General features: G+C 50.9%; 1 protein-coding gene and 1 pseudogene across 2 annotated transcripts in view; both read left to right on the forward strand.

Annotated features, from left to right (window-relative positions):
* Nucleotides 1-3,837: 3,837 nt before the first annotated feature.
* Nucleotides 3,838-32,658, forward strand: LOC119956238 (annotated as a pseudogene).
* Nucleotides 32,659-54,578: 21,920 nt separating this feature from the next.
* The window catches only part of LOC119956249 (intelectin-1a-like), a 23,650-nt gene continuing 6,139 nt past the window's right edge, over nucleotides 54,579-72,089 (forward strand). Inside the window, exons 1-4 of one of the 2 annotated variants that reach the window (XM_038783297.1) lie at nucleotides 54,579-54,616; nucleotides 56,033-56,138; nucleotides 57,029-57,175; nucleotides 68,709-68,956. In XM_038783297.1, coding sequence (XP_038639225.1) covers nucleotides 56,069-56,138; nucleotides 57,029-57,175; nucleotides 68,709-68,956 — 465 coding nt within the window. In that variant the 5' untranslated portion in view covers nucleotides 54,579-54,616; nucleotides 56,033-56,068. Of the gene's footprint in view, nucleotides 54,637-56,032; nucleotides 56,139-57,028; nucleotides 57,176-68,708; nucleotides 68,957-72,089 lie in introns of both variants that reach the window. The other variant, XM_038783286.1, reaches the window with a different exon arrangement.

The raw sequence follows: 72,089 nt of genomic DNA on the forward strand, positions 1-72,089 counted from the left end.
CTCGGCGATTCTGCGTTGTTGCGCGTCCTGAAGGCCGCATTGGAGAACACTTACCCGAAGATCAGAAGAACACCTGACAAAATCTGCTCCTACCAAACCATTTGTAGTAAGGAGGTGCCAGTCAATATTAGGGAACTTCAAGTCACCCATGACAACAACTCTGTTACTTCTGCACCTTTCCAGGATTGACCGCCTGTTCCTCCATCTCTCTGCTGCTATTGAGGGTCTACCCATACTGACTAAGTAGACAAACTCTCCTCGACTACCTCCTTTTCTGCAGCTGTGATGCACTCCCTAATTAACAGTGCTGCTCCTCTTTTACCTTGCTCTCTATTCTTCTTAAAATTTCTAAACCCTGGAACATCTAACAACCATTCCTGCCCCTGTGAAATCCATGTCTCCATAATGGCCACAACATTGTAGTTCCAAGTGCATGCATCAGACTGTCTAACATTGTAGTTTTCTGTTTCTCCCCCGCATCCCCCACCAGGAGGAGGCCGCCCATAATCGCCGGGAACGGGAGAAAACTGGAGTGGGACGACGGACCCGCGGCCCATCACCGCGGCAGAGCAGTGGACCTGCGCATGGTTGCTGGCTCTGAGGAATGGGAAGTCACTGGGATGCTGTTAGGCCTGGGAACAGGAAGTGAAATCCCACTGAGTTGTGGCTCCCCGTGAAACGTGTGTCAACCCACTCGAACACCAACCTCACCCCCACCCCCATCCCGACACCACCCTCACCCCCCACACCACACTCACCCCCACACCACCCTCACCCCGGCCCTCGCTCCCATACCATCCTCACCCCCACACCATCCTCACTCCCACCCTCACACTATCCTCACCCCAAACTATCCTCACTCCCACCCTCATCCCACCCCCATCCCGACACCACCCTCACCCCCACACCACCCTCACCCCAGCCCTCGCTCCCACACCATCCTCACCCCCACACCATCCTCACTCCCACCCTCACCCTCACCCCCACCCCCACACCACCCTCACCCCCATACCCACACCACCCTCACCCCGGCCCTCGCTCCCACACCACCCTCACCCCCACACCACCCTCACCCCAGGCCTCGCTCCCACACCACCCTCACCCCCACACCATCCTCACTCCCACTCTCACACTATCCTCACCCCAAACCATCCTCACTCCCACCCTCACCCCCACACCACCCTCACCCCCACCCCCATCCCCACACCACCCTCACCCTCACCCCCACACCATCCTCACCCCCATACCCACACCACCCTCACCCCCATACCCACACCACCTTCACCCGGCCCTCACTCCCACCCTCACCGTCACCACCATACCCACACCACCCTCACCCCCACACCATCCTCACTCCCACCCTCACACTATCCTCACCCCAAACCATCCTCACCCCATCCCCACACCACCCTCCCCCCATCCCCACACCATTCTCCCTCCCACCCTGATCCTCACCACCACCCTCACCCCCATCCCCACACCACCCTCACCCCCATACCCACACCACCCTCACCCTGGCCCTCGCTCCCAACCATCCTCACCCCCAAACCATCCTCACTCCCACCCTCACCCCCACCCCCACACCACCCTCACCCCCATACCCACACCATCCTCACCCCCATACCCACACCACCCTCACCCCCACACCACCCTCACCCCGGTCCTCGCTCCCACACCATCCTCACCTACCCTCACACTATCCTCACCCCTACCCTCACCCCCACCACCATCCCACACAACCCTCACCCCATACCCACCCTCACCCCACCCCATCCCCACACCACCCTCACCCCATACCCACACCACCCTCCCCCCATCCCCACACCACCCTCACCCCACACCACCCTCACCCCCATCCCCACACCACCCTCACCCCACACCACCCTCACCCCCACCCATCCACACACCATCCTCACCCTCCCCCCACACCATCCTCACCCCCATACCCACACCATCCTCACCCTCACCCCAACACCACCCTCACCCCCATACCCAGACCACCTCACCCCCACACCATCCTCACACCCATACCCACACCACCCTCACCCCCATCCCCACACCACCCTCACCCCCATACCCACACCATCCTCACACCCATACCACCACCCTCACCCCCATACCCACACCACCCTCACCCTCATACCCACACCACCCTCACCCTCATACCCACATCACCCTCACCCTCATACCCACATCACCCCCACCCCATCCCCACCCTTACCCCCACACCACCCTCACCCCCATACCCACACCACCCTCACCCCCATACCCACATCACCCTCACCCCCATACCCACACCACACTCACCCCCATACCCACACCACCCTCACCCCCATACCCACACCACCCTCACCCCCATACCCACATCACCCTCACCCCCAGACGCACACCACCCTCACCCACATACCCACACCACCCTCACCCCCATACCCACACCATCCTCAACCCCATACCCACACCACCCTCACCCTCGGTCCCACACCATCCTCACTCCCACCCTCACACTATCCTCACCCACACCATCCTCACTCCCACTCTCACCTCCACCCCATCCCCACACCACCCTCACCCCCATACCCACACCACCCTCACCCTCACCCCCACACCATCCTCACTCCCACCCTCACACTATCCTCACCCCACACCATCCTCACTCCACCCTCACCCCCACCCCCATACCCACACCACCCTCACCCTCACCCCCACATCAACCTCACCACAAACCATCCTCACCCCTAATGTGTTAGGCAGGTTGGTTCGATGTGGACTGCACTCGATGCAGGGAAGCCAGAAACAGACGTGAAACACTGGAGAAGATCCAACACTGTTTTATTCAATGATAGAACTGATCAACATATTCAGCTGTGGGACGACACTATACTGAACTGACTGGAGACCTAGTGGTAGCCTGACCAGACTTACTGGCTACTGCATGGTGTTTGCACTTGCCAGCTCGTGAATTCTGACTGTCTCAGTGGCTGAGTCCAGAGAGAGCGGGAAACCTAGTGCCCTCTGGCTTTATAGTGGTAGTGTCCTGTCTGGTGATTGGCTGCACTGTGTTGTGTGCTTCCTCGTCATCCTGTGTGTCAATCACTGCCCGTCTGCTCCTCATTATATACATAGATATATATTATGACAACCCCCACACCATCCTCACCCCCACACCCTCCTCATCCGCACACCATCCTCACCCCCACACCATCCTCACCCCCACCCTCACCCTGACCCTCACCATGACCCTTATCCCCACATCATCCTCATGCTTTGACAAAGGAAGCTCCAGACTATGAAATTAGTTCAATATGTTTATTGAACTATTAATACAGTTCTTAAATGAGTTCTACTCTCTGCTAATCTAACTGTACTAACTCGGTCTATCTGTACCAGCTTGCTCTCAGCCACGTGCTGGGGTGTGATGCTGCTGATCAACCCTGTCTAGCTCTCTAGATGCTTGTCTATGGAAAGAGGCAGAGCATGGGTTCCCTATCCTTTTATATGGGTTGTGAAGTGCCCCCTTGTGGTAATGTCACCTCTTGAGTGTCCTGATTACCCATTGGTTGTGTCCTGTTGTAATGACCCATTGGCTGCATGTCATGACATCTTTGGTGCGCCCTCTAGTGGTTACTTAGTTGTAGTGTATTTACATTAACCACTTGTGTATATACAGTGATGAATATCACCACACACACCATCACCCGATCCCTGCAACCTCACCCAACATATTGTACACTAATGTGCAAACTCCACACAGTCACCCAAGGCCGGAATTGAACCCGGGCCGCGGGCTCTGGCTAACCACCGTGACACCTGATATGGAAATCGGGTGAAGCAATTTAACGCTTGGGTTACAGTACAACCAACTGGTATCAGCTTTCAAAAATCCATCTTTCCTGTTGATAGATTGAGGGGCGGTCACTTGATTGTACAGTACAGTATAATAGACCCCCATGTCAGTGGTGTAGTTGCATTTGTCGCCAAGTTGTCGAGACAGGTAGGAACTTCCAAAATAAGGCATCTGGAAAAATGCATTTCTTTTTGTTTCCACAGAGTTTGAATTCAGGGAGTGGGAGTGTTAAATATCGATGTTCATGTACAAGTAATTGAAAGTATGTCCCAAGTATTGGAACTTTGAAAGATGTTGTTTTATAAATTATAATGGCCTACCTTTTGCTGTCAATTTGCAGCTGATAGTCCTTGCTGCTCTTTAAGCATAAATCCCACAGGAACTGGCGTCAAGGTTAAATTCAGAAGTCAAAAGGTTGCTGCTGGATTCATGCCCTAATTAACTTCCTGGCCTTGCTGTCTGGCTCCACCTTTAATTGCATTGAGTGATGTTAATTTTCGATAATTAACCGTTAGTACAAAATTAATTTGACACTGACAATTAAGCCATTTTAAGTTGAAGTATCGTTTTGAAAATGAGGTAAGTAAGTTACGGTCAGTCAGCCTCCCAGGCACAAGCCTGGAGTTTCATTCTTTCATGGTGTGAAGTCGTTTGGATACCTATATTAAAAAATATATTATTTTCCTTTTCTTTTTACATCTCTCACTCTGAACTTGACATTTCTTTTCCTCTATATTTCTTTCTGGACCTGACTTGACAGTAAATTCTTTCTTTGACAATTTATTATTTATTTTTGGGATGTGGGCATTTGTTTCCAATGCCAGATTGCCCCGAAGAAGGTGGAGGTGAGCAGCTTTCTTGAACCACCCAGTCTACAATGCTGTTAGGTCAGAAGTCCAAGTTTTTGACACAGTCGCAGTGGTGGAACAGCAATATAGTTTCAAGTTAAGATGGTGTGTGACTTGGAAAAAAACATGCAGGCGATGATGATCTGATTCATCTGCTTCGTTTGTCCTTCAAGGTGGTGGAGATTACAGGCTGTAAAGTGTTGTTGAAGGAAAGTTGGCAAGTTGTTGCAGCGCAGCATGGTGGCACAGTGGTTATCACTGTTGCTTCACAGCGCCGGGGACCCAAATTTAATTCCGACATTGGGAGACTGTGTGGAGTTTGCACGTTCTCCCCGTGTCTGCGTGGGTTTCCTCCGTGTGCTCCAGTTTCCTCCCACAGTCCAAAGATGTGCAGGTTCGGTGGTTTGGTCACGATAAATAACCCCTTAGTGTCCAAAGGTTAGGTGGGGTCATGGATTTGGTGCAGCCTAAATAGGGTGGCCGTTCCAATGTTAGGTGCAGAGTCGATGGACTAAATGGCCTCCTTCTGCACTGCAGGGATTCTCTGATGGCTGGCACAGATACAATGGGCTGAAGGGCCTCTTTCTATGCTATGAAACTCTATGATCCTCTATGATCATGTCAATATGTAGAATTAATGAGTTAATACAATATTCAGAACATCAGCAGTTAACATACGTTTTTAATCAGGCCTTCATTGATTTAACTTTTCCAGAGTTATAGCTAGTGGCTGAAAAGCTATTGTGAAGACATGAAGGTCGTCCTCCTTCTCCTCTTTGTCATTACCAATACTGAACAATCCCCTGCTCCAAATGTAGAAGGTGAGTGATGATGCCATCACATTTAACCCTTTGTTTGCTTTATGAATTGAAACTGGTTTCCTAAGGCAGTGGGTAGACTGTACAATTCAAGTTGGATCGACGTCTCTACCATTTGATCCTTTCTCAGCCTGGGTGTCCTTATGCCCCAGAGCTTGGGAAGGGACATGCAATCCAGAGTTCATATTCCTGCAGACATTCTTGTCAGATGTTCATTGAAATGTCATTGGGTGAGGAGAGTATTGGCTCTCTGGAGAGAACCTGTGTGGTATTCACACCAGAAGAACAATCAACTCAGCAATGTCCAGAAGACAAGTAGAGCCTCTGAACTGTAGAGCCTCTGAATGGACACCTCCTTCTCCCTCCATTTTGTCCTTCGGCCTGTGTGGTTCTGACTTCTCTTTATTTGTTCCACTCTTTCTGCATGTCAGCACGTGTGGTTCTTTCAATCTGGATGTTTCTCCCTTCTCTCACCCACTCTTTCTCAGATTCTAACTCTATCTTTGGCTCTGTTGTCTCCTTCACCATCAATGCATCAATTTCTTTTCAGTCGCTCTGTACATCTGTCACATTGTCTTTCTCTTTATCCTTTTCCGTTCCCCTCTTCGTGTCCCGGAGATCTCTTTCAGCATCTGTCTTTTCCTCTGTTTCCTGATTCACCTCCGATCTTCTCTCAATGTCTCATGGTCCCTGACATTGTCTCTTTCTCCTCCCCCACTGAATCCAATCTCTGTGTCTGTGCCCTCTCTGTATCTGCTCCTCTGTCCCTTTCTCAGTTTGTGTGTCACTCTCTCCAACATCCCCCTCAACCCCACCACCACATTGCAACAGGCCTCTCTCTTTCGTTCTCTATCTCACACTATCAAATGATACAAAATATATCCTTTTTTGGTTTAAGGTGAAGCTGACACTGGAAAGCGTGACATTGCAATTGAAAGTATACTTGGCAACTTAGAGGTAAAGGACTGTGGCTGTGGAGATGGACACAATCAGCACCACAATTTAACAAGAAGCTGCAAGGAGCTCAAAGGAGAAATATCACATCACCCAAGGTAAATGTTTTCAAGAACAAATGAAATTGTTTCATAATATTAATGGTCTTGATACAAACACCGCCTCACATCCCATGATAGGGGAAGGTGGTCAGGGCAGAGTTTAAAGAACGAAATATCTTGAACACAATCTCAAAATGCTGCACACACTCCCTCAGTGACACATGTCGTTGTGGAGAAGCAGGACACTTAATTAACTTGTTTAAATCAAGCTCGTGCCAGGTAATTACAAAGCCAATTTAAAGTTTAGTCACTCCCGGTTTCAGGAAATTTAATTGTGAAAGGAAAGCAGGAACCAGGACCAGGAGGAACAGGTGCAGCTCTCTCCCAATCACAGATCTCTGTACTTGTAGCGATTCTGGCCTTCTCCACCCCACTAAGGACGCGATTCTCCCGACTGACGAAAAATCGCGAAATCGGCAGGAAAAACGGCCACGTTTCACGACGGTCGGGAAGGTTCCATTTCCCGACGTATTCACTTCCGGGAAATGGGCTAGGAACGCGGCCGCGTCAATTACGTGCGCCATTACGACGGAACGTGGCGACGACACGAACACGCCCATGTGACGCCGCCCGACGCCGTAAAAAGGCGCGGGCGAGCACAGAATCTGTCAGCCATGATGTCGGAGCCCAGGAGAGCTGCCCCTCGGTGTGTTGAGGCTGATGTGGAGGCGCTGCTCGATGCCGTCGAGCAGAGGAGGGGCATCATCTGCCCGCGTAGAGGGCATCGCCAACCTTCCGGCGTGGTACGCCAGGCCTGGCGTGAGGTGGCTGCTGCCGTTAGTGCTGTGGGGCAGACCCCTCGCTCTGCAGAGCAATGCAGGAAAAAGCTGCACGACCTCACCAGGGCTGCCAGGGTAAGTGCCAAGAGGGTGCCCCCTGGTCACAACCATCCCTCCCCCCTTAACTTAATCACCCACCTGCCCCACTGGCACCGGGGGGGGGGGGGGGGGGGGGGGGGGGGATTGGGGCAGAGTTATTTGAGGGTGGTTCACAAAGTTGTCACAGACCCAGCGCTCTGGCCTCCGTGGAGAGATGCAATGGTCTTATGACAACTTCACCCCCAAACTGTGCCAGTATCTGAACGGCCTGCTGATACCTGCCGTATTGTAACAATCTACCTATGTCCCCTCCCTCAACAGTCCAAGTCCACTCGCAACACCCGTGAACGGCACAAGACTGGAGGGGGTTCGCCCAACCTGCACCCCCTCACCACATTTGAGCTGAGGGCACTGGACCTTGTGGAGGGGTCTGGCACCCGGGAAGTTGCGCTATGCGAGGTTGGCGGATCTGCAGCAAGTGAGACAACCCTCCTTGACAAACACCCACCCCTCCCCCATCCTCTGTCCTTTCACACACCCTGCCCACTTGGACACCTCCCCCATCCTCTGTCCCTTCACACACCCTGCCCACTGGGACACCTCCCCCATCCTCTGTCCCTTCACACACCCTGCCCACTTGGACACCTCCCCCATCCTCTGTCCCTTCACACGCTGCCCACTGGGACCGTCCAGCGGCCTGCCGAGCAAATCTAAATAACCCGTCTCATTCTCTTCCCTAGGACGTGATGCCGAACGACCAGGGCCGTCTGGCTGCAGACGGGCACAGGCATCTGCCCCCACCTCACCTGGGGACGAACGACAGAGGGTGCCTGATCAGCGGGGAGTCCCATCCTCTTCAACCCAATCTGCGGAGCAGGATGCCCAGAGGGTGGCGATACCACAAGCCACAGAAATGGCCAGCGATAACCCTCCGGACTCTGAGCGGCCCCACAACATAGAGGATGCGCTAAATTGCGTCAACCTCGGGCTTGCGGCACTGCTATCTCCCACACCATCCATCATCCCACAGACACTCACCCCGGCGGGCCTATTTAGTGATGAGTCTCCTAGGTCACAGTCTGGTTCGCACATCACAGCTGAGCAGGTACAGCAGGTGGAGGTCGGAGCAACCGAGGGCCCGGACTGGCGGAGGCCAGGCCAGGCCCAGCATGCAGCTGGCTCCCAGATGTTTTCGGAGTTCCTGGAGTTTCTCAACCCACCCGCACAGCCGATGCCTCAAGAAACCCAGGGAAACAATGACGGGATGAGGGCTGTCTTCCAGACCCTGCAGACGCTGTTAGAGGAGTCGAACCGCGTCCACGAGCAGGAAGTGGTGCCGCTCATGGCAGAGACCCAGGCCGACACCGCAAGGGTGGCATCCACGGTGGAGGCAATGGGTGAAACAGTTTCTGCGATGGGTCAGGTTATGCAAGGCGTTGGGGTTAATATGCACGCGTCATCCTCGGCCCTGGACAGGGTTGCCCTCTCACAGGCAGCAATGTGCCAGAGGCAAAATGACATTGCCGGTGCCCTGCAGGCCTTGGCTGCACCCTCACTCTCTCCTCTTACTTCTCCTCCTCCCCATGCTGCTCGACGACTGGCCACTCCTCGGCCCTTCCCCCTGCTGCTGCAGCTGGCCCTGCATCCACTGCGGGTTGTGGCTGTGGATGCTGCTGCATCTCCAAATGCAGTGCAGCGGCCCCAACCACTGCGCAGAACATCATCGTTCTGTTCACAGACATTGTGCTAACCTACAGAAGGGTGGTGGGGGCAGAGAAACGGGACATGTTAGACGGAGGTTAGTCGACAACTTGGCAGCCGCCAGCCACGGGATACCTGTGTTTCCCGGTGGCCTGGACGTGCTGCTGACACGCGGGCAGCCTAACCCCTGGTCATTTTCTGCATCCAACGGCCAGTAAACTATGTCCTCCTCACGGGTGCGTCAGTGGCCTGTGGCCGTAAGCCACAGGGCAAACAGCGGCCTTGTCCTTGTGACCGGCACGCCATGGCATGGTGGCAGACATTTTGTTACAGGGTTGGACGGCTCACTCGCTCACTCTCTCCCTAACACCCCCCCCCACTCCCACTCCCCCCCTCTGTCTCCCCCACTGCCCCCCTCCATCTCCCCCACTCCCCCCCTCCGTCTCCCCCACTGCCCCCCTCCATCTCCCCCACTCCCCCCCTCTGTCTCCCCCACTCCCCCCTCCGTCTTCCCCACTCCCCCCTCTGTCTCCCCCACTCCCCCCTCCATCTCCCCCACTCCCCCCTCCGTCTCCCCCACCCCCCCCCCTCCGTCTCCCCACTCCCCCTCCGTCTCCCCCACTCCCCTCTCCATCTCCCCCACTCCCCTCTCCATCTCCCCCACTCCCACCTCCGTCTCCCCCACTCCCCCCCGCTCTGGACCCCCCCTCCCGTTCTCAGGGATGCCTTCCCCGTTGTGGCCAGACTCGAGCGGTGCGCTGAGCGGTGCGCTGAGCGGTGCGCTGAGCGGTGCGCTGAGCGGTGCGCTAACCTCCTGGAAGCAGTCGTCAGCCAGCATGACTGGTTGACGAACTTAAAAAGCAGGTGTGTTTGACGCAGTGTAAACAGTGCGCGATGATGTCGGGACTTCGGCCCATCCGGGCCGGTGAATAGCGGGGGGGGGGGGCAATAAGTAGCGATTCTGGTCGTGTCGGGGGCGTAATAGAGGCGTTTGGCGGGAATGGCGACTCGGAGTTTGTGCGGGGTTCGGAGAATAGCGGGAGGGCGTCGGACCAGCGTCGCCGTAAAAATTTGCGACGCCCGCTATTCTCCGAATTTTCGTGAGTCAGGAGAATCGTGCCCTAAGTCTTGCACCCCCTCCCACCCACACCCTTCCACCTTCCAATCTTCCCTCCCTGCCTTCCAATCACAGCCTTTCATCTGGACATTTGCCAACGCCTACCCAACTTCAGATAACAGGTGCCTCCCTCTCTCCCAATCAGAAGCTTCCACTGTCCTGATTGGGGTCCTTCCATTCTCCTGACCACAGGACTTTCCCCTCCAGAGCACAAGCAACCCCCTCCCTTCTAATTGCAACTTTCCCTCTTCCAATTGTGGCTTTCTCCCCATCTTGATCATTGGCTTCAATCGAGCCAATCATTCCACCCCTTCCTGCCTCAACTGTTGGCCCTGTCCGTACTCCAAGTAGCAGATCTCTCCCAACTCCAGATCACAAAGCTCTCACTCCTCCCAATCACAGGTTCCATTTGCCCTTGTGGTCACAGTTAAGTCCCCCATCCCAACTGTGGCCTCTAATCACTTTCAACTGTGAAGCTCTTTCTACCCTCTCCCAATCTCAGCCTTCCCCACCCACATACCTGATTACGTGTGACTCTCCCCCACTCCTGATCTCTGCCCCCTCTCGATAATGCCCCACCAAACATGATGTGGAGGTGCCGGCGGTGGACTGGGTGAGCACACTAAGAAGTCTTACAACACCAGGTTAAAATCCAACAGGTTTGTTTCAAACATTAGCTTTCGGAGCACTGAAGAGGTATGTTCCAGAAACATATATACAGACAATCCAAAGATGCCAGACATGGCTTAGAATGCGAGCATTTGCAGGTAATTAAGTCTTTACAGATCCCGAGATAGGGGTAACCCCAGATTAAAGAGGTGTGAATTGTCTCAAGCCAGGACAGTTGGTAGCCCAACTGCCCACATTTGGCCCATATACCTCTACGCTCATCTTTCCCATATCACGGTCAGAATGCTTTTTAAATGACATAATTGGACCCCCTCTACTACTTTCCGGCAGCTCGTTCCAGACACTCACCACCCTCTGTGTGAAAGAATTGCCCCTCTGGACCCTTTTGTATCTCTCTTCTCTCAACTTAAACCTATGCCCTCTAGTTTTAGACTCCCCTACCTTTGGGAAAAGACATTGACTATCTGCCTTATCTATTTCCCTCAATTGTCCACTGTGAACAATGCCACCAATCTTGCTGTCATCTGCAAACTGACTAACCATGCCTCCTAAATTCTGATCCAAATCATTAATATATACAGCAAATAACTGGATTCAGCACTGATCCCTGAGACACACCGCTGGTCACAGGCCTTCAGTTTGAAAAACAACCCTCCACAACCACCCTTTGACTCCCGCGGGAGCAGGCAGTCGGAGGGCTGCCCAATTCCAGCAAACAGTTGTAGCCCCGACAGGTGTATCGGGAAGGTATGATCCCATCATTGGTGGAGATGCAGACGCAGAGACTGGATCTACAGGAGGGGGTGTCTGCGACATTCCAGCACCTGCTGTAGGTGCTGTTGGAGGACTCAACATGTCCACGTCTTGGGGGACTCTGTGCAGTCGGTGGCTGACAGGCAGGACAGGGGTACCCATTCAGAGGCAGACCTGGCCGGGCCCACATGGACATTACTGTGGCGGTCCAGATATTGACCCAATCACAAATGGCCATAGCTGAGGGCATCAAGAGTATTGGCCAGGCGCTGACTGACCTTGGCCAGTCACAGAGGGACATGGCAAAGTCTCAGAGGGGTATAAATGAGACAGGGAAGCAACTGTCTCACTCACTGAGGGACGTGTCCCAGTGCTCCATGGTCAAGAGCATCGAGGCCCTGGTTCAGAGGAGAGTGGGCCTCGGGAGCTCACTCCAGCTTCACCTGGAGTAGCCCAGGGGCCCTCAAGCAGGAAGGAGGATGTTTGAGGGCCCATCTCACAGGGGAGGTGCTGGAACACCTCAAGAGCTTCCGAATCATCCCAACCTGACACTGGCACATCTGATGGGCAGTGGGCAGAACAGGGTGGCACATTGTCACCTGTGACCCCTGATGGTCAAAGGGCTGATCCAGTTCCAGGCCATCTGAAGAATGGCTGCGAAAGGTATTTCAGGTCAGAGGGCAAGAGACACAACAAGTTGCCTCCACATCTGATGTGCTGTCTGGGGTAGCACCCAGAAGGAGTGTCAGAGCCCGGAAAATTAGAAAGTTGGACACCACTTAAGTTGGCATGGGTATAGCACAAAGGTCAGCTAGGGGTCGGGGCAAAACAATTTACATAGCCACCAGTCAACACTTTTACCCTAACATTTCGACCTGCCTCTATCCTCTGTCTGAAGAGTATTAGGGATAGGGTGGGGCTGGGTGCAGAGGGCGTGACGTGGTTGGGGGGGTGGGGGGGGGGGGGGGGGGAGCGGGGAGGGGTGGTTGGGTCAGGTTTGCCACGGTGGGGAGTGCTTGACTTGCGGGTGGTGAGCTGAATGCTGGAAGATGCCATGGGGCATGGCCACATGACACTTGACATCCGGCGGTGACACGACACGATAGTACAGTGGTTAGCACGGTTGCTTCACAGCTCCAGGGACTCTGGCTCGATTCCCAACTTGGGTCACTGTCTGTGCGGAGTCTGCACGTTCACCCCGCGTCGGCATGCGGTTCCTCCGGGTGCTCCAGTTTCCTCCCACACGCCAAACATGTGCTGGTTAGGTGGATTGATCATGCTAAATTGCCTTTTGTGTCCAAAACAATGAGGTGGGGTCCCTGGGTTACGGGGATAGGGTGGAGATGTGGGTTTAAGTAAGGTGTTCTTTCCAAGGGCCTGTGAAAACTATATGGGCCGAATGGCCTCCTTCTGCACTGTAAATTCTATAACTCGATGATCGCACCTGGGATCACCCGCAGCAAGAGGTGGCAGGGAACAGGGCCAGACATGTGAGGCTGCCTTGTATGACAACGTACCCAGTGATTGAGCTCTAACCTTTCACCATCTCCAGAACCCACCCCCCAAAGGCTATATGGCTGGTGAGATAGATGGGCCAGTCCACCTGCAGGGATTATCTGGACAGACAGTGGAATGTGATCCTCAAGACAGGAGTCAGACTTTGTTAAACAATTAGGAGCACCAAAGCTCATCTCAGTGAGTGGCCACCGTCCTCCGTCCCATGGACAAGACCCACTGATACTGTCAACCTGTGGTAATCCTGGTCAGACCCTCGGAGTGGGAAGGGGGAGGTGGGATAGTGGGATGGAGTGAAGGGCTGTGAGGTAGTGAAGGTGAAGTGAAGGGAGAAAGGACAGGGAAGGTGGAGTGAAGGGAGGAGGGACAGGGTGGGGGTGAGCAACTTGGGGGAAAGGAATACCATTTGGAAGGGGGATGGAGAGGTGGGGGGAATGGAGAGGTGGGACAGGGCGGAGGAGCTGTCAGTGATCATGTCCTTCATCCAGGCAATTCAGCAACCACCAGCTCTGGAAAAAGCAGCAAAATGAGCATCAGAGCAGCTACAGCCACTCAAGGTGGATTGGCCACGCTAAATTGCCCCTTAATTGGGAAAAAATAAATCTGCACTCAGTGCTCTCCACTTGATTTTGCTTCAGGTGATTCAATACTGACAGGTGCAATAACAGCACTCTAGCAGTTTTGTGCCGAGGCAATAACAGGTACCACAACAAATATGTAAACGTGAAACAAGGTGGGAGCGGTGATGTCACAATGATTCTGGCTGGCTAAGTTCTCAATTATATCAGGGACTACGATCACCTAAAGCACAAGCGTTGAGGAAGTAACACTGAAATCCTGTTGAATTCCAAATCATTACGCTTGTTGTATTTATGGAATTGTAAAGAAATGATTTGATGAGTTAAATCATGAAACTAAAACTAGGACCAGTATCAAAAAAACCCAGTACAATGTCCTCCAATGGGTTTTTGCTGTTGTGATGGTTGTCCTAACCATCTTCAGCTGCTTCATCAATGATCTTCCCTCCATCATAAGCACAGACGTGGGGATGTTTGCAGATGACTGCACAATGTTCAGCAACATTTGCGACTCCTCAGATAATGAAGCAGTCTATGTCCAAATGCAGCAAGAGCTGGACAATATCCAGCCTTGGGCTGACAAATGGCAAGTTACATTCGCACCACACAAATGCCAGGCAAAGACCATCTCTATAAGAGAGGATCTAACCACCACCCTTGATATTCAATGGCATTACCATCGCTGAATCCCCTACAATCAACATCCTGAGGTTACCATTGATCAGAAACTGAACTGGACTAGCCATATTAATACCTGGCTACCAGGGCAGGTCAAAGGTTAGGAATCCCACAGTGAGTAACTCACCTCTTGACCCCCCAAAGCCTGTTCACCATTTACAAGGCGCAAGTCAGGGGTGTGATGGAATACTTTCTACTTGTCTGGAGGACTGCAGTTCTAACAATACTCAAGCGGCTTGACTTCATCCAAGATGAAGCAGCCCACTGGATTACTCCCCCTTGCACAAACATTCAAACCCTCCACCATCGACAAAGGCATCCGTGTGTACAATCTTTAAGATGCACTGGAGTAAGTCACCAAGGTTCTTTAGACAACACCTTCCAAACCAATGATCACCACCATCCAGAATGACAGGAGCAGCAGATACCTGGGAACCCCACCACCTGGAGTCTCCACTCCAAGTCACTCACCACTCTGACTTGGAAAAGGACGGCGTTCCTTCAGTGTCGCTGGGCAACATCTTGGAACTCCCTCCCTAACAGCATAGTGGGTGTACCTACACCCACTGCAGAGGTTCAAGAAGGAAACATACCACCACCTTCTGAAGGGCAATCAGCGATGTCCACATCCCATAAAATGAATTAAAAAAAATATTTAATGTACAGAGCCATGTCTGCTCTCCAGCACTCTGATTCAACTTATTTGTCTAAATATTATCCCTTTCACCATAGATGGTATTCAACGCTTGGTAAGCAGCAATGGTGAATTCTACCAAGCCTTTTGTGACATGACCAGTAATGGAGGTGGTTGGACTCTTGTTGCAAGCATCCACGAGAACAACATGTACGGGAAATGCACCAATGGGGACCGCTGGTCCAGCCAACAAGGGAATAATGCTAATAACCCAGCAGGAGAAAGGTCATGGGCCAACTATGCAACGTTTGGTTTACCAGAAGGAGCAACTAGTGATGACTTCAAGGTAATAAGCTTTTGTAAAATCTCTTTGTTTAAAAAATACATGGTTCATAATGGCTGATGGTAATGGGACAGCTGAACAGAGTTGAAACAATGTAGACAAATGTGGAAAGAATGGGAATTCTAACTGGAGGAGCTGAGCTTTGTAATAAAAGAGGAAGGACATCTATTGAACTGTCCCATTCAGTTCTGCAGCCCAATTGGCTCATTTCACTTGCCTCTTGTAGTCTTGCTGATTCACTAATTGACTATCTCTTAGGAAGAGAAACTGTGCAGAAAATTCCCTCCTATTTGACTCCATGAGATGACAATGTGGGTGGCGAGTGCTGACACAATCCACTGCCTATTAAAGGTTGTTATTCCAATGCAAGTTCCTGATGTTGCAAGTGAAGTCTTCGGAAGAAGAAAAAGGCCCCAAAATTACTTAATTAAAACAAATTGTGTTTTGATCAAATAAAGTAGTCGAGGAATTGATGCCCTCCCAGGGGTTAGAAATAAGGAAAGTTCACGCTCCTAACAATTAGAAGGGGGAAAGTCATCTCAATAATTTCCTGATGACATTGAACAAATGTGACCAGAGCCTGTCCAAGTCAAATTGATAATTAAATAGACGGACTTAAGAGAGGGCAGATGGTTTTTAATGTGGACATAAAGGGCACGATTCTCCCAAAGGGAGACAAAGTCCCGGCACCGGAGTGAAAACCGGAGTGTTTCACTCCGGTGTCGGAGCCTGCTCCCAGCCCCCTATTCTCCTGCCCCGGGGGGCTAGGAGCGGGGTCGCGTCTTTTACACGCGCTGGACCTTGGCGCCGTGTAAAAAGTGTTGCTGCGTAAATGACACGGCCGGCATCGCATAAATGACGTCACCCACACATGTGTGGTTGCCGTCCTCCCCGAGGCCGCCCCGCAAGATGGGAGATGGATCTTGTGGGGCGGCGGAGGAAAGGAGGTCCTCCTTTCGAGAGGCTGGCCTGCCAATTGGTGAGCCCCGATCGAGGGCCAGACATCATGGGAGGCCCCCCCCGGTGAAGGAACCCCCCTCCCCCCCCCCCCCAAACAGGCCACCCCCCCCCCCCCCAGCGTTCCCGCACAGTTCCCGCCGGCAGCGACCAGGTGCGGACGGCACCATCGGGAACGTGTCATGTTGTAGCGGCCGCTCGGCCCATCCGGGCCGGAGAATCAGCGCAAATGGCGAGCGGCAATTCTCCAAGCGGCCCGGTGCGATTCTCGCGCCGCTGGTTTGGCGGGGGTGGGCGAATCACGGTAGGTGTCGGGGCGGCGTGGCGCGACTCGCGTGGCGCCCCACCCATTCTCCCACCCAGTGTGGGGCAGGAGAATACCGCCCAAAGTTCTACAAAGTGGAAAGGTAAATATAAAGTAAATGAAAGATAAAGGGAAGTGAATTAACAAAGGAACAAAGACAATACAGAAATGTAAGTACTGATCTCTGACTGAAGCAATGGTCGGGATTCTGCGTTTCCTGCTGCTATGATCGGGAATGCTGATTGGGCGGAGAATCCTGTGTCAGCCCAAAAATGGGATCGGTGCCGGCCGGATATCTCCGGTTCCACCCCGCCGGTCATAGCGGGATTCCCACCCGGCAGTGGCAGGAACATTGCAAACAGATCCTTTGCATACATTTGATTGTGATTAATGGGCCGGAAGCACAAATCCCCAGCCTCCCCCACCAACCCCCACCCACCAACCCCCGGGATCTCCCGCCCCCCCCCCCCCCCCCCCCCAATATGTTGCTCCCAGCTGGGAGTCACACGGGAGTGAATTGGAGCAAGTATTTACAAACTGGATTCTGGTGCAATGGACTTGAGGGGGTGCAACAAGGTAAGTCCCTTTTTCATTGGCTACTTTCACCATTCAGCCCACACCACCCTCAGTCCCTTCTGTCTCATAGCTCACTTTGCCCCTACCTTGCTCTTAGCCTTTCACCCCAACTGCCCTTTAGCCTTTCACCCCAACTGCCCTTTAGCCTTTCACCCCAACTCCCCCTTAGCCTTTCACCCCAACTGCCCTTTAGCCTTTCACCCCAACTCCCCCCTTCGCCTTTCACCGCCCCCCCCCCCCCCCCCCCCCCCGAGCCTTTCACCTCTTCCCATGACCACAGCTCCCATTCCTCCCCCAAGGATTATCTCAGCATCACAACAGGATACTGGGCCTGGGTTGGCAGTATCAGCAGCTCGAGTCTGCAGGGTGGAGGATGCTGATGACTCACTGTGAGATGATCTCTGGTGCTCCTTATTGCTGACAAAGTCTGACTCCTGTCCTTTAGCTAACATACCCCTATCCACCTGGATCATCCATGGGTGTGCAGTGAGGACACCTTCTCATGGGCCACATTATTTTGGGGGTGGGCTGGTGGCGAGATTGGGCACGGTTTGGGCTCATAGACTTGGGATGCTGTCATACCAGGCAGTCTCACAGTCCCATGGCCTGTCACTTCTTGGTGAGGGTTGGATGCCTGTGGGACGTCCATGGGTCCAAAGTGAGCTGAACCCCCTCCCACCCCCAATCGTCAGAGCCCAAGACCCAGCCCCAGTCCAACCTTCCCACCCGTGGAACAACAGTGAGAGGCAGATCGGACTGGTGGTGGAAAAGTGTTTAATGGGGCTATTTACAGATTTGGTGAGCTTCTCCCGACGCACTATGTTGAACTTCACCCATGCTAACTTAAGTGTCATCTATCTTCCTGATCTTTCGCGCTCTCCCGCTCATTCAAGATGTTCCCCAGATTGCACATCAGCAGTGGAGGCAGCCAGCTGCTTGTCTTGCCCTCTGTCCTGTGAGGCCCTTGGCAGCTGTCCTCTGGAGGGCCTGGGCCTGGATAGGCCTGGTCGACTTTTGGCTGTCACAGGTGACATGTCGCCCTGTTCTGCCTGCTGCCCATCAGATGTACCAGTGTCAGGTGGGTGGGATTCAGAAGAGCTGCAGTGTTCCAATGCCTCCCCTGCGAGAGGCCTCCTGATGGGCCCCATCATTTCCTCCTCCCTCGGGATGCTTGCTGGACTCTGGGCTCCTCCATGGGACAGAGAGGCAGCCGCAGTGAACTCCAGAGGCCTCAGCATCATCTGGCACTGCCAATCCTGGAGTGCCACTCTCATCTGAACCATGGTGTTGATGCCCTCAGCCATGGTGCTCTATGACTGGGACATGCCACTCAGCGAGTGAGCCATGTCCCTCATTGCCTCGGGCATATCCCTCTGTGACTGGTTAACATCAGTCTGCGCCCATACAATGCTCCAGATGCCCTCAGCCATGACCCTGTGTGAATGGGCCAAGTTCTGGTGCATCGCAATATCCATCTGCGCCTGGGACATGTACACCTGTGGCTGGGCCCTCTTGTCCTGTGCCTCAGCCATGGACAGCACAGTCCTAAGCCTTGGACGTCCTGACACAAGGCTCTGACTTCTTGCCCCTTTCAGTGTTGGCCTGGGTGCCATGCATTGTCGGCAACATCTCCTGTGCCTGAAGGCGATTGCACTCCTCCAGTTGTACTTGCAGGCACTGGAATATAGCTGACACCCCATCCTGTACATTCTGGCTCTGAATTTATATCGGCACCACTGATGGGATAACCTCTTCCAGAAGCGCGACATCAGTATTTGGGGCAGCTGTTCCCTGGGATTGGGCAGCCCTCCAACCAGTTGCTCCCTCAGATGTCCCTACATCCACCTGATGTTCTGCAGAATGTGTGTGTGGTGCTGCCCAGAGGGTGACCGAGGAGACTAACTGCTGACATTTCCCACCAAGGCGATAGTATGACATGGGGTCAGATGTTGGGGAGGACCGGTCTGTGAGAGAGGAAAGACTCACTTGAATAAGACATCTGGATAAAGTTGGATTGGACTTTCACTTCTTCAGTGTATTCTGAACTCCATGTCAGCCACAGCTTTCTCCCCCGCCTCCCCAGCGCGTTCCATTGCCCGTGTGGACCCGTATGTTGGGCATGCTGCCTCCCATCTTCTGTCACTCCCTTTAATTATGCCCCGCTTTATCATTGGGGATACAGAAAGGACACAGTGAGATGTCAGCACACCAGTTTTATCAGGGGTTTCTAGCTGGTGGTATATGGGAGCAAGGTGCCTGGCCAAGGAGAGGAGGGCATGTGTTGGGGGTTCCTGGAGGAAGGGTCCTGAGGGATATGCTGGTAGGCGGAGTATCACTGGCATATAAGGGTTTGGGGGTAGATGTCAGGGGTCAAGGACGGGAGTGATGCCGGGGTCACACAGATGGCATCTCACCCGAGCTGCTTGAAGGAAGTTGTTCATCTTCCTGCAGTGTATGCCAGTCCTCTTGATCAGCCTGCCAGCTCTAACCGCATCTGCCACCTCATCCCAGGCTTTATTCATAACAACCCGCTGTTGTCTCCACCCCACCCTGGGGAAATGAGTGTCCCTCCTTCCCTCAATGGCGTCCAACATCCTGTGGATGTCCACATCAAGGAAGGGTTGCTCTCGTTGGAGGGGAGAAGGTAGTAAGGAGATTTAATGGAGATGTTGAAAATCATGAGGCCTCAGGACAAAGTAGCTGGAGAGAAACTGTCCCGTTGGGCAGAAAAATTGTGAACAAGAGAACAACAATTTGAGGTGATTGGCAACAGAAACAATATGAGAAATGCTTTTTCCACAGCAAGTGGTTAGAAACTGGAAAACACTACCAGAGACTGCGGTGGAGGTAGATTCAATTGTTGCTTTCAGAAGGGAATTCAATAAACACCTGAAGAGAAAATATATACTGGACTCTGATGAAAGGGTGGCGGACGGAGGATAACTGATGTGTTCTTTTAGAGAGATGGTATAAAAATGATGGGCTGATTGGCCTGTTTCTATGCTGTAGCCATGCTATGATTGTATTATCAACTCCACACTCAGCAGCAGTATGTGACTTTGAAACTCCTTACTACCTTAGTTACTGATGCTTTTGATGCTCCTGAACTCTGCTCTGACTAACTGCATCTGTTTCCAAACAGAATCCAGGTTACTACGACATAATGGCTTCAGACATATCTGTTTGGCACGTGCCCAATGACACACCAGTAAGGAACTGGAAAGATGCAGCAATCCTCCGCTATCACACTGAAACCAGCTTTCTGCAACAGTACGGGGGAAATCTGCATCAGCTTTTCAAAGTGAGTGTTTCAGCATTGCCTCAATTTCATTGTAACTTTTGAAAAAGGAATGGGTTTTTGGCCATGCGTGAAGTTGGGAAATTGCATCTAAAAGGGGCTCAAACATGAGTTGGTCAGGCGACAGTTCAAAATTCATTTGCACTGCCATAAACTTTAAAATCTTCCTCGAACAAGGGCAATTGGGCATTTTAAAAGAGTATTATTGTTTTCTCTTGTTAAAATATTCCTTGATGTATTTAAGAGTGGTAATCTACAGTAGTTTTATAAATGCAGCTAAACATGGGTTTTACTGCAAAAAACAAGCATTTTAATAGGTTTACTCATTTCTTCCCCTCTGGGTAACATTACATAAAATCATTGAAAATCACTCTTAAACATAGGAGTGGATTCGGCCCCTTGAGGCTGCTCCGCCATTCGATAAGGTCATGGCTGACCTCGTTGTGGTCTCAATTCCACTTTCTTGCCTGCCGCCCCTGAAACTCTGGATTCTCGTGTCCATCAAAAATCCATTCAACGTAGCCTTGGATAAATATACTAATCATGCAGTCTCCAGTGCTCTCTGGGAAGAGAATTCCACAGACTAATGCCACTCACAGAGAAATAAATTCTCCTCATCTCCAATTTCAAAGGAAGATCCCTTATTTTTAAACTGTGTCCCCTCATTCTGGTCACTCCCACACGAGGAACATCCTCCCGGCATCCGCCCAATCAATCCCCTCGGGATCTTATATGATTCAATAAGAACCCAATAGATATAGAGCAACCTGTTCAACCTTCCTTCAAAAGGTAAGCCCTTCATCCCAGCAACGAGTCTAGTGAACCTTCTTTGAAAAGCTCCCAACACATTTATATCATTTTTCTAATACGGGAGCCAAACTGCCGACTGTGCTCTGGATGTGGTTTCACCAGGTCCTATACAGTTACAGCAGGAAGATGGGGCGTGATTCTCCGAACCCGGGAGAAATCGTGAGGCTGGCGTCAAAAACGGGCGGGTTTGACGCCAGCCTCCGTCCCCCCGACCGGGAACCGATTCTGGTCCCCAGTCGGGGCTAGCATGCCGCGGCCGTGAACTCCGGCACCGCTTGCCAGAGTTTGCGACGGCTGACGCGTCACATGACGTCAGCCGCGCATGCGCGGATTGGAAGACTCCAACCCGCGCATGCGTAGATGACGTCATCACGCATTTGCGTGAAACCCGCGCATGCGCGGGCCGGTATGCCCCTCAGCCGCCCCGCGAATGGATACAGCGGGGCGGCGGAAGGATAAAGAGTGCGCGGGGTAAGTACCCGCTGCCCGCGATCGGTGCCCACCGATCGCGGGCCCATGGCACCCTTGGCACGGCCATGGTACTGCCGTGCCAATCGGTGCCATGGTTCCCCAGATCGCGACTTTACGGCCGTTTTTACGAACGGTCAGACCAGGTGTGTTTGACGTTCCTAAAAACGGTCGTAAAGGGCTTGGAATTCGGCCCATCAACCAGCTGAGAATCGCTGCTCGCCGTAAAAAAACGGCGGGCAGCGATTCGTGTCGGGAGGCGGGAGTGGGGGGGGGGGGGAGAATAGCGGGAGGGTGTCAGACCAGCGTGGCCGTAAAAATTTACGACCCCCGCTATTCTCTGCACCGTCGTGAGTGCGGAGAATCGCCCCCATGGTGCTTGGTAAGGGGGGAATTGCAAAGTTAGGAGAAAGTTGGAGAAGTGGACAGAGGAAGAGGAGGTTCATGGGAGGACAAGTCTGTGAAGGTGGTCTTTCAATCTGTGAAAAATATGCTTCATTTCAGCAATACCCTGTCGAATACAACAAAGGGAAATGTCCAGGTGACAATGGACCTTCAAGTCCTATCAGTTATGACTTTGGTAATGCGGACAAGACAAAAAAATTTTACGGGCCTAGTACTCATGGTAAATGTCAAATTTTCTCTTTCTTCCAGAATGAAAGTGCTGTGTCTTTAAAATGATTGCCTGGAGCTCAGTGCAAAGCTTGAAAAAAGCAAAGAGTTTTCTCCTTTAGATTCTGTTATCCATAAAGGATCAGCCACACAATCTATGTGAAAGTCACAGATGGAATAAATATATTTCAATTGGCCAAATACAAAGGGTGCGATTTTATGAATTGGAGACAAAGACCCAACGCCTGAGTGAAAACCGGAGTGTTTCGCTCCGGCGTCGGAGCTCGCTCCCAGCCCACTATTCTCCCGCTCCTGGGGCTAGGAGTGGCGTCATGTATTTTACGCATGCTGGGCCTTGGCACCGCGTAAAAAGTGGCGCCGTGTAAATGACGCGACCTGCGTCGTGTAAATGAAGTCACCTGCGCATGCGCTGGTTGGCCGGCGCCAACCCGCGCATGTGCGATTGCTATCCTCCCCGTGGCCGCCCCGCAAGAAGATGGCAGATGGACCTTGCGGGGCGATGGAGGAAAGGAGGTCCTCCTTTCAAGAGGCCGGCCCGCCAATCGGTGAGCCCCGATCACGGGCCAGACCCCATCGGAGGCCCCCCCCCCCCGGTGAAGGAACACCCCTCCACAGGCTGCCCCCCCACAGCATTCCCGCACAGTTCCCGCCGGCAGCGACCAGGTGTGGACAGCGCAGGCGGGAACCTGTCGGGTCGGAGCGGCCGATCGGCCCATCCGGGCCGGAGAATGGCGGTGGTACCGGAAAATTACCGTTTTGAGTGTCCTGGGCGATTCTCCAGCTGGTGCGGCGTAGAACTCGACGGGGCCGTTCTCGCCGGTTGGGAGAATGGCGAATCGGCGTTGGACCCGCGTCGCGCGATAAAATGGCGCGGCCGGCGAATCTCCCAACCGGCGCGGCCTCGGAGAATCGCGCCCTAAATTTGCCAAAGAGATTTTAACAGGATTGTTTTTTAGGCATACTGATTGCAAATGCAGTTCCATATTATTATGGGCCAGGGTTTAGAGAACACCAAAGTATATCATGGAGTTCACCTGAGCTGCAACTTTTAATAGATTTTGGTTGTGAGGAGCATAAGGGCCCAATTTCCAGGTGTTATGCAACAGAGAACTTAAGTATTTTAAATCTAAACAATATTTATTCTATGAATCCAGTAAACATTCGATAAACACAGTAAACATCTTATCAACTATCAACACAAATACCCCCCTCAAAGATACAGTACTCTGTAGGTAAACCTTAATACCTTTCCTTACAACATCCATAAACCAAACACCCTTTTTTCCGACAAAACAATAGATTTGCATTCCTTACAGAAACCGATATTACTGTGAAGTTATCACGTGGTCTGGAGACATTCTTTAGCATGCAGAGAGAGACGAAAATACACCTTCTTGCTTAGAATATAGCTCCCCAGTTGAAAACAAAACCAAAATAAACGCAGAGCCACAAAACAGCTTCCAGCTCAAAACAAAAGTAAAAGACAGAATCACAGCCCAGCTCCACCCACACAATGACATCACTGCAGCCATTTGATAAAATACCCTTTTCTTAAAGGGACCCTCACATGACAATATGGAGACGGACAAGGTTGCCCGTGGCATCCTGCACCACAGAATGATATATCCACTTGCACCTTTTCTCCTGTTCTTATCCCGAGGGTCTGGAAATTTTAATTTTTCAAGCATGCATCAGTTTACCTCTTGGAAATTAATACTGAATCTGCTTTCTACAATCTTTGGATGTGTTCAAGATCATACTTGAGGAAAAGGTCGGAGGCATGTATACTCTATGAATGGGGGTAAAACGGAAACATTTAAGGATATCAGCCTACATCAGGCAGCACGGTAGCATGGTGGTGAGCATAAATGCTTCACAGCTCCAGGGTCCCAGGTTCGGATCCCGGCTGGGTTACTGTCTGTGCGGAGTCTGCACGTCCTGTGTGCGTGGGTTTCCTCCGGGTGCTCCGGTTTCCTCCCACAGTCCAAAGATGTGCGGGTTAGGTGGATTGGCCATGCTAAATTGCCCGTAGTGTCTTAAAAAGTAAGGTGGGGGGGGGGGGGGGTTGGGTTACGGGTATAGGGTGCATAGGTGGGTTTGAGTAGGGTGATCATTGCTCGGCAAAACATCGAGGGCCGAAGGGCCTGTTCTGTGCTGTACTGTTCTATGTTCTATATGTTCTATGATATACAAAGTGTGAGACAGCAATAAACAAATCAAATAAGATATTAGCTAGAGGTTATACTGAAGCTGGTGCCAGCCATCCTACATACAGAGTACCATTGATAGTTCCAATTTAACTTGATGACAGTGGGATAAAAAGTCATGTATGCAAGAATTATTTTAAATTCATTTACAGGATGTTGCATCTCTGGCAAGTCCAGCATTTATTGCCCATCCTTCGTTGCCCTTCAGAAGGTAATGGTGAGTTGCTTTTTGGAACTGCTGTAGTTCCTGTAGGGACTCAGAGACTGTTCGGGAGGGAATTCCAAGATTTTGACCCAGCGATTGTGAAAGAGCGGTGATATATTTCCAAGTCAGGGTGGTGAGTGACTTGGAGGGAGGTTCCCAGGTATCTGCTACTCCGGTCCTTCTAGATGATCATGGCCATTTCTTTGGAATGTGCTGCCTAGGAAGCATTGGTAAGTTCCTGCAGTGCATCTTGTAGATGATACACATGTCTGTCGCTGTTCGACAGTGGTGGAGGGAGTGAATATTTGTGGAAGGGGTAGCAATCATGCGGTCTACTTGAAGAACATAAGAACTAGGAGCAGGAGTAGGCCATATGGCCCCTCGAGCCAGCTCCACCATTCAGTGAGATCATGGCTGATCTTTTGTGGACTCAGCTCCACTTTCTGGCCCAAACACCATAACCCTTAATCCCTTTATTCTTCATAAAACTATCTATCTTTATCTTAAAAACATTTAATGAAGGAGCCTCAACTGCTTCAGTGGGCAAGGAATTCCATAGATTTATAATCCTTTGGGTGAAGAACTTCCTCCTACACTCAGTCCTAAATCTACTTCCCCTTATTTTGAGGCTATGCTCCCTAGTTCTGCTCACCCGCCAGTGGAAACAACTTTGTCCTAGATGGTGTCAATCTTCTTGAGTGTTGTTAGAGCTGCACTCACCCAGGCAAGTGGACAACATTGTATTATGCCCCTGACTTGTGCCATGTAGATGGAGAGTGAGTAAGTGAGTTACTCGTTTCAGGATTGCATAGAAGTTACAGTGCAGAAAGAGGCCATTTGCCCCATTGAATCTGCACCAGTCCTTGGAAAGAGGACCCTACCTAAGCCCACACCTCCACCTTATCCCCACACCTCTACCCTATCCCCGTACCCCCACCTAACCTTTTTTCTTTTTGGACACTAAGGGCAATTCATCACGGCCAATCCACCTAAAGTGCACATCTTTGGACTGTGGGAGGAAACCGGAGCACCCGGAGGAAATCCACCCACACATGGGGAGAACGTGCAGATTCTGCACAGACAGTGACCCAAGCCGGGAATCGAACCTGGGACCCTGGAGCTGTGAAGCACTGTATTATATGGCTAATCCAGTTCATGTTTCTGGTCAATGGTAATGCCCAGGATGTTGATAGTGGGGAATTATGTGATGTTAATGCCAATGGGCATTGAATGTCAAGAGTCGATGGTTAGATTGTTGTCTGGCATTTGTGTGCCACGAATGCTACTTGCTACTTGTCAGCCGAAACCAGAATATCTCACAGGTCTTGCTGCACTTGGACATGGATTGCCTCTGTATCTGAGGAGTCCTGAATGGTGTTGAAAATTCTGCAGTCATCAGCGAGCATCCCACTTCTGACATGTTGGACAGCAGGTCATTGATGAAGTAGCTGAAGATGGTTGGGTCTCGGACATTACTCTGAGTAACTCCTGCAGTGATGTCCCAGAGTTGAGATAATTGACCTCCAACTACCACAACAATCTTCCTTTGCCAGGTATGCCTCCAACCAACAGAGGGCATTTTGTTTTTGTATCAGTGTGTAACCAAGTCTGGCGTCAAGGGTCCCACTAAAACTGAGGTTAATAGGGATCAGGGGAAACCTGTTCCGTGGCTAGCCAGGCATTGCATAAAGAAAAATGGCTGTCGTTGTTGGAGGCCAATGAAGTCAGCTTCAGCAGATTCACTGCAGGATTTTCTCAGGGAATAACCTAGACTCAACAATCTAACAAGACCAGAACAACATCTAGACCAGGGTTTGGGAATGGCAAATAACATCCATGGCATTCAAGCGCCATGCAAAAGCGGCACGGTAGCACAGTGGTTAGCACTGCTTCCTCATAGCGGAGGGTCCCGGGTTCAATTCTGGCCTTGGGTGACTGTCTCTGTGGAGTTTGCATGTTTTCCTCGTATCTGCGTGGTTCCCTCCAGGTGCTCCGGTTTCCTCCCACAGTCCAAAGATGTACACATTAGGTGGATTGGCTATTCTAAATTGCCCATTCGTGTCCAAAAACTATAGGTGGGGGTACTGGATTACGGAAATAACATGGGGGTCTGGCCCTAGGGTGGGTACTTTTTCAGAGGGTCGGTGCAGACTCAATGAGCCTAATGGCCTCCTGCACCGGGCATTCTATGATTCTATGATTGATAGTCTTCATAAAGAGAGCATAGGCACCACCCCTTGCTTGTCAACAGCATTAACACTGTTCAATTGGGCGACATGGTGACACAGTGGTTAGCACTGCTGCATCACAGCACGAGGGACCTGGGTTTAATTCTGGCCTTGGGTGACTGGTCTGTGTGGAGTTTGCACTTTCTCCCCATTTCAACCGCGAGATTGACCCCATGGCTCAACCACGAGATTGACTCCCTACTGAAGGACAGATCTGAGGCATTCAAGGCAGACGACCCTGTCCTATACATGAAATCCAGGTACAACCTCCGCAAAGCCATCCGAGATGCCAAGAGAGAATATCAAACAAAGCTAGAGTCACAGACAGACTCTCGGCGGTTGTGGCAAGGATTAAACAACATAACGGGCTACAAAGCGAAGCCGAGCAGCATCTCTAGCAGCAGCGCACCCCTCCCCGATGAACTTAATGTATTCTATGCTCGGTTCGAGCAGGTAACCAACAATCCGCTGTCGAGTGCCCCAGCAGCCCATAATTCACCCATACCCACCATCACAGCTTCCGAAGTCGATCGGCCTTCCTGAAAGTGAACCCACGGAAGACGACGGGCCCGGACGGGATCCCTGGTCGTGCTCTCAGAGCCTGCGCAGACCAGCTGGCAGAGGTATTCACAGACATCTTCAACCTATCCCTACTCCACTCCGAGGTCCCCACCTGCTTCAAGAAGACCACCACCATACCGGTACCAAAGAAGAACCAGGCAACGTGCCTCAATGACTACCGCCCGGTGGCCCTGATCTCAGTTGTAATGAAGTGCTTCGAGAGGCTCATCATGATGCGCATCACCTCCATACTCCCGGAATGCCTTGACCCACTTCAATTCGCATACCGTCGCTACTGGTCCACATCAGACGCAATTTCCCTGGCCCTACACTCATCCCTCGAGCATCTTGAAAACAAGGACTCCTACATCAGACTCCTATTTATTGACTACAGCTCCGCCTTCAACACCATAATCCCAGCCAAGCTCATATCAAAGCTCCAAAACCTAGGACTTGGCTCTCCATTCTGCAACTGGATCCTTGATTTTCTGACCAACAGACCACAATCAGCAAGAATGTACACGATCACCTCCTCCACAATGGTCCTCAATACCGGTGCCCCGCAAGGCTGCATACTTAGCCCCCTACTCTACTCCCTGTACACACACGACTGCGTGGCAAAACTTGGTTCCAACTCCATCTACAAGTTTGCTGACAATATGACCATAGTGGGCAGGATCTCGAATAACGACGAGTCAGAATACAGGAGGGAGATAGAGAGCCTAGTGGAGTGGTGCAGCGACAACAATCTCTCCCTCAATGCCGGCAAAACTAAAGAGCTGGTCATCGACTTCAGGAAACAAAGCACTATACACACCCCTGTCAGCATCAACAGGGCCGAGGTGGAGATGGTTAGCAGTTTCAAATTCCTAGGGGTGCACGTCACAAAAAATCTGTCCTGGTCCACTCACGTCAACTCTATCACCAAGAAAGCACAACAGCGCCTACACTTCCTCAGGAAACTAAGGAAATTCGGCATGTCCACATTAACCCTTACCAACTTTTACAGATGCACTATAGAAAGCATCCTATCGGGCTGCATCACAGCCTGGTATGGCAACTGCTCGGCCCAGGACCGCAAGGAACTTCAGAGGGTCATGAATACCGCCCAGTCCATCACACAAACCTGCCTCCCATCCATGGACTCCATCTACACCTCCCGCTGCCGGGGGAAAGCGGGCAGCATAATCAAGGATCCCTCCCACCCGGCTTACTCACTTTTCCAACTTCTTCCATCGGGCAGGAGATACAGAAGTCTGAGAACATGCACAAACAGACTCAAAAACAGCTTCTTTCCCACCGTCACCAGACTCCTAAATGACCCTCTTATGGACTGACCTCATTAACACTACACCCTGTATGCTTCATCCGATGCCAATGCTTATGTAGTTACATTGTATATCTTGTGTTGCCCTATTATGTATTTTCTTGAATTGTGTTTAATTCCCTTTTCTTCCATGTACTGTATGATCTGTTGAGCTGCTTACAGAAAAATACTTTTCACTGTACCTCGGTACACGTGACAATAAACAAATCCAATCCAATTTCCGTGTGGGTTTCCTCCGGGTTCTCCGGTTTCATCCCACAGTCCAAAGATGCGCAGGGTAAGTGCATTGTTCATGCTAAATTGCCCCTAGTGTCCAACAATGTGCAGGTTAGGTGGGGTTATGGGATTACAGGGTAAGATGGGGGGGTCGACCTTGGTAGGGTGCTCTTTCAGAGGGTTGTTGCAGTCTTGATGGGCTGAATGGCTTCCTTCTGCACTGTAGGAATTCTATGACTCCTTGGCATCATACTGGGTGTCACCATTAACCAGAAATATAACTGGACGAGCCACTAAATGTTTCAGCTACAAGTTCTGCTCAGAGGCTCAATATTCTTCAGTGAGTGACTGTCCTCTTGATACCCAATAGCTTCTCAGTTAAAAAGTTCAACATGATGATGACCAAAACCATCCACTTCATTGCTGCCAATCCATCTTCTAAAATGCTCTCCCCATCAGAGTACCATTACTGTGCACTATCTGCAAGATGTACTGCAGCAACTTTCAAACTGTTTTGACAGCACCTTCCAAATCGATGACTTCTGCCACCTCAAAGGAAAAGGGCAACAAGTGCGTGAGGACATCCCTTATCACATCACAACTTGGACTTATAATCACCACACCTTTAAATTACACCCCCCCACCCCCACCTCCCGCACCATTGAGCCCAATGTGACACTTCTCTTCTTGGAAGAAGCAGATATTCTGATGAAAGGTCATGAACGGGAACAACGTTATTCCTCTCCACAGACGCTGCAACAGCCTGTTGAGAATTTCCTGGTGGTGGCTGAGGCAGCCCACCATTAGCCAGCGGCAGGATCACCTGGTGCACCCGCTGTCAACGGCATTTCCCGTTATATGCACCCCGTCCGCCGGGATAACCGTGACGGGGGTTCACTGTCAGCAGGACCGGAAGATCCCGCCAGTGAGATGGCCTTAAATTGCGGTCAATGTTTTTCTCCCCACAGATGTTCACATACCTGCTGAGTTTTTTCAGCACTTTCTTTTTATTATTTCAGATCTCTAACAAACACAGCACTTCGTTATTATTTTCCGGTTTGGTTGTGAACTGGAATTTCCTTTAACTCCCTGATCCCGGTGTGGAAATGGTTAAAATGGCACATCATTGGCTCAAATATGCAGCTGGTCGAAAATCATAGTTCCCAAACACTCAGTCTCTGGAACACTCATCCTCAAATGGAAGTGGAAGCAGAGTCTTTGAATATTTTTAAGGCAGAGTTAGATAGATTCTTGATAAGCAAGGGGATGGAAGGTTATCAGGGTCAGTGGGAATGTGGAGTTTAGATTACAATCAGATCAGCCACGATCGTATTGAATGGCAGAGCAGTCTCGAGGGTATAGTGGCCACTCCTGCTCCGAATTGGTATGTTTGTGTGTAAATCCAATAAGCGCAGACATGATGAGTGAGATCATCCCGTCCTGCCGATGGCGCACCCCCGCCACGGGCTTCCTGGTAGCGTCGGCTGTGTTCAATGGGAGATTCTATTGACAATGGCGGGACCAGAAGATCCCACTGCCAGCCAATGGCAGGCAGCCTCTCGCCGCAAAGAAACACCCTGCATGGGGAGGCCAAAGAATTTTAGCCCAGTCTCATCCAAAGATATGACAGTTAGGTGAATTGACCAAGCTAAATTGCCTTGGTGCCCAAAGATATTTCGGTTAGGTGGGGTTACGCGGATTCGGTAGCTGGGCTAGGTAGGGAGCTCTTTTGGAGGGTCGATGCAGACTCGGTGGGCTGAATGGCCTCCCTCTGCACTGTAAAATCCCTCTGTAGGGATTCTATATATTATCCAAATGGTATTGAAATATCGATATTATCAATTTATTACGATGATAATCCATTGAAGTCTGACATCCAGAGCTGTAGAAGCCTAATTTTTATATCTAATTTTGTGCCCCGGTATCCTTCCACAGTCCAAATATGACCACATTAGATGGATTGGCTATTCATAAGCAGGGTACTGGGTTACAGAAGTAACATTGGGGCCCGATCCTAGGCAGGGTACTCTTTCAGAGGGTCAGTGCAGACTCGATGGGCTGAATGGCCTCCCTCTGCACTGTAGGGATTCTATGTATTATCCAAAATGGCGTATAAATGTTGATATTATCAATTGTTTACAATGATAATCCAATGAAGTGTGACATCCAAAGCCCTAGAAGCCTAATTTCTACATCTAAATAATTTTGTGATTTTCTTTTGTGTGTTTGCAGGTGAATTTGACCCTGGCTTTGTGCAATTCAGGGTGTTCAACAATGAAAGGGCAGCACTAGCCATGTGTTCTGGAGTGAAATACAAAGGCTGCAATTCGGAACATGTAAGGAAAGGGACTACAGTAGAGAGGGGTGATAAAGGAGTGAATGCAAGTGGGTGTATGGGTGAGCAAATAGGAATTAAGAAAAGGCATTGGACAATCCACACACAGACCTTACAGCAAAAATCATGATCCAAGGACCAGGAGACGATCCAGGCTAATTTTCCTCTTTGTAGCCGAACACTGTCCCAACTCAAATGGGCGTAACAAACTCCTCCTGCTTTAGCCTGCAGCTTTTTTGATCAGCACAGTTCAGCCTATGCCTCAATAGTACAGTAACTGGGTGCATTTGCTCACCGGGATGTCGCTTGTAGTGATCTCTGTATGTAGCAATAGATGATCAAGTAATGTTAAGCAAGTACAGGCAAATGATCACTAGATGGCCACATGACCAAGACCTATAAAAAGGTTTCCCCGCTCTTTCCTAAAGAGATGTGTTAGGAGTCTGGAGAGTACAGAAGGGAATCAGCTAGGGAGAAGAAGTTAACAGGTCTTAGAAGATAGCATTAGCTTAATTAATATTTTAATCAATAGTTATTTGTTTGTTTACTAGTTCAGTATTGAAGTAAAAAGAACTCACTAGTTTATTTCATATTACTCATTAAATTATTTTGTCATCACCGGAAGATTACGTCTATATTTCAACAACTGAACAAGACAAAAAGATTAATATATAGATATTACAAAACCATAATATACTATGCTGAACTTTACTGTTAAGATATTTCAAATTATTTATGTCTAGGTCTGTATTGGAGGTGGAGGATACATTCGCGAGGGTTCTCCAAAGCAGTGTGGAGATTTTGCATCATTTGACTGGAATGGTTACGGCACAGGAAAATCGTGGAGTGCAACTAAGGCAGTGACAGAAGCAGCTGTCCTGATCTTCTACCGTTAACACAAGCCACATTTTATTGTGTGTCTCTTGCTTGTACACTGACAATTGAATGGAATGTACAGCATTTAGCATTTACAACATTTTTAAAAATTGGCTTGTTGTAAAGCTCCTCTTCAGCAAACAGAAATTCATATAATCCCAATATTCAATGACGGGACCAATTTACAACATTTAATGCTTGGTGTAAGGGCAATATTATTAATCACTGATCATACCAGGGATTTCTGACAATCAATTTTTCATAACACTGAATTCATTAATGACTTTCATCAGATTCCTCAATAAACAGGAATTGCAAATGCTAACGGTGTGAGTTTGTTTTCAAATATTACTGTGTCATTCAGGTTATGATATTTAGTCACTTGGTACAAAAAGGCTTCTCAGGAATGTTTTCAGGAGATTGGCTGACGTATTTTCCATTGGCGGAGGTGGCCTGCCATTGGCTGGAGGCAGGATCTTCCGATCCCGCTGGTGTTTCCAGGATTTTGCACACTCCACACGCTCTGCCGCCGGGAAACCCGCTATGGGGTGGTGTTGCCTTTGACTGGACAGGAAGATCCTGCCACTAGGAAAAGCTGGAAAATTTTGACTCTCCTACTTTTGTGGCAGTAATTAAATGAGACAGGAAATATCACTTCCAGATTTCATTTGAACGTTTCCTTTTGTTGCAGAAAAGAGAGAGAAACTAAACTTGTCCAAAGAATCCCTGCAGTGCAGAGGAGGCTATTCGGCCCATTGAGTCAGTACCGACCCTCTGAAAGAGCACCAACCTAGGCCCACTCCCCTGCCCTATCCTGATAACCAACCTAACCTACAGATCATAGAACATACATAGAACAGTACAGCACAGAACAGGCCCTTCGGCCCTCGATGTTGTGCCGAACAATGATCACCCCACTTAAACCCACGTAACCCGTATACCCGTAACCCAACAATCCCCCCATTAACCTTACACTACGGGCAATTTAGCATGGCCAATCCACCTAACCCGCACATCTTTGGACTGTGGGAGGAAACCGGAGCACCCGGAGGAAACCCACGCGCACACGGGGAGGACGTGCAGACTCCACACAGACAGTGACCCAGCCGGGAATCGAACCTGGGACCCTGGAGCTGTGAAGCATTGATGCTAACCACCATGCTACCGTGAGGCCCCCGAAGATCGTTGGACTTCTTTATCCTCTCCCGGCCTGACCGTAAGTGTGGTGTTCTTTGTGCTGCTATTACTCAGGGTGGATTTGGTAGTGTACAAAAAGACCACAAAAGCTAAGTCTAATAAACAAAGCTAAATTCAATACACTACTTATCATACAGTTCGATCACTGTTCTGAAAGCAAGCAATATTATAACTAAACTACAATCCACACAATACTAAAATCTATCTGATGCACTATATCTTAAATTGTTCTCTGCTCTACTCCGATTCTCACTAGCTCTCTCTCTCCTTCTCTACTTTCTCCCAGAAGCCCGAGAGGCATTCCTTTTTATATGTTTGTTCCCCAGCTCCATCTAGTGGTCAGTTAGAATATTACATTAACCCTTAATGTGCGAGACATCCTACATAATGTCACATCCCCTTTTCTTTGAATATGTTTGAAATATTTTCAAACATTTGATACATAGATGTATGGGAATATGCATGCAGCAAATACAATGTCATGTTAATGAGTATGATATAACAAATACATAATGGGAATTATTTTACAAATTAAAATGATTTGGCTTCTTTTTCATCCTTGTTGATCTTAATGCACAATATGTGGCATTCAAACTGTCTTTTAACTGTTCATGTAGCAATGTAGACAGGAATGTTGAAGGAAATTTAACATTACAAAACATTGAGTCCATTTGTGTTGGAGGTAGGTCTGATAGACTCTCTGGCTCCGCTACAGGGGTCAGCTTATCCAGATGCAAATAACATCCATTGTCCACTCAATATTCCCTTTTTAAAATGGACCTGGAAAGTCCAGGGTCTTTTTACAACTCTGCAGGCATAACCAGTTTTGATCTGTTATTATAAGGCTGGGGATTTTCAACATCGCCCAGTGCCATAACCTTACAGTCCAGCCAAAGTCAATTCACCAGCAGGTCCCACTATGATGGGGCTGGAAGATCCTGGTCACTGTCCTCACAATTAGGTGTGAGATTCCATGACGATAAAAGGAGGATTCTTTTGTTTTTGGGACTCCTGTTGTTAGCTTCCAGAACAAAGGGAAATCCTGTAGTCATGTGACTTTGTAGCAGACATTTTGTGATTCAACACAAATCCATTTTAAAATAACAGGAAATTATAAAGTTTTGATACATACAGTTCTGATTGCTTTGCATGTCACATTGACAGAACGTTTCAATGCTGAAAAGCCCAAGTGCTTTTCCATTTGCTCTTATGCCCCAGATTTCTGGGGGTGGATTATCCCGATGCAACGATCGGGGTTCCTGATCGGGCAGAGAATGGAACGCCACCTGAAAAATGGGTTTGGTATCAGCAGTGAGGCTGCACTCCCCATTGGCAGCCTCAGCATATACCCGCCCTGTGTCAGCGGGATTTCAATCATGCTGCTGGCCTGATTAACCATGCCCCTATTGGGACATCCCCCTGGCAGGCTTTGGCAAAGTCTGCCCAAGCCTGGCCACGGTGTGGTGAACCCTGAGGTGAGTCAAGGGGGTCAATGTAAAACTGAGGTGGACCTGAAAGTCCTTTGGAAGGACCCCCTCCTGCAATAACATAAATCCCCCCCCCCGCCCCCCCCCCCCACAACCATGGTAACAATGGGTCATGAAATTCAATGAAAATTGCTTCTCGTCACAAGGAGGCTTCAAATGAAGTTACTGTGAAAAGCCCCTAGTTGCCACATTCCGGCGCCCGTTCGGGGAGGCTGTTACGGGAATTGAACCGTGCTGCTGGCCTGCTTTCCACACCAGCTATTTAGCCCAGTGTGCTAAACCATCCCCCACAGCACACATAGATAGATAGAATTTACAGTGCAGAAGGAGGCCATTCGGCCCATTGAGTCTGCACCGGCTCTTGGAAAGAGCACACTACCCAAGGTCAACACCTCCCCCTATCCCAATAACCCAGTAACCCCAACCAACACTAAGGGCAATTTTGGACACTAAGGGCAATTTATCATGGCCAATCCACCTAACCTGCACATCTTTGGACTGTGGGAGGAAACCGGAGCACCTGGAGGAAACCCACGCACACACGGGGAGGATGTGGAGACTCCGCACAGACAGTGACCCAAGCCGGAATTGAACCTGGGACCCTGGAGCTGTGAAGCCATTGTGCTATCCACAATGCTACTGTGCTGCCCTATTTGCATGAGGGAACTCTCCCCCACTGATCTTTCACTGAACCCCCTTCCCCGGCCCCCATAAATTTTATGCTGTGAATAAGAGGTGAAACTGCTAGTTCCTTTAGACATGGTGAGGAGCTGACAATCAGAGCAAGAGTGTTTATAAACATTGTGGTCAGTATCAAAGCAGGGTAATTGAGATGCATTCAAGTGTGAAGGGAAAGATAGATAACCAACCCACCATGCACCTGTCTCTGAAGTAATAAAACTGTCAATCACTGGCGAGTGCAATGTATTGCTGTGAGAAATTGAATGGGAGTTTGCATTTTAAAAGCTGTCGGTGATTTGAGGCCTTTTCTGGTGTACTTGTCTTTTGAGGAAGCCTCTGACACTTGTAACAGCTGCTACTTAACCCTTTGGTCTGAGGCAGCAGATATTAGAGAAGGATAAGTGAAAATACTGTGATCTTCCAATGTACTGCCTGGACTGATCTTCAGCTTTCAGGCAGGGGTGACTGACGGGGGTCTGTGATGGGGGTCTCTGATGTGGGTCTCTACTGGGTACCTTTGATGGAGGTCTCTGGTGGGAGGGCGGAGGTGGGTTTCTGGTGGAGTCTCCCACAGGTGTCTCTATAGGAGGGGTCTTATGTGGTCTCTGATGGGAGGGTCGGTGGGGCAGGAAATTGGGTCATCCTTATGCAGCGTACTGTGGGGGAGGGGTGGCCCATTATTCTCATAGTGGGGCGGGAAGGATGCCCCTACTTGCCAGTGGCAGAGGGGCAGGATTAACATTGTGGGGGGGGGGGGGGGGGGGGGCCCCACTGCTGGACCCCAGGATTAGGCCATGCACTCAATATGGCGGCCGAATACTGGGATTCTGAGCGAATCTGGCGAGCTTTCCCCGATGCATATTTGTGCATGGTTAAGGAGAGACTGGCATCAGGGCCCTGCTCCCAGTGCCAGTGGAGACTAGTTACAATTCTCTGCTGGTGGGAGCAAATCATCTACGGAATGGAGAATCCAGGCCCTGATCTTTTAGGTTTTCTCTGAACATTCTGCAATGTTGTCGGTTGGGATTCTCCTTTGGCTGATGCTGAAATCGGGAAATGTGATTGTGCGAAGAATCGGTCTTGACTCCAAAATCATGGCGGGCACTGGGTTCATGAAAAATCGCAATTCTCCAGTGCCTCGTCAGTGGCGTCAACGCGTTCTACTCCGCACGTACAGTGAATGGCATTTGCATATCACTCGCGGGCCTGACCCGGTATTCTCCGGGGCCTCCGCGATCCTCCACCTCAGCCGGGGAGAATTCCCGACAGCAAGGTTGACTTGTGCTTTTAAAAACTGGGAAACAGACTTCCGGTGCTGGCCATGGAGTGAGTGGTCACACACAGGGCAGCTCCTGCTGGAAGGCACAGAAAAGAGCTCTTTTTACCCAATACTGGGTGGAAATATGATGAAAAGGCGTATGCGAAGGAGCAGCTTTCCCCAGGAGTAGTATGTCTGCTGGTTATCAAACTCGGCAGAAGACAGTGAGAGACCAGTAAACTATTAACAATTCTCCTACTTGGATTTGACTCTCCCATTAATCCTGCTATAGCTACTCAGACTGACGACCCAGTCTGCTATAATCTAGGTGGTGGGTGTGATGCGTTGAATCAACCCTATGTACACACTGAGTATCTGCACTGGAAAGAGGAAGATCATGAGTGCTGTGTCCTTTATATATGGGTTGGTGTAATGCCCTCCTGTGGTAGTGTCAGCTCTGTGTGTATCGTGAATGCCCATTGGTCGTGTCCTATCTTACTGACCTATTGGTTGAATGTCTGTGTGTCATGTCTCTGGTGTTCCCTCTAGTGTCTATCTACTCTACGTGTATTTACATTAACCCCTTGTGCATTTACAGTGATGCATATCACCACATCCCCCTTTTTTCGTGTTACAGATCTTCTGTACAGCGTTAAAGAAATTTGAACAAACTAGGTAGATAAGTGATGATATTTACAAATCATGATAACAGTGATCATTAAACAATAAGTTCAAATCATATGTATGAGTCCAAAATTCAGTAATTATTATGGTCGAGTGTCTTTCTTGTTTGGTTGGTGAGGTGGTGATGTTGATGGTGGCATTGCTTTGTAAACGCCGGCAGTGTCCCTGTGCGTAAGGAACCAAGAAGTGGTCATATCACTTCGTTGTCTGATTTGGAGTCTTTTTTTTCTTCCAATGGTTGTGGTAGTGACGTTTGATGGCATCTGTCCTGAAAGCCAGGTTGCCTGTTGGTAGTGCAGCAAACGTGAATTGGGAAGATGCATCGTCCTGCCATGTTATGTCATTGTGCTGAGCTCAGCAGTAACAGTGTCCCTCATGGACAGAGGTGTACCATGCCGTACCAGTCGTTGTTCCATTGGTGTTGTTTTTGTCGTGCTTGTTGTCGACGTTGTTGCCGTTGGTACGCTTCTGGATGTTGTCTTTGATGTTGTTGTTGTGTTGGATGGTTTTGTTGCCATGTTTTGGGACATTTCCCCTTTAAGTGGGCGAGGTCCGGGGCCTCTGACATCATGACGTGTGTGACGTAGGTCGTAGGAAGCGATTGTGCATGCTCAGACCGCTGTTCATTTACTTGGGACCTTTTTCTCAACTACACATGTGCAGCATCTTTACCAAGATGGCCGCCGATCAAAATTGTAATTCTCTGCTCCGGGACCTCGGCCTCGTGGTGAGTATTGGCACCTCTCCTACCATTTTCTGTTGGTTTGTTTGTGTTTTCCTCGCAGTATTGTTCGAATTTGTCCAGGACTGTCTGGAAGTCGTTCCTGTTTTGCCCTTTGGAGAACTTGAATGTTTTGAAGATTTCTTCTGCTCTGGCACCCGCGATGGTGAGCAGAAACTCTGTCTTTTCAGCATCAGCCACGTCTTGCAGGTCGGCTGCTACCAGGAAGATCTCAAACCTTTGCCTGAATGCCCGCCAGTTTGCACTGAGATTGCCTTGGTACCTGAGCCGCAGTGGAACCGGAATCTCGATCATCTTGCCTGTCAGTTGTTGCTGGTTGGCACTGTTTGCTGAGTTGTAACTATATGGATTTAAATGGTCACTCCTGTGTACTATGTTTTGTTTTGCTCTTGACGTAGCATAAGCTGCTTCCTTGATATGCACTCTGACAAAGGAAGGTTCAGACTTGGAGATAGCTTCAACACGTTTGCTACTTGGATTCGACTCTAGTGTCTAGCTAGTCTACGTGTACTTACATTAACCCCTTATGTATTTACAGTGATGCAGGGTCGGAGAATTGCCCGGGGCCGCCGAAAATCCCGCCCCCGCCGTGGCAGAAATTCTCCACCACCCGGGAATTGGCGGGGGTGGGAATTGGGCCACTTCGATCGGCGAGCCCCGTGCGGCAATTCTCCGGCCCGCGATGGGCCGAAGTCCCGCCGCTGGGAGGCCTCTCCCGCCGCCGAGGTTTGAACCACCTCTGGTGGTGGCGGGATCTGCGGCGCAGGCGTGCCCCCAGGGTCCTGCAGGGTGGCACGGGGCGATCGGACCCTAGCGGGTGCCCCCACGGTTGCCAGGCCCGCGATCGGGGCCCACCGATTGGCGGGTGGGCTAGTGTCGTGGGGGCACTCTTTCTCTTCCGCCGCCGCCACGGCCTACACCATGGCGGAGGTGGAAGAGAATCCCCCAGCTAGCATGCGCCGGTGGTGACATCAGCCGAAGCTTCCGCTGACATCACCACCGGCGCATGCGCGAACCGGCGAAGGTCTTTCGGCCAGCCCCGGCACCGGGTGTCAAAGGCCGTTGGTGCTGGTTTTGGCGCCAGTCGCCGTGGTGCCAACCGCTCCGGCGTGGGCCTAGCATCCCACACCTTTGGGGAGGCCTGACGCCGGAGTGGTTGGCATCACTCCACTACGCCGGGTCCCCCGCCCCACCGGGTCGGGGAGAATCCCGCCCCGTGTGTGCTGTGTTCTTTATATATGGTTTGGTGTAGTGACCTCCTGTGGTGGTGTCACCTCTGTGTGTATCATGAATGCCCATTGGTCGTGTCCTATCTTACTGACCTATTGGTTGAATGTCTGTGTGTCATGTCTCTGGTGTTCCCTCTAGTGTCTATCTAGTCTACATGTACTTACATTAACACCTTATGTATTTACAGTGATGCATATCACCACAGGTGCACCACCATCGCCATAAGCGTCTCTTTCCCTTGTGGCTTCCTTATTAACGCCCTGTGCGCCCGGTCCACTTCCAGGGGCCGAATAAATGCCCCTTCACCCAGTAGCTTTCCGAACGCCCGTGCCACATATGCGCCGGTATACGCTCCCTTACTGCCCTCTGGCAGTCACACGATCCTTAAGTTGTCTGCATGACCGATTCTCCAGGTCCTCCACTTTTTCCTGCAGCCGTCTCTGTTGATTCCATCTCCGCTGCCATTGAGGCAAGCTGCTCCTCATGTTCCCCCAATGCCTACTCCACCTTCTGGATTGCTTGTACTCATCTCCGTGTGGTCGATCCCTGCCTTTATCGGGTCCACCACCCTGGCCAGGTCTCCAAGTTCTCCTTCTGCTGCTGGGCAAATTTTTCATGGAGGAAGCCCATTAGCTGCTCCGTTGACCATTGAGCCGGCAGGATCGGTCCCTGACCTTCCGCCATCTATACTGTGTTGCAAGCACCATACCAGCTTTGGACAATTGTTCCCTCCTTTTTCGACCACTTCTGGTCCAAAAATCCATACACCGGTGGGACACTCACCCCTCCCAACTTCCTGCACCTCTCACAGCCCAGCCGTTAGCAAGGAAAAGGCCCAAAACGTCCACCACGAGCGGGAGCTACCAAATGTGCGACCACGCACACATCATGGCTGCCACCGGAAGAACCCAATCTATCTACATTCTGCTGTATTCTCTGACAGTCCCCTTCACTATCTGCAACTCCATCTATCTTAGTGACATCTGCAAACTTGCTAATCAGACCATCTACATTTTCCTCCAAATCAATTATATATATTGCAAACAACAGTAGTCCCAGTGCTGATCCCTGTGGAAATCCACTAGTTACAGATCTCCATTCTGAAAATCTCCCTTCCACTGTAACTCTCTGTCTCCTGTTGCCAAGCCAGTTCTTTATCCATCCAGCTCGCACACCCCGAATCTCATGTCACTTTACCTTTTGTACCAGATGCCACGAGGGACCTCACCTCCTCAAAACTCTATCAAGTCGGTAAGACATGACCTCCCCGCACTAAAATATGTTGCCTATCACCAACAAGTCCATTCGCTTCCAAATGTGAATAAATCCTGTCCCTCAGTATCTCCTCCACTGACGTCAGGCTCACCTGCCTGTAATTACCCGGATTATCCCTGCTTCCCTTCTTAAACAAAGGGACAACATTGGCTATTCTCCGGTCCTCTGGAACCTCACCTGTGGTCAAACATGATGAAAAGAAATCTGTTAATGTCCCAGCTATTCCCTCTCTTGTCTCCCACAGTAACCTGGGATATATCCCATCCGGCCCAGGGGACCCGTCGACCTTCATGTAATTTAAGGTATCTGACACTTCCTCCTTCATTATACTGACATGTCCTCGAGTATTCACACATCCATCCCAAACCTCAACATCTGTTATGTTACTCTCCTTGGTGAATTCTGGTCCAAAGTACTCATTAAGGATCTCACCCACTTCCTCTGTCTCCACAAATAATTTCCCTCCTTTGTCCTTGAATGAACCTACTCTTTCTCGAGCTACCCACTTGCTCCTTGTTTATGTATGAAAGCCCCAGGGATTTTCTTGACATTTCCCGGTCTCTTTTAGCCCTCTTAACTACCCGTTTGAGTTTGTTCCCACTTCCCCTAGTGGCCAGGATGTTATGTATGCTTCCTTTGGATTGGCAAGCAGCTGCAGGCAGGCAAGTTCTCTTCTCTCCCTCTCCCCTGCAAGCAACTGGCAGCAGCAACAGCCTCCTCTTACCCTCCATCCAACCAGTTGTACAACTGTTCTCCCTTGCCATCGTCCAGGTTTCAAGGTCTGAAAAAGACAATCAGCACACAGAATAACACACCAGGTCCAGGTTACAGCCAGAAGCAGCAGCAGCTCAGAGAAAGACAGCCGGCATGTGCCTCAGAGTATGGTCACTCAGGTGACCAGGGGACATAGCTTCATCCAAATTGGAGGAGATCTCCACAGAATATAAACTCCGTCCTGAAAGCAATTCAGGGGGAGGGGAGGAGACTCGAGGCGAGGCGAGGCGAAGCGAGGAGACGAGATGTCCTTGTGGCTAGTGTGGAGTGAGTGAGTTGTACCCTGTCAGCCTGGCCTCTTGAGGACTCTTTGCCTACGTCTACAACAGTTTTAATCTTCATATCGATTGGATGAATCAAATTGCAAAGCTCACAGGGAGAGTGCATTCACAGAGTATATTTGAGATAGTTTCTTAGAACAATATATTCTGGAACCCCAGCCAGGGAGCAGGCTATTTTCGACCTGCTAAAGTATAATGAGAAACATTAATTAATGGCCTCACAGTAAAGTCTCCTTTGGATAGGAATGGTCATAACATGATAGAATATCACATTCAATTAGAGGGTGAGAAATGTGAATCCAAATCTAGTGGGCGGAATTCTCTGCTCGCCACGCGGCCTGGGAGAATCGCGGGAGGGCCTCCCGACATTTTTCACGCCTCCCTGGCGCCCCCCGCGATTCTCTCTCCCCCCCCCCCCCCGCTCGCCGGTTCGCGGCTCGCCGTTTTTTACGGCGAACGGCGATTCTCCGAGCCCGATGTGCCGAGTGGCCGGTCGTTCCCGACTGTTTCACGACGGCGGCAACCACACCTGGTCGCTGCCGTCGTGAAACGGGCGCCAGAAGCCCGTTTGGGCCTTCTGGGCGCCCGATTTGGGAAAGAGCACCACGACTGTGCTCGGAAGGGGACAGGGCCGCGATCGGTGTCCACCGATTGTCGGGCCAGCGTCCAAATCGGACGCACTATTTCCCCTCCGCCGCCCCGCAAGATCAAGCCGCCACACCTTGATGCATCCAGAACGATGATTTATTAATATACACACGGTGAGATAACGATTGGAATCTTATTCAGACCAAGTTATTACAGAGTTACATTCGACTCTCCTGGAACTACCCTTATGAGTCGTCATTTTCATCACCATATTGACATTCTTCATATGTGTTCACATAGTCCTCATCCTCGAAGTTAATATCATCATTCTCATTACCAATATCCTCGTAGTCTTCATTATCGGAATCAATATCTACTGCAAGCATTTCTCCTGTGAAATACCACATTGCACATGGAATTATGCATTCAAAGTCAGCATTGAGTTCAGCTGCTGAACTTTTATTTAACATTCAATGCTGTGGAACTTCAGGAGGACTAAAGAAATTAAAGAATGAGTCATTTGGTACCATTTTCGTAACTGCTTTGCGAGTGTGCCTGACCCTTGTGCTTTTGCTTGGTTTAAATTATTTTCAAAGTGCCATTTTTTTCCTTCCTTCCAGTCAATCTTTCAATCTGTGCACCCTATTATTTCTAGCTCGTCACGAATGAAGGTCCAAGCCTGTCAGTCCGCGATTCCATCCGGGAGACTTTTGTGATCACCTCATTTGTAAAGTACTTGTGAGACTTGAACTTAAATTCCAGAGTGAAGCTCCTTGGCTTTTCATGCTCTGAACATTTAACATTCACATCTTGTAGATGTATTAATTCGGGCTCTTCATGCTCCTGTATCAGGTCGCTGAGTGCATACATCTTCTTGAAGACTGTTAACCAGAATTTTAGAATGCTGTCTGGCTCTTCCTTCTCTTCATCTGATTTGTCATTCTCCGCCTGAGCTTCTGCTGGATTCTCATTGAATGACTGCACTATTTTATGTTGCAGGGATTTGGTGAGCTCGGCTGGTCACCCGTCTTCTGGACCATACAGTCTCTCAACTAGGTTCAGGTATTCAAATGCATCTGCTCCCATGATGGACTCGATTTGCATGTCCACAATATAAAACAGTAACATGTACGTTGTGTTGTGCACGCTAAACCCAAGTTCACGTTCACCAAACAGCTCCACCTTTCAGTACCGTAGCGTACCTGCAGTCCCGGTCTCTGAATGACTTTCGGCTGCATGTTCAGCTTGTGCAAAGCAGACCGACTCTTTAGGTTGGCCCTTGTTCTAGCGTCAAGGTCGCAGCGTAATAATGTGCCATTCAAGAACACCATTGTTTCCCATCTGGTTCGAATGGCATTCGGTTTATTCTTACCAACGTCGTTATTTTCTGAGAATCTGTCTTCATTTTTCTGGGTCGGACTCTTCTGGTCCTTCGTCACAGTGAGATCGAGGAAGAACTGTTCGTCCGGATGCATCTCATAAACCACGTTTACTGATCTTATTTGGTCCATTGTAGGATACAAAAAACATTGTTTTGCAAAATGGCCAATACGGCCACACCTGGAACTCAAAAACCGGACATAGCCATGGACCATGTCGCTTGCCACATTTCTGGCACAAGATGCCGGATCCAGAGGACTAAAAATGGCCACCAACATGAAGACTACATTTCTTATTGAACTGCATCTCAGTGCTCCCAAAATAGCCGCCCACACTGAGACCATGTTTCTTATTGAACTGCATCTCAGTGCTCCCAAAATAGCCGCCCACACGGAGACCATTTTTATCCTAATCTAAGATCAACTTAACCTACACCCCTTCAATTTACTGGTGTCCATGTGCCTGACCAAGAGTCGCTTAAATGTCCCTAATGACTCTGACTCCACCACCTGTGCTGGCAGTGCATTCAACGCACCCACCACCCTGTAAAGAAACTACCCCTGACATCTCCCCCAGACCTTCCTCCAATCACATTAAAACTATGTCCCCTCATGACAGCCATTTCCGCCCTGGGGAACAGTCTCTGGCAATCCACTCTATCCATGCCTCTCATCACCTTCTACACCTCTATGAAGTCACCTTTCTTCCTTCTTCACTCCAGTGAGAAAAGCCCTAGCTCCCTCAACCTTTCTTCAAAAGACATGCCCTCCTGTCCAGGCAGCATCCTGGTAAATGTCCTCTGCACCCTCTCCAAAGCATCCACACCCTTCCTGTAATGAGGCGACCAGAACTGGACACAATATTCCAAGTGTGGCCTAACCAGTCTTCTATGAAGCTGCAGCAAAACATCGCAGCTTTTAAACTCAATTCCCCCTGTTAATGAAAGCCAACATAGCAAACACTTTCTCAACAACTTTATCAACCTGGGAGCCAAATTTGAGGGATCTATGTACATGGACCCCAAGATCCCTCTGTTCCTCCACACTTCCAAGAATCCTGCCTTTAACCCTGTATTCAGCATTCAAATTCGACTTTCCAAAATGAATCACTTTACATGTATCTAGGTTGAACTCCATCTGCCACTTCTCAGGCCAGCTCTGCATCCTGTCAATGTCCTGTTGTAACCTGCAACAGCCCTCGACACTATCGACAACTCCACCACCCTTCGTGTCATTGCCAAACTTACTAACCCACCCTTCCACTTCCTCATCCAAGTAATTTATAAAAACCACAAAGAGCAGAGGTCCCAGAACAGATCCCTGCGGGACACCACTGGTCACCGACCTCCAGGCGGAATACTTTCCATCCACTACCACTCACTGTCTTCTTTCAGCCAGCCAATTCTGTATCCAGACAGCCAAATTTCCCTGTATCCCATGCCATAACTGTCTGAATGAGCCTCCCATGGGAAACCTTATCAAATGCCTTACTGAAACCCACATACACCACATCCACTGCCCGACCTTCATCAATGTGTCTCGTCACATCCTCAAATAATTCAATGAGGCTTGTGAGGCATGACCTGCCCCTCACAAAGCCATGCTGACTATCTTTAATCAAACTATGTTTTTCGAAATAATCATAAATCCTATCTGCCAGAATTCCCCGAACAGGTGCCGGAATGTGGTGACCCGGGGCTTTTACACAGTTACTTCATTTGAAGCCTACTTGTGACAATAAGCGATTCTCATTTTATTTTTCATTTTCCTTTCCAATATTTTGCTCACCACAGACGTAAGTCTGACTGTCTGTAATTCCCAAGAATTTCCCTATTCCCTTTCTTGAACAGGGGAACAACATGTGCCTCCCTCCAAACATCCGGTACTACTCCAGTGGACAGTGAGGATGCAAAGATCATCGCCAACGGCGCAGCAATCTCCTCCCTCGCTTCCTGTAGTGACCTTGGGTATATCCCGTCAGGCCCAGGGGACTTATCTATCCTAATGCTTTTCAAAATTTCCAGCAGATCCTCCTTCTTAATATCAACCTGTTTGAGTCCATTAACCTGGTTCACGCTGATCTCCTGAGCAACAAGGTCCCTCTCTCTAGTGAATACTGAAGCAAAATATTCATTTAGGGTCTCCCCATCTCCTCAGACTCTAGGCACAAGTTCCCTCCATTATCCCTGATCTCACCATAGTCTCACTCTGATCATCCTCTTATTTCTCACATCAGTGTTGAACACCTTGGGAATTTCCCTAATCCTTCCCGCAAGGGCTTTTTCATGCCCCCTTCTAGCTCTCCTAATCCATTTTTGAGTTCCTTCCTGGCTACCTTGTAACCCTCTACAGCCGTGCCAGACCCTTGCTTCCTTAACCTTACGTAAGATTCCTGCTTCCTCTTGACTAGAAGCTCCACTTCTCTTGTCATCCAAGGCTCCTTCACCTTACCATTCCTTCCTCATCTCAGTGAGACAAAACTATCCAGCACTCGCAGCAAGTGCTCCTTAAACAACCCCCACATTACTGTTGTGCATTTCCCCAAGAACAATTGTTCCCACTTTATGCTCCTCAGCTCCTGTCTAATCGCAGTATAATTTCCTCTCCCCCAATTAAATACCATCCCATACTGTATGTTCCGACCCCTCTCCATGACTATGGTAAAGGTCAAGGAGTTGTAGTCACTGTCACCGAAATGCTCTCCCACTGAGACATCTAACAGCTGGCCTCATTTGTTGCCAAGCACTAATCTAATATGGCCTCCCCTTATAATAATAATAATAATCACTTATTGTCACAAGTAGGCTTCAATGAAGTTACCTAGTCGGCCTATCTACATATTGAGTCAGGAATCCTTCCTGGAGACATACCTTACAAAATGTGGAGATGCCGGCATTGGACTGGGGTGAGCACAGTAAGAAGTCTTCCAACACCAGGTTAAAGTCCAACAGGTTTGTTTCGAATCAATAGCTTTTGGAGCACAGCTCCTTCCTCGGGTGAATGAAGAGGTGGGTTCCAGAAACAAATATGCAGGCAAAGTCAAAGATGCAAGATGATACTGTGAATGTGAGTCTTTGCAGGTAATTAGGTCTACAGGCCCAGACAGAGCAACTGGAGAGAGGGATAATCGCAGGTTAAAGTGCAGTAAGAAGTCTGACAACACCAGGTTAAATTCCAACAGGTTTGTTTCAAACAGTAGCTTTCGGAGCGCTGCTCCTTCCTCAGGTGTGAATTGTCTCAAAACAGGACAGTTGGGAGGATTTTGCAAGCCCAGGCCAGATGGTGGGGGGTGAATGTAATGCGACATGAATCTAAGGACCCGGTTGAGGCTGTACTCACGTGTACGGAACGTGGCTACAAGTTTCTGCTCGGCGATTCTGCGTTGTCGCCCGTCCTGAAGGCCGCATTGGAGAACACTTACCCGAAGATCAGAAGAACACCTGACAAAATCTGCTCCGACCAAACCATTTGTAGTAAGGAGGTGCCAGTCAATATTAGGGAAGTTGAAGTCACCCATGACAACAACTGTTACTTCTGCACCTTTCCAGGATCGACTACCTCCTTTTCTGCAGCTGTGATGCACTCCCTAATTAACAGTGCTTCTCCCCCTCCTCCTTTACCTCGCTCTCTATTCTTCTTAAAATTTCTAAACCCTGGAACATCTAACAACCATTCCTGCCCCTGTGAAATCCATGTCTCCATAATGGCCACAACATTGTAGTTCCAAGGGCATGCATCAGACTGTCTAACATTGTAGTTTTCTGTTTCTCCCCCGCACCCCCCACCAGGAGGAGGCTGCCCATAATCGCCGGGAACGGGAGAAAACTGGAGTGGGACGACGGACCCGCGGCCCATCACCGCGGCAGAGCAGTGGACCTGCGCATGGTTCTGGCTCTGAGGAATGGGAAGTCACTGGGATGGTGTTAGGCCTGGGAACAGGAAGTGAAATCCCACTGAGTTGTGGCTCCCCGTGAAACGTGTGTCAACCCACTCGAACACCACCCTCACCCCCACCCCATCCCGACACCACCCTCACCCCACCACCCTCACCCCGGCCCTCGCTCCCACACCATCCTCACCCCCACACCATCCTCACACCCACCCTCACCCCACCCCCATCCCGACACCACCCTCACCCCCACAACACCCTCACCCCGGCGCTCGCTCCCACACCATCCTCACCCCCATCCCGACACCACCCTCACCCCCACACCATCCTCACTCCCACCCTAACCCCACCCCCATCCCGACACCACACACACCCCCACAACACCCTCACCCCGGCCCTCGCTCCCACACCATCCTCACCCCCAAACCATCCTCACTGCCACCCTCACCCCACCCCCATCCCCACGCCACCCTCACCCCCACAGCACCCTCACCCCCATACCTACACCACCCTCACCCCCACATCACCCTCACCCCCATACCCACACCATCCTCACCCTCACCCCCACACCACCCTCACCCCCATACCCACACCACCCTCACCCACATACCCACACCACCCTCACCCCCATACCCACACCACCCTAACCCCAATACGCACACCACCCTCACCCCCATACCCACATCACCCTCACCCCCATACACACACCACCCTCACCCCCATACCCACACCACCCTCACCCCCATACCCACACCACCCTCACCCCCATACCCACACCATCCTCACCCCCATACCCACACCACCCTCACCCCATACCCACATTACCCCCACCCCCATACCCACACCACCCTCACCCCCATACCCACACCACCCTCACCGCCATACCCACACCACCCTCACCCCCATACCCACATCACCACCACCCCCATCCCCACCCTCACCCCAATCCCCACACCACCCTCACCACCAAACCCACACCACCCTCACCCCGATAACCACACCACCCTCACCGCCATACCCACACCACACTCACCCCCATACCCACATCACCCTCACCCCCATACCCACACCACCCTCACCCCCATACCCACCCTCACGCCCATACCCACACCACACTCACCCCCATACCCACATCACCCCGACCCCCATCCCCACACCACCCTCAGCCCATACCCACACCACCCTCACCCCCATACCCACACCACCCTCAGCCTCACCCCACACCACCCTCTGCCCCACACCACCCTCACCCCCATACCCACACCACTCTCACCCCCATACCCACATCACCCCCACCCCATACCCTCCCTCACCCCCAACCCCATCCCCACACCACCCTCACCCCATACCGACACCACCCTCACCCCCGTACCCACACAACCCTCACCCCATAACCCCACCACCCTCACCCCCATGCCCACACCACCCTCACCCCCATACCCACACCACACTCACCCCCATACCCACACCACCCTCACCCCCATACCCACACCACCCTCACCCGGCCCTCAACCTCAACACATCCTCACCTCCACACCATCCACACTCCCACCCTCACCCCCATACCCACATCACCACCACCCCATCCCCACCCTCACACCCATCCCCACACCACCCTCACACCCAAACCCACACCACCCCCACCCCCATAACCACACCACCCTCACCCCATACCCACATCACGCCCACCCCAATAACCACACCACCCTCACCCCCATACCCACACCACCCTCACCCATACCCACACCACCCTCACCCTCACCCCCATCCCCACATCACCCTCACCCCAATACCCAGACCATCCTCACCCCCATAGCCACACCACCCTCATCCTCACACCACCCTCACCCTCACACCCACACCATCCTCACACCCATACCCACACCACCCTCACCCGGCCCTCACCCTCAACACATCCTCAACCCCACACCATCCTCACTCCCACCCTCATCCCCACCCCCATCCCCACACCACCCCCACCCCCATCCCCACACCACCCTCACCCCCATACCCACACCACCCTCACCATCACCCCCACACCATCCTCACCCCCATACCCACACCACCCTCACCCTTACCCCCACACCATCCTCACCCCCAACATCACCCCCACCCCCATACCCACACCACCCTCACCCCATACCCACACCACCTCACCCCCATACCCACACCACCCTCGCCCCCATACCCACATCACCCTCACCCTCACCCCCACACCACCCTCACCCCCATACCCACTCCACCCTCACCCCCATACCCACACCACCCTCACCCCAATACCCACATCACCCCACCCCCATCCCCACCATCACCCCACCCCAATCCACACACCAACCTCACCCCCATACCCACACCACCCTCACCCCCATACCCACACCACCCTCCCCCCCATACCCACACAACCCTCTCCCCCATACCCACACCATCCTCACCCCCACACCATCCTCACACCTATCCTCACCCCCACACCCATACCAACACCACCCTCACCCCCATACCCACACCACCCTCACCCTCACCCCCACACCACCCTCACCCCCATACCCACACCATCCTCACCCCATTCCCACACCATCCTCACCCTCACCCCCACACCACCCTCACCCCCATACACACCCCACCCTCACCCTCACACCATCCTCACCCCAAACCATCCTCACCCCCAACCTCACCCCCACCCCCATCCCCACACCACCCTCACCCTCACCCCACACCATCCTCACTCCTATCCTCACCCCCACTCCCATACCAACACCACCCTCACCCCCATACCCACACCACCCTCACCCTCACCCCCACACCACCCTCACCCCCATACCCACACCATCCTCACCCCATTCCCACACCATCCTCACCCTCACCCCCACACCACCCTCACCCCCATACACACCCCACCCACACCCCACCCTCACCCTCACACCATCCTCACCCCAAACCATACTCACCCCAACCTCACCCCCACCCCATCCCCACACCACCCTCACCCCCATACCCACACCACCCTCACCCTCACCCCACACCATCCTGACCCCCATACCCACATCACCCTCACCCCCATACCCACACAACTCTCACCCACATACCCACATCACCCCCACCCCATTCCCTCCCTCACCCCAACCCCATCCCCACACCACCCTCACCCCATACCGACACCACCCTCACCCCCATACCCACACCACCCTCACCCCATACCCCCACCACCCTCACCCCCATGCCCACACCACCCTCACCCCCATACCCACATCACCCTCACCCCCATACCCAGACCACCCTCACCCCCATACCCACACCACCCTCACCCCACTATCCTCACCCCATACCCACACCATCCTCACCCCCATACCCCCACCACCCTCACCCCCATACCCACACCACCCTCACCCCATACCCACATCACCCTCACCCCCATACCCAAACCACCCTCACCCCCATACCCAGACCATCCTCACCCACATACCCACACCACCCTCACCCCCACACCACCCTCACCCCCACACCATCCTCACACCCATACCCACACCACCCTCACCCGGCCCTCACACTCAACACATCCTCACCCCCACACCATCCTCACTCCCACCCTCACCCCCACCCCCATCCCCACACCACCCTCACCCCCATCCCTACACCACCCTCACCCCCATACCCACACCATCCTCACCCCCATACCCACAACACCTCACCCCATACACACCCACCCTCACCCCCATACCCACACCACCCTCACCCCCAAATCATCCTCACCCCAAACTATCCTCACCACCAACCTCACCCCCACCCCCACACCACCCTCACCCCCATACCCACACCACCCTCACCCTCACCCCCACACAATCCTCACCCCCATACCCACATCACCCCCACCACCATACCCACACCATCCTCACCCCCATACCCACACCACCCTCACCCCCATACCCACCCTCACCCCCACACCACACTCAGCCCCATACCCACATCACCCCCACCCTCCATCCCCACACTACCCTCACCCCATACCCACACCACCCTCACCCCCATACCCACACCACCCTCACCCCCACACCACCCTCTGCCCCACACCACCCTCACCCCCATACCCACATCACCCCCACCACCATACCCACCCTCACCCCCACCCCCATCACCACACCACCCTCACCCTCATACCCACACCACCCTCACCCCCTCACCATCCTCACCCCACACCTACACCACCCTCACCCCCATACCTACACCACCCTCACCCCCATACCCCCACCACCCTAACCCCCATACCCACACCACCCTCACCCCATACCCACATCACCCTCACCCCCATACCGACACCACCCTCACCCCCATACCCACACCACCCTCACCCTCACCCCCACACCATCCTCACCCCCATACCCACACCACCCTCACCCCCATACCCACACCACCCTCACCCCCATACCCACATCACCCTCAGCCCCACACCCACACCACCCTCAGCCTCACTCCCACACCATCCTCACCCCCATTCCCACACCATCCTCACCCCATACCCACACCACCCTCACCCCCATACCCACACCACCCTCACCCCCATACCCACACCACCCTCACCCCCATCACCCCACCCCATACCCACATCACCCCACCCCCATCCCCACCCTCCCCCCACCCCCATCCCACCACCCTCACCCCCATACCCACACCACCCTCACCCCCATACCAACACCACCCTCACCCTCACCCCCACACCATCCTCACCCCAAAGCATCCTCACCCCCAACCTCACCCCCACACCCACACCACCCCCACCCCCATACCCACACCACCCTCACCCCCATACCCACAACACCCTCCCCCCCATACCCACACCACCCTCACCCGCACTCCACCCTCACCCCCATACCCACACCACCCTCACCCGGCCCTCTCTCCCACCCTCACCCTTGCTCCCACACCATCCTCACTCCCACCCTCACCCCCATCCCCACACCACCCTCAACCCCATACCCACACCACCCTCACCCTCACCCCCACACCATCCTCACCCCCATACCCACACCACCCTCACCCTCGCTCCCACACCATCCGCACCCCCATACGCACACCACCCTCGCTCCCACACCATCCTCACTCCCACCCTCACACTATCCTCACCCCACACCATCCTCACTCCCACCCTCAGCCCCCACCCCCATCCCCACACCACCCTCACCCCCATACCCACACCACCCTCACCCTCACCCCCACATCAACCTCACCACAAACCATCCTCACCCCTGATGTGTTAGGCAGGTTGGTTCGATGTGGACTGCACTCGATGCAGGGAAGCCAGAAACAGACGTGAAACACTGGAGAAGATCCAACACTTTTTTATTCAATGATAGAACTGATCAACATATTCGGCTGCGGGTCGACACAATACTGAACTGACTGGAGACCTAATAGTAGCCTGACCAGACTTACTAGCTACTGCATGGTGTTTGCACTTGCCAGCTCGTGAATTCTGACTGTCTCAGTGGCTGAGTCCAGAGAGAGCGGGAAACCTAGTGCCCTCTGGCTTTATAGTGGTAGCATCCTGTTTGGTGATTGGCTGCACTGTGATGCGTGCTTACTGGTCATCCTGTGTGTCAATCACTGCCTGTCTGCACCTCATTCTATACATGAGTGGATATTATGACAACCCCCACACCATCTCCCCACACCCTCCTCATCCGCACACCATCCTCACCCCACACCATCCTCACCCCGACCCTCACCACGACCCTTATCCCCACATCATCCTCACAACCCCACACCATCAATCACTCCCATAATCACTCCTCTCCATGTCCTATCTCCTCTCTCTCCCTCATCAGCCAAGGCTTCATGATATTTAGCTTGTCATCTGTAATTCGCCTCAGTGGAGGCAGAGAATCGCGGAGGTCCTGGGGAACACCGGCCAAGCTCACGAATGATATGCCAATGGTGTTTACTATTGGCCATTCAGCCCATCGAGTCTGCACCCATAAGGTATACTCTGTTGTGTTATGCCGCTTCGTGTAGCATAAGCTGCTTCCTTGATGTATGCTTTGACAAAGGAAGCTCCAGACTATGAAATTAGTTCAATATGTTTATTGAACTATTAATACAGTTCTTAAATGAGTTCTATTCTCTGCTAATCTAACTGTACTAACTCAGTCTAACTGTACCAGCTTGCTCTCAGCCACGTGCTGGGGTGTGATGCTGCTGATCAACCCTGTCTAACTCTCTAGATGCCTGTCTATGGAAAGAGGCAGAGCATGGGTTCCCTGTCCTATAATGTGGGTTGTGAAGTGCCCCCTTGTGGTAATGTCACCTCTTGAGTGTCCTGATTACCCATTGGTTGTGTCCTGTTGTAATGACCCATTGGCTGCATGTCATGACATCTCTGGTGCGCCCTCTAGTGGTTACTTAGTTGTAGTGTATTTACATTAACCACTTGTGTATATACAGTGATGAATATCACCACACACACCATAACCCGATCCCTGCAACCCCACCCAACATATTGTACACTACTGTGCAAACTCCACACAAACAGTCACCCAAGGCCGGAATTGAACCCGGGCCGCTGGCTCTGGCTAACCACCGTGACACCCAATATGGAAATCAGGTGAAGCAATTTAACGCTTGGGTTACAGAGAAAAGAAACTGATCTCTTGTTGTCTTAGATATCTTGTTGATTATTTCAGGATACCTACCGTACAACCAACTGGTGTCAGCTTTCAAAAATCCATCTTTCCTGTTGATAGATTGAGGGGCGGTCACTTGATTGTACAGTATAATAGTCCCCCCATGTCAGTGGTGTAGTTGTATTTGTCGCCAAGTTGTCGAGACAGGTAGGAACTTCCAAAATCAGGTATCTGGATAAATGCATTTCTTTTTGTTTCCACAGAGTTTGAATTCAGGGAGTGGGAGTGTTAAATATCGATGTTCATGTACAAGTAATTGAAAGTATGTCCCAAGTATTGGAACTTTGAAAGATGTTGTTTTATAAATTATAATGATCCAAGTATTGTTGTCAATTTGCAGCTGATAGTCCTTGCTGCTCTTTAAGCATAAATCCCACAGGAACTTGCGTCAAGGTTAAATACAGAAGTCAAAAGGTTGCTGCTGGATTCATGCCCTAATTAACTTCCTGGCCTTGCTGTCTGGCGTCATCTTTAATTGCATTGAGTGATGTTAATTTTCGATAATTAACCGTTAGTACAAAATTAATTTGACACTGACAATTATGCCATTTTAAGTTGAAGTATCGTTTTGAAAATGAGGTAAGTAAGTTACGGTCAGTCAGCCTCCCAGGCACAAGCCTGGAGTTTCATTCTTTCATGGTGTGAAGTCGTTTGGATACCTATATTAAAAAATATATTATTTTCCTTTTCTTTTTACATCTCTCACTCTGAACTTGACATTTCTTTTCCTCTATATTTCTTTCTGGACCTGACTTGACAGTAAATTCTTTCTTTGACAATTTATTATTTATTTTTGGGATGTGGGCATTTGTTTCCAATGCCAGATTGCCCCGAAGAAGGTGGAGGTGAGCAGTTTTCTTGAACCACCCAGTCTACAATGCTGTTAGGTCAGAAGTCCAAGTTTTTGACACAGTCGCAGTGGTGGAACAGCAATATAGTTCCAAGTTAAGATGGTGTGTGACTTGGAAAAAAACATGCAGGCGATGATGATCTGATTCATCTGCTTTGTTTGTCCTTCAAGGTGGTGGAGATTACAGGCTGTAAAGTGTTGTTGAAGGAAAGTTGGCAAGTTGTTGCAGCGCAGCATGGTGGCACAGTGGTTATCACTGTTGCTTCACAGCGCCGGGGACCCAAATTCAATTGCGACATTGGGAGACTGTGTGGAGTTTGCACGTTCTCCCCGTGTCTGCATGGGTTTCCTACGTGTGCTCCAGTTTCCTCCCACAGTCCAAAGATGTGCAGGTTCGGTGGTTTGGTCACGATAAATAACCCCTTAGTGTCCAAAGGTTAGGTGGGGTAATGGATTTGGTGCAGCCTAAATAGGGTGGCCGTTCCAATGTTAGGTGCAGAGTCGATGGACTAAATGGCCTCCTTCTGCACTGCAGGGATTCTCTGATGGCTGGCACAGATACAATGGGCTGAAGGGCCTCTTTCTATGCTATAAAACTCTATGATCCTCTATGATCATGTCAATATGTAGAATTAATGAGTTAATACAATATTCAGAACGTCAGCAGTTAACATACGTTTTTAATCAGGCCTTCATTGATTTAACTTTTCCAGAGTTATAGCTAGTGGCTGAAAAGCTATTGTGAAGACATGAAGGTCGTCCTCCTTCTCCTCTTTGTCATTACCAATACTGAACAATCCCCTGCTCAAAATGTAGAAGGTGAGTGACGATGCCATCACATTTAACCCTTTGTTTGCTTTATGAATTGAAACTGGTTTCCTAAGGCAGTGGGTAGACGGTACAATTCAAGTTGGATCGACGTCTCTACCATTTGATCCTTTCTCAGCCTGGGTGTCCTTATGCCCTAGAGCTTGGGAAGGGACATGCAATCCAGAGTTCATATTCCTGCAGACATTCTTGTCAGATGTTCATTGAAATGTCATTGGGTGAGGAGAGTATTGGTTCTCTGGAGAGAACCTGTGTGGTATTCACACCAGAAGAACAATCAACTCAGCAATGTCCAGAAGACAAGTAGAACCTCTGAACTGCATCACAACGGACACCTCCTTCTCCCTCTATTTTGTCCTTCGCCCTGTGTGGTTCTGACTTCTCTTTATTTGTTCCACTCTTTCTGCATGTCAGCACGTGTGGTTCTTTCAATCTGGATGTTTCTCCCTTCTCTCACCCACTCTTTCTCAGATTCTAACTCTATCTTTGGCTCTGTTGTCTCCTTCACCATCAATGCACCGATTTCTTTTCAGTCGCTCTGTACATCTGTCACATTGTCTCTCTCTTTATCCTTTTCCGTTCCCCTCTTCGTGTCCCAGAGATCTCTTTCAGCATCTATCTTTTTCTCTGTTTCCTGATTCGCCTCCGTATCTTCTCTCAATGTCTCATGGTCCCTGACATTGTCTCTTTCTCCTCCCCCACTGAATCCAATCTCTGTGTCTGTGTCCCTCTCTGTATCTGCTCCTCTGTCCCTTTCTCAATTTGTGTCACTCTCTGCCACATCCCCCTCACTGCCACCACCACATTGCAACAGGCCTCTCTCTTTCGTTCTCTATCTCACATTATCAAATGATACAAAATATATCCTTTTTTGGTTTAAGGTGAAGCTGACACTGGAAAGCGTGACATTTCAATTCTCAATGAACTTGGCAACTTGGAGGACTATGGCTGTGGAGATGGACACAATCAGCACTGCACTTTAACAAGAAGCTGCAAGGAGCTCAAAGAGAAATATCACATCACCCAAGGTAAATGTTTTCAAGAACAAATGAAATTGTTTCATAATATTAATGGTATTGATATAAACACCGCCTCACATCCCATGATAGGGGAAGGTGGTCAGGGCAGAGTTTAAAGAGCGAAATACCTTGAACACAATCTCAAAATGCTGCACACACTTGCTCAGTGACACATGTCGTTGTGGAGAAACAGGTCACTTAATTAACTTGTTTAAATCAAGCTCCTGCCAGGTACTTATGAAGCCAATTTAAAGTTTATTCACTCCCGGTTTCAGGAAATTTAATTGTGAAAGGAAAGCAGGAACCAGGACCAGGAGGAACAGGTGTGCCTTCCCTGGCTGCAAAAAGAAACCTTTAACCAGCTCTCTCCCAATCACGGATCTCTACACTTGTAGTGATCCTGGCCTTTTCCACCCCACTAAGTCTTGCACCCCCTCCCACCCACACCCCTCCCCTCCCTATCTCCCCTCCCTGCCTTCCAATCACAGCCTTTCATCTGGACATTTGCCAATGCCTCCCCTACTTCAGATAACAGGTGTCTTGCTGCCTCCCAATCAGAAGCTTCCACTGTCCTGATTGGGGCCCTTCCACCCTCCTGACCACAGGACTTTCCCCCTCCAGAGCACAAGCAACCCCCCTTCTAATTGCAGCTTTCCCTCTTCCAATTGTGGCTTTCTCCCCACCTCGAACATGGGCCTCTCTGCCTTGCCAATCTTTCCACCCCTTCCTACCTCAACTGTTGACCCTGTCAGTACTCCAAGTTGCAGATCTCTCCCATCTCCAGTTCACTAACCTCTCACTCCTCCCAATCACAGGCTCCATTTGCCCTTGTGGTCACAGTTAAGTCACCCATCCCAATTGTGGCCGCTAATCACTTTCAACTGTGAAGCTTTTTTTACCCTCTCCCAATCTTAGCCTCCCCCACTCCCATACCTGATTACGTGCTACTCTCCCCCACTCCTGGGGCACAATTCACACCCCCCCCCCACCCCCACACCGGGTGGGAGAATCGCTGGGGCGCCGAGAGAGTCCCACCACGCTGCCCCGGCACCCGCACGTGATTCTCCCACCCCCCCAAGTTTCACGGCTGGCCGCTCGGAGAATCGCCGCTCGCCGTTTGTAAAGACTTAATTACCTGCTAATGCTCGCATTCTAAGCATTGTCTGGCATCTTTGAATTGTCTGTATATATGTTTCTGGAACATACCTCTTCAATCATCTGAGGAAGGAGCCGGCTCCGTCCACACCTGGTCGCTGCTGGCGGGAACAGCGCAGGAACGCTGGGGGGTAGGCCTGGCTGGGGGGGGGGGGGGATCCAGCACTGTGGGGGGGGCTCAAAAGGGGTCTGGCCCCCGATTGGTACCCACCGATCGGCGGGCCGGCCTCTCCGAAGGAGGAACTCCTTTCTTCCACCGCCCCGCAAGATCCATCCGCCATCTTCTTGCAGGGCGGCCTCGGGGAGGACGGCACCTGCGCATGCGTGGGTTGGCCCCGGCCAATCTGCGCATGCGCGGGTGATGTCATTTACACGGCGCCAGCTGCGTAATTTACGCGGCGCCGCTCCTATCCCCCCCGGGGGTGGGAGAATAGGGGGCGAGGAGCGGCCTCCGAAGCCGGAGTGAAACAGTCCGGTTTTCACTCCGGCGTCGGGACTTAGTCTCCGGATGGGAGAATCTCGCCCCTGATCTCTGCCTCCTCTCGATAATGCCCCATCAAACTTGATGTGGAGGTGCCGGCGTTGGACTGGGGTGAAAACAGTAAGAAGTCTTACAACACCAGGTTAAAGTCCAGCAGGTTTGTTTCAAACACGAGCTTTCGGAGTACTACTCCTTCCTCAGGTGATTGAAGAGGTATGTTCCAGAAACATATATACAGCCAATTCAAAGATGCCAGACAATGCTTAGAATGCGAGCATTAGCAGGTAATTAAGTCTTTACAGATCCAGAGATAGGGGTAACCCCAGATTAAAGAGGTGTGAATTGTCTCAAGCCAGGACAGTTGGTAACCCCATTTGGCCCATATCCCTCTACGCTCATCTTTCCCATATCACGGTCAGAATGCTTTTTAAAAGACATAATTGTACCCTCCCCTACTACTTTCCGGCAGCTCATTCCAGACACTCACCACCCTCTGTGTGAAAGAATTGCCCCTCTGGACCCTTTTGTATCTCTCTTCTCTCAAATTAAACCTATGCCCTCTAGTTTTAGACTCCCCTACCTTTGGGAAAAGACATTAACTATCTGCCTTATCTATGTCCCTCAATTGTCCACTGTGAACAATGCCACCAATCTTGCTGTCATCTGCAAACTGACTAACCATGCCTCCTAAATTCTGATCCAAATCATTAATATATAGAGCAAATAACTGGATTCAGCACTGATCCCTGAGACACACCGCTGGTCACAGGCCTTCAGTTTGAAAAACAACCCTCCACAACCACCCTTTGACTTCTGTCGTCAAGCCAATTTTGTATCCAATTGGCTGCCTCATGCTGGATCCCGTGAGACTTAACATTCTGCAATAACCGACCATGCGGTACCTTGTCAAAGGCCTTGCTAAAGTCCATGTAGACAACGTTGACTGCACTGCCCTCATCTACCTTTTTGGTTACCCCTTCAAAAAACTCAAATCAAATTTGTGAGAATGATCTTCCACTCACAAAGCCATGCTGACTGTCCCTAATCAGTTCTTGCATCTCTAACTGCTTGTATATCCTGTCTCACAGAATACGTTCGAAGAACTTACCCACCACAGACATTAGGCTCGCTGGTCTGTAGTTCCCAGACTTTTCCCTGTGGCCCTTCTTAAACAAAAGCACAACATTTGCTACCCTCCAATCTTCAGGCACCTCACCTGTGGCTGTCGACGTTTCAAATATCTCTGCTAGAGGAACTGCAATTTCATCCCTAGCCTCCCACAACGTCCTGGGATACATTTCATCAGGTCCCGGGGATTTATCTACCTTGATGCCCTTTAAGACTTCCAGCACCTCCTTCTCTGTAATATGTACACTCCTCAAGACATCACTATTTATTTCCCTAAGGTCCCTAATATTCATGCCTTTCTCAAAAGTAAGTACCGCTGAGAGATATTCATTTAGGATCTCATTCATCTCTTGTGGATCTGCACATTGATGTATTTGTTTATCCTTAAGAGGCCCTACTCTCTCCTTCGTTCCTCTTTTCCCTTTATGTATTTGCAGATGCTCTTTCGATCCTCCTTTGCCTTATCTGCCAAAGCAACCTCATGTCCCCTTTTTGCCCTCCTGATTTTCCTCTTGACTCTACACCAACAACTCTATACTCTTCAAGAGATCCACTTGATCCCAGCTGTCTATGCGTGTCATATGCCTCCTTCGTCTTTTTGATCAGGGCCTCAATATCCTGAGTCATCCAGGGTTCCCTACTCCTACCAGTCTTGCACTTCACTCTAAAAGGAATGTGCTTACTCCGAATTCTGGCAAACACACTTTTGAAAGCTTCCCACTTACCAGCCGTCCCTTTGCATCCCAATCAACTTTTTAAAATTCCTATCAATACCATCAAAATTGGTCTTGCCCAATTTAGAATTTTGGCTTTTGGGCCAAATCATTCTACGTAGGTATCTTAAAACTAATGGAATTATGGTCACTGGTCCCAAAGTCTTCCCTCAGTAACACTTCTGTCACCTGACCTCCCTTCTTTCCCAAGGTGAGGTCAAGTTTGGCCCCTCTCTAGTCGGGCCATCCACATACTGAATGAGAAACTCCTCCTTAATACAGTTAACAAATTTCTCTCCATCCAAACCCCTAATGCTATGGGTGTCCCAGTCAATGTTGGGAAAGTTAAAGTCCCCTATTACCACCCTATTTTTCTGGCAGCTATCTGTAATCCACTTCCATGTTTGCTCCTCAATTTCCCGCTGACTATTTGGGGGCCTGTAGACAATCCTATCAAAGTCATCTCTCCCTCCTTATTTTTCAGTTCTACCCATACAGATGCAGTGGGCGAATTCTCAGATATATCCCCTCTCAGTACTGCCATGGTATTCTCCCTAATCAAAAATGCAACTCCCCCCTCCTCTCTTACCTCCTGTTCTACCTTTCCTATAGCATCTGTATCCTTGAGCATTGAGCTGCCAGTCCTGCTCCTCCCTCAGCCATGTTTCAGTAATAGCTATAATATCCCAGTCCCATGTACCCGTCCATGCCCTGAGTTCATCTGTCTTACCCACCAGGCCACTTCCATTGAAATAAATGCAGTTTAACCTAGACTTCCCTTGTTTCATTCCCTGCTTTGTCAGATCATCTGTCTGGTCATGTTTTGTACACTCTCCCTGTGTTTTATTTCTCTTAGCTTTACTGGACCCATTCACTGAGTTCTCCACAGTATCAGTACTCTGTACTATGGCCCTTTTTGATTTTTGACATTGGTTTCTCTGCCTTTCATTTTTCCTTCACTGCCTTTTGTTTCTGTCCCCACTTTACTTCCCTCACATCCTGCATCAGTTCCCATCCCCCTGCCACATTAGTTTAAACCCTCCCCAACAACACTAGCAAACACTCCCCCGTCCTGCCAAGGTGTAGACCATCCGGTTTGTACTGGTCCCACCTCCCCCAGAACCATTTCCAATATCCTAGGAATTTGAATCCATCCCTGTTGCACCATCTCTCAAGCCATGTATTCATCTTATCTATCCTGACATTAATACTTTGATCAGCACGTGGCACTGACAGCAATCTTGAGATTACTACCTTTGAGGTGCTACTTTTTAGTTTAACTCCTCACTCCCTAAATTGAGCTTGCAGGACCTCATGTTTTTTGCCGATATCATTGGTGCCTATATGTACCATAACAGCTGGCTGTCACCCTCCCCCTCCAGAATGTCCTGCAGCCACTCCGAGATATCCTTGACACTTGCATCAGGGAGGCAACATACCCTCCTGGAGTCTCGATTGTTTCCACAGAAACTCTTGTCTGTTCCCCTTACCATTGAGAGCCCTACTATAGCTCTGTCACTCTTTTTCCTGCCCTCCTGGGCAGCAGAGCCAGCCACGGTGCCATGAATTTGGCTGCTGCCACATTCCCCTTCTGAGCCAACCTCCCACCAACAGTGTCCAAAATGGTACATCTGTTTTGGAGGGAGATGACCGCAGGGGACCCCGGCACTGCCTTCCTACTCTTCCTCTGTCTGGTGGTTATCCATTTCCTATTTCCCTCAGTAATGTTTAACTGCGTGTGACCAACTCACTGAACGTGCTAGCCACGACTTCCTCATCAGCATCGTGGATGCTCCAAAGTGAATCCATCTGCAGCTCCAGAGCCGTCAAGCAATCTAACAGGAGCTGCAGTTGGACACACTACTTGACGTGAAGGAGCCAGGGACACTGGAAGGATCCCTGAATTCCCACATCGCCAGAAGAGGAACATGGCACTCACTGGTCTGGGATCTCTTGCCATAACTTAACCCTAAAGTTAACTTATAACAACAACTACAATGCCAAGAGCAAAAATGAAAAAAAAATAAAAACTACATACCAGACACCAGCCAATACTTACCTATTCATCGATGTAATTGAGTTGACTTCTCCCAGAATCTTCTTCTGCCATCTCTACTGGCCAATGATCTTCCTCCTGTTTGTCACTGGATGGGTTCTTCAGCTACCCACAGTACAGTCGAGGTGACAGAGTTGACTTCTCACAGAATCCTCTTCTGCCGCTGTGAAGAGAGGAAAATAAAGGGTTTTGGAATTCAGTAAATTTAAGGAGACTGGGCTAGATTCTCTGGTGCCCAAACGTGTGTTTCTCAGCGGCGCGCCAATCAGTGGTGGAAGAGTTCTCTCTTCCTGTCACTTACCATTGGGATTTCCAATTAAAGGCACCCCATGCTGCTGGGAAAACTACAGGCAGGGGTGCACTGCCAGTGGGAAAATAGAATCCCAGAGAATTACGGCCACATTGAGTTGTTAAGTATCTTACTGGTTGACCTTCGTGTTGTGTATATCATTGTTTAATAAACATTTGTTTTATTTATCAGAAAGGCACCCTTCTCTGGTTTTCACATATTTACTCACATTTTACCAAATTACAAAATTACAGTTGCGAGCAGAACTGGAATTCTCCGTTTCGGAGACTAAGGGCACGATCGAACCAAATGGGAAATACATCCCACAGTGTGCGCTATTAGTCCTGTTTCCTGCACTGAGAACCCCGCTTGCCGGAACTCCTCAATGCAGGGAGAGATTGGGATGTCATTTTTAAATAGCGTCTCGATCTCTCAAGCCCTCACCCCTCCCAAAGCCCCAACGCACCTTGAATGGGGTCCTCACCCTCATCCCATGTGCACAGCACCCCTGGACCTGATCATCGTTGCGCAGAAAATGCCAGCTTGGCACCTTGGCAATGCCAGCCTAGCACTCTGGCAGTGCCCCTGCCAGTGCCACCTGGGCACCTTGGCACTGTAAGGCTGGCACCCATCTGGCAATGCCAGGGTGCCAAGCTGGCACCAGCAGTGCCAGGGTACCACCCTGCCCAGAGGGCAAGCACCTGGAGGCCTCCCATCCACTCGGAGACCCACATGAGTGCCGTTCATCTGGTTTGTAGAGATCAGTACTGAACGGTGCTTGCCTGAGGTTTCCAAGGCGAAGGAGATAGGTCACAACACCTTGGTTTCTCAGGAAACTGTATGTTAGAGTGAGACTAGCTGTCTCACCGTAATATGCAGATTTTTCAAAAGTTATCCCACAATGGGTGGGCTTTACATTGCGATTTCTCAGAAGATCTCACGAGGCGTGGTGAGCCAGGTCGATTCTGGGAGCGGGGTCTCCCGGCAGTTACCAGCCATGTTGTGCTGCGGCACGCTGCTTTTTGGACACAGCATGGCCAATAGATGGCACCTTAAGTGTTGCCGCCAGGACTGAATTGTCTGCGTTTCGCGTTCCCATTGGGGGCGCTGTTTGGGAGCGAGTGCAAATGAGCAGCACTCTGTCAACGTGAATCCAGAGCATTCCTGCTGCGGCCTGATTCACTGGAGCCAATATTGGTGCTGGAGACGCTGACAAGCTGGAGCTGTTTATAAGCACTCTTCTCCCCACACACTCTCATTCCAGCCAAGAAGATGGTTTCCAGAAGACCAGTCCTGAGATTCACAGTCAGCTTGATCGAATGCTGGATACGGTGGAGAGGAGGAACACCCTCTTCTCCAGGGTGGGCAGGACATTCAAGCCCACCATTGACAACAGAGCCTGGAAGGAGCTGGCAGAGGTGGTGAGTGCTGCCAGCCTCACCAGGAGGTCTGGGAGCAGGTGGCGTAAAAAGTTTAATGACCTTCTTCGGGCCCCTCGGGTGAGTCACCATCTCTGTGCCAGTTGCATCACTCACATGCCTCACTCCTCACATCACCATCCACTCCCCAAGGGCCAAACAAAACCCACTGCCTGCATCTCCCTTACATGCCACCCTCCACCAAACCCCAACACCTTTAGCCAGGTACCTTGCACACCACGAGAAACCCCTCCCAGCGTCTCACCATGTCCTTTATGTGTCCACTAGGACATTGCAGCCCATAATTGAAAGAAGCCCAGAAAACCGACAGACATCCCAGGTCTGTGTGTGGAGACCCACATGAAAAACAGAGGGCAATGGAGGTAGACGAGAGGTTAGTCTCGGAAGCAGAGGTCGGCATACATCAACCAAGTGTGCTCCTAATTCAAAATGATGTCCCTACAGCAAGTGAGTCACAGCTCCCTCACAGACCACACCTTCCCAAGATCTGACCATGTCTCTTGTCTTTTGTCTTGCAGGACCACCATCAGACGAGGCTGCACCGTCCAGGGTCACTGCCCCCAGCCACACCACAGTTCACCCCGGAGTACCAGTCTGGGGAAGACACTAACTTCTCGTCACTGCTGTCACCTGCACCCTCCACCATTGCAGAAGCTATCACCTCAATGCTGCAGCACATCAGATGGAGGTCGGGACTCCCGCGGGGAGCAGGCAGCCGGAGGGCTGCCCAATTCCAGCAAACAGTTGTAGCCCCGACAGGTGTATCGGGAATGTATGATCCCATCACTGGTGGAGATGCAGACGCAGAGCCAGGATCTACAGGAGGGGGTGTCTGCGACATTCCAGCACCTGTAGGTGCTGTTGGAGGACTCAAGATGTCCACGTCTTGGGGGACTCTGTGCAGTCGGTGGCTGACAGGCAGGACATGGGAGCCCATTCAGAGGCAGACATAGGCTGGGCCCACATGGACATTACTGTGGCGCTCCAAAACTTGACCCAGTCACAAATGGCCATAGCTGAGTGCATCAAGAGTATTGGCCGGGCGCTGACTGACCTTGGCCAGTCACAGAGGGACATGGCACAGTCTCAGAGGGGTATAAATGAGACAGGGAAGGAACTGTCTCACTCACTGAGGGACGTGTCCCAGTGCTCCATGGTCAAGGGCATCGAGGCCCTGGTTCAGAGGAGAGTGGGCCTCCGGAGCTCACTCCAGCTTCACCTGGAGTAGCCCAGGGGCCCTCAAGCAGGAAGGAGGATGTTTGAGGGCCCATCCCGCAGGGGAGGTGCTGGAACACCTCAAGAGCTTCCGAATCCTCCCAACCTGACACTGGCGCATCTGATGGGCAGTGGGCAGAACAGGATGGCACATTGTCACCTGTGACCCCTGATGGTCGGGGGGCTGATCCAGTTCCAGGCCATCTGAAGAACGGCTGCGAAAGGTATTTCAGGTCAGAGGGCGAGAGACACAACAAGCTGCCTCCACATCTGATGTGCTGTCTGGGGTAGCACCCAGAAGGAGTGTCAGAGCACGGAAAATTAGAAAGTTGGACACCACTTAAGTTGGCGTGGGTATAGCACAAAGGTCAGCTGGGGTCAGGGCAAAACAATTTACATAACCACCAGCTTTTACACAACATTCAGACCTGCCTCTATCCTCTGAAGAGTATTAGGGATGGGCTGGGGCTGGGTGCAGAGGGTGTGATGTTGTGTGTGTGTGGGGGGGAGGGGGGGGTGGCAGGGGGAGGCGGGGGTGGGGGGTGGTTGGGGCAGGTTTGCCACGGTGGGGAGTGCTTGATTTGCGGGTGGTGAGCTGGATGCTGGAAGATGCCATGGGGCATGGTCACATGACACTTGACATCCGGCGGTGTCACGACACGGTAGTACAGTGGTTAGCACGGTTGCTTCACAGCTCCAGGGACCCTGGCTCGATTCCCAACTTGGGTCACTGTCTGTGCGGAGTCTGCACGTTCACCCCGCGTCGGCATGCGGTTCCTCCGGGTGCTCCAGTTTCCTCCCACACGCCAAACATGTGCTGGTTAGGTGGATTGGTCATGCTAAATTGCCTTTTGTGTCCAAAACAATGAGGTGGGGTCCCTGGGTTACGGGGATAGGGTGGAGATGGGTTTAAGTAAGGTGTTCTTTCCAAGGGCCTGGGCAAACTATATGGGCCGAATGGCCTCCTTCTGCACTGTAAATTCTTTAACTCGATGATCGCACCTGGGATCACCCTCAGCAAGAGGTGGCAGGGAACAGGGCCAGACATGTGAGGCTGCCTTGTATGACAATGTACCCAGTGATTGAGCTCTAACCTTTCACCATCTCCAGAACCCACCCCCCAAAGGCTATATGGCTGGTGAGATAGATGGGCCAGTCCACCTGCAGGGATTATCTGGACAGACAGTGGAATGTGATCCTCAAGACAGGAGTCAGACTTTGTCAAACAATAAGGAGCACCAGAGCTCATGTCAGTGAGCAGCCATTGTCCTCCGTCCCATGGACAAGACCCACTGATACTGTCAACCTGTGGTAATCCTGGTCAGACCCCCGGAGTGGGGAGGGGGAGGTGGGATAGTGGGATGGAGTGAAGGGCTGTGAGGTAGTGAAGGTGAAGTGAAGGGAGAAAGGACAGGGAAGGTGGAGTGAAGGGAGGAGGGACAGGGTGGGGGTGAGCAACTTGGGGGAAAGGAATACCATTTGGAAGGGGGATGGAGAGGTGGGGGGAATGGTGAGGTGGGACAGGGCGGAGGAGCTGTCAGTGATCATGTCCTTCATCCAGGCAATTCAGCAACCACCAGCTCTGGAAAAAGCAGCAAAATGAGCAACAGAGCAGCTACAGCCACTCAAGGTGGATTGGCCACGCTAAATTGCCCCTTAATTGGGGAAAAAAAAATCTGCACTCAGTGCTCTCCACTTGATTTTGCTTCAGGTGATTCAATACTGACAGATGCAATAACAGCACTCTAGCGGTTTTGTGCCAAGGCAATAACAGGTACCACAACAAATATGTAAACGTGAAACAAGGTCGGAGCGGTGATGTCACAATGATTCTGGCTGGCTAAGTTCTCAATTATATCAGGGACTACGATCACCTAAAGCACAAGCGTTGAGGAAGTAACACTAAAATCCTGTTGAATTCCAAATCATTACGCTTGTTGTATTTATGGAATTGTAAAGAAATGATTTGAAGAGTTAAATCATGAAACTAAAACTAGGACCAATGTCAAAAAAACCCAGTACAATGTCCTCCAATGGGTTTTTGCTGTTGTGATGGTTGTCCTAACCATCTTCAGCTGCTTCATCAATGATCTTCCCTCCATCATAAGCACAGACGTGGGGATGTTTGCAGATGACTGCACAATGTTCAGCAACATTTGCGACTCCTCAGATAATGAAGCAGTCTATGTCCAAATGCAGCAAGAGCTGGACAATATCCAGCCTTGGGCTGACAAGTGACAAGTTACATTTGCACCACACAAATGCCAGGCAAAGACCATCTCTATAAGAGAGGATCTAACCACCACCCTTGACATTCAATGGCATTACCATCGCTGAATCCCCTACAATCACCATCCTGAGGTTACCATTGATCAGAAACTGAACTGGACTAGCCATATTAATACCTGGCTACCAGGGCAGGTCAAAGGTTAGGAATCCCACAGTGAGTAACTCACCTCCTGACCCCCCAAAGCCTGTTCACCATTTACAAGGCGCAAGTCAGGGGTGTGATGGAATACTTTCTACTTGTCTGGAGGACTGCAGTTCTAACAATACTTAAGCGGCTTGACTTCATCCAAGACGAAGCAGCCGCTGGATTGCTCCCCCTTGCACAAACATTCAAACCCTCCACCACTGACAAAGGCATCCGTGTGTACAATCTTTAAGATGCACTGGAGTAAGTCACCAAGGTTCTTTAGACAACACCTTCCAAACCAATGATCACCACCATCCAGAATGACAGGAGCAGCAGATACCTGGGAACCCCACCACCTGGAGTCTCCACTCCAAGTCACTCACCACTCTGACTTGGAAATAGGACAGCGTTCCTTCAGTGTCGCTGGGCAACATCTTGGAACTCCCTCCCTAACAGCATAGTGGGTGTACCTACACCTCAAGGACTGCAGCGGTTCAAGAAGGAAACATACCACCACCTTCTGAAGGGCAACCAGCGATGTCCACATCCCATAAAATGAATTTTTTAAAATATTTAATGTACAGAGCCATGTCTGCTCTCTAGCACTCTGATTCAACTTATTTGCCTAAATATTATCCTTTTCACCTTAGATGGTATTCAACGCTTGGTAAGCAGCAATGGCGAATTCTACCAAGCCTTTTGTGACATGACCAGTAATGGAGGTGGTTGGACTCTTGTTGCAAGCATCCACGAGAACAACATGTACGGGAAATGCACCAATGGGGACCGCTGGTCCAGCCAACAAGGGAATAATGCTAATAACCCAGCAGGAGAAAGGTCATGGGCCAACTATGCAACGTTTGGTTCACCAGAAGGAGCAACTAGTGATGACTTCAAGGTAATAAGCTTTTGTAAAATCTCTTTGTTTAAAAAATACATGGTTCATAATGGCTGATGGTAATGGGACAGCTGAACAGAGTTGAAACAATGAAGACAAATGTGGAAAGAATGGGAATTCTAACTGGAGGAGCTGAGGGTGGCTTTGTAATAAAAGAGGAAGGACATCTATTGAACTGTCCCATTCAGTTCTGCAGCCCAATTGGCTCATTTCACTTGCCTCTTGTAGTCTTGCTGATTCACTAATTGGGGTTAGAAATAAGGAAAGTTCACGCTCCTAACAAGTAGAAGGGGGAAAGTCATCTCAGTAATTTCCTGATGACATTGAACAAATGTGACCAAGAGCCTGTCCAAGTGAAATTGATAATTAAATAGATGGACTTAAGAGAGGGCAGATGGTTTTTAATGTGGACATAAAGGGCACGATTCTCCCAAAGGGAGACAAAGTCCCGGCACCGGAGTGAAAACCCCGGTGAAGGAACCCCCCCCCCCCCCCCTCCAGCGTTCCCGCACAGTTCCCGTCGGCAGCGACCAGGTGCGGACGGCACCGTAGGGAACCTGTCGTGTTGAAGCGGCCGCACGGCCCATCCGGGCCGGAGAATCGGCGCAAATGGCGAGCGGCAATTCTCCGAGCGGCCCGGTGCGATTCTCGCGCCGCTGGTTTGGCGGGGATGGGCGAATCGCGGTAGGTGTCGGGCGGCGTGGCGCAACTCGCGTGGCGCCCCACCGATTCTCCCACCCAGTGTGGGGCAGGAGAATACCGCCCAAAGTTCTACAAAGTAGAAAGGTAAATATAAAGTAAATGAAAGATAAAGGGAAGTGAATTAATAAAGAACATAGAACAGTACAGCACAGAACAGGCCCTTCGGCCCTCAATGTTGTGCCGAGCCATGATCACCCTACTCAAACCCACGTATCCACCCTATTCCCGTACCCAAAACAACCCCCCCCCCCCCCCTTAACCTTACTTTTATTAGGACACTACGGGCAATTTAGCATGGCCAATCCACCTAACCCGCACATCTTTGGACTGTGGGAGGAAACCGGAGCACCCGGAGGAAACTCACACACACAGGGGGAGGACATGCAGACTCCACACAGACAGTGACCCAGCCAGGAATCGAACCTGGGATCCTGGAGCTGTGAAGCATTTATGCTAACCACCATGCTACCCTGCTGCCCCAAACAAAGACGATACAGAAATGTAAGTACTGATCTCTGACTGAAGCAATGGCTGGGATTCTGCGTTTCCTGTTGCTATGATCGGGAATGCTGATTGGGCGGAGAATCCTGTGTCAGCCCAAAAATGGGATCGGTGCCGGCCGGATATCTCTGGTTCCACCACGCCGGTCATAGCAGGATTCCCACCCGGCAGTGGCGGGAACATTGCAAACAGCTCCTTTGCATACATTTGATTGTGATTAATGGGCCGGAAGCACAAATCCCCAGCCTCCCCCACCAACCCCCAACCTCCCCCAACAACCCCCAACCCACCAACCCCCGGGATCTCCCGCCCCCCCCCCCCTAATATGTTGCTCCCAGCTGGGAGTCACACGGGAGTGAATTGGAGCAAGTATTTACAAACTGGATTCTGGTGCAATGGACTTGAGGGGGTGCAACAAGGTAAGTCCCTTTTTCATTGGCTACTTTCACCATTCAGCCCACACCACCCTCAGTCCCTTCTGTCTCATAGCTCACTTTGCCCCTACCTTGCTCTTAGCCTTTCACCCCAACTGCCCCTTAGCCTTTCACCCCAACTGCCCTTTAGCCTTTCACCCCAACCCCCCCTTAGCCTTTCACCCCACCTCCCCCTGAGCCTTTCACCTCTTCCCATGACCACAGCTCCCATTCCTCCCCCAAGGATTATCTCAGAATCACAACAGGATACTGGGCCTGGGTTGGCAGTATCAGCAGCTCGAGTCTGCGGGGTGGAGGATGCTGATGACTCACTGTGAGATGACCTCTGGTGCTCCTTATTGCTGACAAAGTATGACTCCTGTCCTTTAGCTAACATACCCCTATCCACCTGGATCATCCATGGGTGTGCAGTGAGGACACCTTCTCATGGGCCACATTATTTTGGGGGTGGGCTGGTGGCGAGATTGGGCACGGATTGGGCTCATAGACTTGGGATGCTGTCATACCAGGCAGTCTCATAGTCCCATGGCCTGTCACTTCTTGGTGAGGATTGGATACCTGTGGGACGTCCATGGGTCCAAAGTGAGCTGAACCCCCTCCCACCCCCAATCGTCAGAACCCAAGACCCAGCCCCAGCCCAACCTTCCCACCCCTGGAACAACAGTGAGAGGCAGATCGGACTGGTGGTGGAAAAGTGTTTAATGGGGCTTTTTACAGATTTGGTGACATTCTCCCGACTCACTATGTTGAACTTCACCCATGCTAACTTAAGTGTCATCTATCTTCCTGATCTTCCACGCTCTCCCGCTCATTCAAGATGTTCCCCAGATTGCACATCAGCAGTGGAGGCAGCCAGCTGCTTGTCTTGCCCTCTGTCCTGTGAGGCCCTTGGCAGCTGTCCTCTGGAGGGCCTGGGCCTGGATAGGCTTGGTCGACTTTTGGCTGTCACAGGTGACAACATGTCGCCCTGTTCTGCCTGCTGCCCATCAGATGTACCAGTGTCAGGTGGGTGGGATTCAGAAGAGCTGCAGTGTTCCAATGCCTCCCCTGCGAGAGGCCGCCTGATGGGCCCCATAATTTCCTCCTCCCTCGGGATGCTTGCTGGACTCTGGGCTCCTCCATGGGACAGAGGGGCAGCCGCAGTGAACTCCAGAGGCCTCAGCATCATCTGGCACTGCCAATCCTGGAGTGCCATTCTCATCTGAACCATGGTGTTGATGCCCTCAGCCATGGTGCTCTATGACTGGGACATGCCCCTGAGCGAGTGAGCCATGTCCCTCATTGCCTCGGGCATATCCCTCTGTGACTGGTTAACATCAATCTGCGCCCATACAATGCTACAGATGCCCTCAGCCATGACCCTGTGTGAATGGGCCAAGTTCTGGTGCGCCGCAATGTCCAGCTGGGCCTGGGACATGTACACCTGTGGCTGGGCCCTCTTGTCCTGTGCCTCAGCCATGGACAGCACAGTCCTAAGCCTTGGACATCCTGACACA

Source organism: Scyliorhinus canicula, chromosome 2, assembly GCF_902713615.1.
Source record: "Scyliorhinus canicula chromosome 2, sScyCan1.1, whole genome shotgun sequence".
Classification (NCBI taxonomy): Eukaryota; Metazoa; Chordata; class Chondrichthyes; order Carcharhiniformes; family Scyliorhinidae; genus Scyliorhinus; species Scyliorhinus canicula.